The 70,465-nt window shown below is 40.9% G+C and overlaps 6 protein-coding genes across 6 annotated transcripts; 3 read left to right on the top strand and 3 right to left on the bottom strand.

Annotated features, from left to right (window-relative positions):
• Positions 1-6,311: 6,311 nt before the first annotated feature.
• Positions 6,312-12,814, bottom strand: ccdc69 (coiled-coil domain containing 69). The gene is made up of 9 exons (XM_067247830.1): positions 12,768-12,814; positions 9,649-9,712; positions 8,979-9,157; positions 8,180-8,267; positions 8,020-8,093; positions 7,530-7,631; positions 7,199-7,318; positions 7,008-7,105; positions 6,312-6,630 (listed from the first exon to the last, which is right to left on the bottom strand). Exons 1-9 carry the CDS (start codon positions 12,786-12,788, stop codon positions 6,462-6,464), a joined length of 915 nt encoding a protein of 304 aa, XP_067103931.1. The 5' UTR covers positions 12,789-12,814; the 3' UTR covers positions 6,312-6,461.
• A 2,544-nt stretch (positions 12,815-15,358) lies between these two features.
• Positions 15,359-18,582, bottom strand: gm2a (ganglioside GM2 activator). The gene is made up of 4 exons (XM_067247741.1): positions 18,336-18,582; positions 18,091-18,243; positions 16,874-17,056; positions 15,359-16,368 (listed from the first exon to the last, which is right to left on the bottom strand). The coding sequence occupies exons 1-4, from the start codon at positions 18,441-18,443 to the stop codon at positions 16,210-16,212; spliced, it is 603 nt and encodes a 200-aa protein (XP_067103842.1). The 5' UTR covers positions 18,444-18,582; the 3' UTR covers positions 15,359-16,209.
• A 5,399-nt stretch (positions 18,583-23,981) lies between these two features.
• Positions 23,982-48,770, top strand: fat2 (FAT atypical cadherin 2). The gene is made up of 24 exons (XM_067247210.1): positions 23,982-27,243; positions 27,574-27,885; positions 29,392-29,450; positions 29,809-30,120; positions 30,544-30,751; positions 32,513-32,652; positions 32,873-33,148; positions 33,308-33,518; positions 33,658-37,710; positions 37,907-38,106; positions 38,560-38,713; positions 38,817-39,050; positions 40,379-40,768; positions 41,812-42,023; positions 42,129-42,266; positions 42,672-42,815; positions 43,001-43,198; positions 43,704-44,493; positions 44,884-45,038; positions 45,273-45,711; positions 46,144-46,297; positions 46,536-46,790; positions 47,001-47,284; positions 47,710-48,770. Exons 1-24 carry the CDS (start codon positions 23,988-23,990, stop codon positions 48,189-48,191), a joined length of 13,056 nt encoding a protein of 4,351 aa, XP_067103311.1. The 5' UTR covers positions 23,982-23,987; the 3' UTR covers positions 48,192-48,770.
• A 401-nt stretch (positions 48,771-49,171) lies between these two features.
• Positions 49,172-55,354, bottom strand: slc36a1 (solute carrier family 36 member 1). The gene is made up of 12 exons (XM_067247211.1): positions 55,216-55,354; positions 54,469-54,538; positions 54,041-54,167; positions 53,831-53,921; positions 53,273-53,361; positions 52,754-52,843; positions 52,545-52,629; positions 52,115-52,333; positions 51,688-51,786; positions 51,260-51,426; positions 50,982-51,151; positions 49,172-50,590 (listed from the first exon to the last, which is right to left on the bottom strand). Exons 2-12 carry the CDS (start codon positions 54,497-54,499, stop codon positions 50,322-50,324), a joined length of 1,437 nt encoding a protein of 478 aa, XP_067103312.1. The 5' UTR covers positions 54,500-54,538; positions 55,216-55,354; the 3' UTR covers positions 49,172-50,321.
• A 793-nt stretch (positions 55,355-56,147) lies between these two features.
• atox1 (antioxidant 1 copper chaperone) lies at positions 56,148-58,333 on the top strand. The gene is made up of 4 exons (XM_067247212.1): positions 56,148-56,279; positions 56,706-56,781; positions 56,943-57,095; positions 57,210-58,333. The coding sequence occupies exons 1-3, from the start codon at positions 56,271-56,273 to the stop codon at positions 57,065-57,067; spliced, it is 210 nt and encodes a 69-aa protein (XP_067103313.1). The 5' UTR covers positions 56,148-56,270; the 3' UTR covers positions 57,068-57,095; positions 57,210-58,333.
• Positions 58,334-60,108: 1,775 nt separating this feature from the next.
• sparc (secreted protein, acidic, cysteine-rich (osteonectin)) lies at positions 60,109-68,489 on the top strand. Its single transcript, XM_067247685.1, has 11 exons — positions 60,109-60,217; positions 63,939-64,004; positions 64,094-64,231; positions 64,865-64,952; positions 65,522-65,643; positions 66,042-66,162; positions 66,911-67,044; positions 67,206-67,354; positions 67,531-67,679; positions 67,818-67,886; positions 68,340-68,489. The coding sequence occupies exons 2-10, from the start codon at positions 63,948-63,950 to the stop codon at positions 67,844-67,846; spliced, it is 987 nt and encodes a 328-aa protein (XP_067103786.1). The 5' UTR covers positions 60,109-60,217; positions 63,939-63,947; the 3' UTR covers positions 67,847-67,886; positions 68,340-68,489.
• The last annotated feature ends 1,976 nt before the right edge of the window (positions 68,490-70,465 follow it).

Here is a 70,465-nt window from a genome sequence, read left to right as displayed (position 1 = left end):
GGGGGCTGGGGAGGGTGGGGGGGCTGGGGAGGGGTGGGGCAGGTGGGGATAAAGAGGATGCATTTTCTCCCCAGCCCCTAGGGTCTTCCTGTGGTGGAGTATGTTTCTAGTGCTATCCCCTGAAGGTGATAGTCTTTAAATAGAGGCTTTAACCAGCTTCAGTGATTCCCCGGTGAGCCCAATTAGGTCTTAAACGTCTCTTGTCTAACCTCTGTTTGTTTTCCTGAGTCTCTTTCTGTTGACGAGTTTGTGTTTTGTCACCTTGTGTGTATAACAATGTATTGTGGGACATGTCCATGTTTGTTGAAATTGAGAAATGTCTTGTAGTCAGGGAATGGATCTATGTGTACCACCAAACTTCATCAGGAGTTAACTGAAATTAATCTGCCAGAGCGGGTTGGAGGTGGAAAGAGCCGACAATATAATATGCAATAGTCCATTCCTATCAACTTATTTATTGCATCTAGTAAGTCAATCCTTTTTACATTCAAAAAGGATCACATTCGAATTATGTGAAATTACATCATGTAATTCGTATATTTGAAGAGGATTACAGGAATTCCCCCTGTAAAAATAATGCTGCCACTACTATTCATATATCATAGTGGAATTAAAATGTAGTATTTGGCCACTCAAATTTAAAAGACAGACATGTCTGATTGGCAGTTCCAAATCTTCCTAATGCCACTGAGATGAAAGTGTCTGTAATTAAGTAATGTTAAATGTATGTGTGCCTGTCTGTCTTGGTCTTGAATGAAGGGAATGTTGTCAGGCCATGTCTGTTTGTCACTGTAACTGGAAGTGTAACTGACATGCTCTGATATGCTCTGGGAAGCTGTGTGCAGCCGACAGTTCGCCTTTAGGCTTTGTGTGACAGGCTATCATTTCAAAATGACACACCTTCAGAATGAAAATTCCAGTCAATATCTGCATGAGCTGTGTAGAGAGGTGTGAAAACAAATACAATGTGTAACAATAGAACAGCACGGTGGAAATGGAGTACATTGTCTGATGGAGTATATGTCTTGACATGGTTTTGGACATTACTCAAGAATCAATGAGAAAGGTCACACTCCAACACTGCACCGTTGTCTGGTCTTGTGTTCAAGCCCTGGTATACATCCTGTCAGGAACACTGGAGAAAAGGTAGCGCCAACTAAATGAACTACATACAGCAGATAGCATGAAACTATCATCATGTATCTATTATATCCATGATTACACCATGCACATCACAGATACATTTTCCACAAGGGGGACCTTCTAAAAAATTGCATACAATCGGCATGCCTTGTTCAAAAGATGAAAATAATATATACATCAAATGGTGTGTTCTTCCAATGAAATAGGCTTGCTGTGGAACAAAGGCCATAGCTGATTTAAAAGTACGTTGAGCACAGCACCAAAGTGCACTCAACAGGGGACTCCATTAAGTTGGTAAAGGAAACTCTCTAGAGGCCCAGACACATGGGCTTGTACCTCCTGGACTTTCTATCCATCTAATTACCATTTCACATAGACCCATAATATCACCCCTATGTGGATGGTTCTAAGCCCCCACTGAACAAGTGGTAAAACAGCCCCCCAGCTAGTTAGCTCTGTTGTGGTGCACGGTTCAACAACACAGAACATGGAGATGGTCAGTCAGTTGATCTCCACTTGATCAGGCTTGAAGATATAGAACCACCAATCAGCTTCACGATACAGAATAATAAAATACTGTATTGTGAACTATTACAATGGGTTACCTGATCGAGTCCATATATTTTTTCTCAGTAGATTCTAACTATAACAGCATACAAATTATTTAGATGCAGTATTTCTACTCTTAACCTTAACTCTTAGAAACTGAGTAAAACCTTTGTTAGCACTGATAATGCCTAATACTTTTACAGCATAAGTAGTAGTTACCCTTTCAGTTTTAAGGAAACCCCCTATTCCTAAGTGTTTTACTGAGAAAATCCTTTTAGAAAGTGGACAATCATACTGTCTTAAGACTCAGAGATGATAACATGTTGGCCTTCTGTACCAGACAACTACTGGTAGGTGTAGTTGTTCTAGACACATCATAGCTATGGGGCTAGGATACTTAGCATTTAAAGAATAATTGATGTGTTGTTGTCAAGGACAAATTGCTCCAGGAGTAGTAGCAGCAGTAGCAAAAATCTATTTCTTACATGTTTTCACCTGTAGGACAACTATGCCAAAAATGTCATAACTCATTATGTCCTGGGGCATTCTCAGACATGGCACATATACGATTGCTGATGTGGAGTCTGATTAATGAGAAGTACACACAAGTAGCTCACATTCACCATATCATCGACACTATCTATGAGTGTATTTTGTATTTGTTAATAATTGACACAGTGCTTCCATTGACAGGCAGAGAGAGTGAAGTGTTGGCAGATTGCTGGGAAGATTAATGACAGAGTTAATACACACAATTCATTGTTCCTTAAGTACAGTTTATGTGGTAAATTAACTTTGAAAGCAGCACGCTAGATAACTGTCTTAGAAATGGCAAAGTGTCTTCAGAAATAAAATACTTTGTTCTTGGAAGTGAAAATGTAAAAAAGAAACTCTATTACTAAGTACTGAGTTGGTTCATTTCATACAGTATCTATGACAAATTAAAGTGGCCCACATAGCTCCTTACTCATCTTTTGACTGTGCTGTTACATGCTCAGCCATGGTGTGGGAGCGATGTACTGCAGATTGACAAGCACCTATAAAGTCACCTAATTATTGTTTGTCTATTGATTTATCCAAATGTTTTAGGGATACACGGTGTCATCAAACCAACTGATTTTATAGGAAAATCTACTGTAACCGTAAAATTGTACATTGTTAAATAGAAAACCAATATCAAGAATTATTAGATGATAGGCTACACATGCACTACAATGTGTTGGATAAAGGATACAACAGTATATGATCAACTAAATGTACTGGCAATCCAAAGCCATCAGACAATTGCTCAAGCTTGCAGGAGAAACAGTGTAAACTGGGTGTGAGTCTGGCCATCTGTAAATGATCTGATGCCTAAAGGAGCACATGGCTCTGGCCCTTCTGCCAGTTGTACCACAGCTAGGGCCTGGTGCTCATGGCTGAAGAGGGTTTCCTCACCCCTCTCACTCTTATTCACTCGGCACAGGATATGTTACTTCTAAACTGCAGTTCCAGTACTTAGGCTAAATGACTGAGTGAGCTGGACATGGTGTGAAACATAATAACCACAAGCATTTGCATTTATTTATTTCAACCAATGTCCTGATTTGTTGAGTGCAACACACTATGCTTATTGAAAGAGAGAACAAGAGCAAGAGAGAGAGACAGAGAGAGAGAGAGAGAGAGAGAGAGAGAGAGAGAGAGAGAGAGAGAGAGATAGATAGAGAGAGAGAAATAGAGAGAGAGAGCAGGCATAGTAATAGGGATGGTGGTGGGGTAGCTACACCTTTTTTCCTTCAAAGCTGTTTTCCCCAGGGTGCAATTTTCACCTTTCTTGTTCTAAGCAAACATGACAAAAAACACCTTCACTACCACAAATAGCAGCCAGCAATAACCTGGAAACGTGCATGCTGTTTTAATTTCTAATTTCCCACTTGGTAATTTAAGTGCTTATCTTTACTGTAATAAAATAATGGAAACTGCAATGATAAATAAGATCACTGAGGAGAATATCCCAGACATAATCAGTCATGAAGACATGGGAACAGATGTAACAATTATTTTCACCATTGTTAATGAATAGAGACCTTTTTTTGCAGAGCAATTAGAGCATTATAGACAAAGGGACTGGTACAGGGAGTCATATTCACAGGGCTAATAATGCTCGGCGGGACCTGTACAATTCAGGTGTGTTCAAAACACACCTCACCCCATTTCCTGTCTCACCCCTCAAAGAAATCTCAACAGTAGATTAGTTGAGAGCTGGGGCTAATCTGTCAAGAGTCTTGGGAGCTTTGTGATTGTATGCTACATGGATTCTTTGAGTTTTATAAGAAGATTTTTTTAACGTTTTTTTGATAACCTTAAATAATAATCATGTTTGCGTGTTTTATTTTAACAGTTAAATAATCATTAGAATAATTTGTGATCAATTAGGGTTTGCATGAACTGTCACTTTAGAAACTAGCTTCCTTTGATGAAACATTTCTCAATATTTCTTTTTTACTGAACAGTACAATAGCAAAACCTTCATCTCTGCATGTTTACAACTTAAGAACCCTTAAACCTAAGAAAACGATTTTCAGAATTTTCGATTTTAACAATGATTGCAACATGTGGTTGTATTTGGCTGGTTACTAACCTAAGATCCTTCCTCTGCCACCCCCAACGTGTCTCACTTTGTGCCGCTTTGGCTATTCTATTACATACAAGGTTCTCGTATGCTTAAAAACAAATAAAGAGCTTATCGAGGGGACATGCAACTAACTTAACTTAAAACACTTTACTTAACTAGAGTATTGTTTTGCTTCGTGGTAGTCTGATTGATATCCTCACAGAAAGTATGGCCGATGTGTATGCGGATGTGGTGGGGGCTTGTCTCATGCACACACCTTTCACCGTTCGAAAGAGGTGCTTCCAGGTGGCTGTGAAGTGCCCTGGGAACACTGTGACATCATAGTAGGGGTCTGACCCTCCGTTAGCGAGGTGCCTCACCGGGTATTGTCTTGACTTGTCAAACATCCATTGACATAGTGATCCTTTTACATCCGCTCAACGCTTCTGAGACAAGACACACACATAGAGGAGGCTGTCTGCCCCACTTTAACTTCTATACAGACAAGACTCGAGTTAAGGTGCAGGGGTAGGTGGATCTCAGAAGTCACCAATAAATCTGTCAATCACTTCACCCTTGTATCCTGTTTTGTGTTTGAACTCCTATTATATTGGTAATGCAGTCGACATACATTTTGTTACATATATCCATGTTATCCTAAACTCTTTTTAAGTATCAAGTATCAAGTGAGTGAATGATAAATAGGAAAAACGTTAATAGATAGCTGTGGAACCACATCCAAGTCATGTCACTGAACAGCCTAAAAAGTATTGCGTCTCATGCATCAACAAACTTGTCATGTTCCATACAGATACTGTCTTTTTAAAAACGTACTTTTAATCAACCTGCCGCACTAAATAGGTTTAGATCATTAACTGTCCTCTCCTGCCCCTTAGTGGAAAAAAAGGTGAACTGAAGACAATTACTATCAATTAATTATATTCATATACTGTGAGCACAAAACATAATGTGACCAATCATTAGAGGGAAGTGTTGTGTAATAATTCATTTAATGCCAGAGGCGTAGTAAAACATCTATCATAACTGAACTTTTAATTAGTTGGAAATAATAAATCTTTAGCTTACCAAAGGGCAAAATAAAATCTGTCTGCCAGTACTGAAAAGGAAACTAAAAAACTAAGTGTATTTAACATGGTAAAGAAAACAAGATATCGTGCTGTAAGATTTAATTATACTTCTCAACATCTTCAATAAACTCTTATCAAAGCAGCTTGATATTTGACTTGCATCACATCAACTAAAGACATTGACTCAAGTCCAGTATTAATTTTCTGTCAAAGTAAAATGTGGTAGGGCTGATGACACACTACATAAACACCCTTAGTCATTAAAAAGAAAATAAATGAAAACGTAAAACTGAATAAGCATGAACACATTTCCATTTAAAATCAAGAATGCAAATCTCTGTCAAACACTATTAGTTCAACATGGATTAAAAAGTGCTAGTGCATATTAATACAAAAAAATTAAATACAAAAAAACAACACCAATAACTGCTTTTGGTTTGTTGTAATTGGGCAATTTTCCTTAATAGCAAGACAAAAAAGATATTTCACAGAACAAACAAATGTACCAAGACAAACAGTAGTATACAGTTTACATGTTGTAACAGCTACAGTTGCAATGCTACCTATCCAGTTCACAATGCAGTTATTCAATCATCTACAATGTATAGTTCAGGTGCACACTGAACATTAAATCAGAATCAGAAGAAAGTGGATGTGTCCACTGCGATGAGTTAAAAGAAAGGCACAGGTAATTCAACAAAAAAAACAACATGTGCTACTGTACATGTTGACACATGTCTATGTGTAATACACCTCCAGTACTCGGAGCACTAGAGTAACTGAACAGCGTTAGTTCGTCTTGTAGAACATAATCCTAAAACTTGCATTTGAAGATAATTAATCTCTAGCGTCTACCTTGACACTTCTCCAGAGTCTGAGAAACTTAACTTATTTAATTGGCCACTGACCCAATAGTACAGCCGGTAGAAGTTGCTGAAAGAATCCACTTGTGCTGGTATTGTTCAGTATATAAACAGTAACTGATTCAATTTGAGTTCCTAGAAGCGTTGGGTTTACCTAGAACAACTAGGCTTAAATTGGATGATCTTGAAACGTTCACTGGTTATGCCAAATCCGGTATGGTAGGGTCATCTGGGTGCTAGCTCAGCCACGACGGCTGAAAGGTGGATGGAGGGGCAGGAGTCCCTGTGCTTCAGCTTAAACATGAGTTCTTCTTTATCTTGGCTAAGCCTCTGGCTGAGATGAGACTGCCTCTCTATCTCCCCCTGCTGTTGCTGCTGCTTCTTTGACAGCTGCCTGGTTAGGGAAGAACAGACCAAAAAATTTTGATAGGTCTGACAACTGATGACAAACGGTATGGGAAACATCATGTCATCAACACATCTCAGTCATTTTATGTCCATATTCACCATTCGTCACAGGGCTATCAACTGTATTTAAAAGACTTGCATAAATGTACATGGAAAGTGAAATGTGTGAGGTTTACAACTACATACTGTGGGTATATCCGAGGTACTAACATTACAACACTATGACTGCAACACTGGTTTCATAGCGAATCAAATAAATCAAGCTTATCAAGACTTCAATGGTATTTACCCCAACTAGAATAACAGAGGTTTCCATGGAGGTGATATTTTTTAACAAATGATAGTGATGTAATAAAAACATACTGTATAAGGCTTTGATAGTTGTCAACGCGAATCCTGAGGTCCTCATTTTGTTGTAGAAGATGTATAACTTGATCTTCTAATGACAGGTTTTTCTCCACCTAGAACATGTCACATCAGTGTTGAGCTCCTATCAAATGAGGATTGAAGGATGCAATACAGAAGTATCTAAACCAGTTTAAACTAGTCTTTACCAAGTCCTCCATCTGTAGCAGCTTGTTTCCCTGCTCCTGAACACACCGAGTTTTCATCTCGATCACAAACAACAGACTCTCCTGCTCTGACTCCCAGAATGCACCAGGACTGCCATGGGCCTAGAGAATGTTGTATTAATTCATAAGATAAGAATCACATTTTAATGGTGTGGAATAATTTTTTATAACATAAAAAGCCTCAAAAACAAACTATGGCCAAAACCAATTCTACATGTTGAATCTGCCAGACAGCTGGCAGATTCAATGTCCAATGTCTCCACTGTCCCACCGCCATTGTCTTTTTACCATAACAGACAAAAACAATACACACCTGAATGTTTCTTTGAAGGTCCTTCTTGAACGTTGACTCCTTTACTCTCCTTTTAATTTCATCGAAAACCTTGAGCTCTGCAGTCAACACCTCAATCTTTGCCTTTAATGGGATACATAAGTTGCCATAACAATTCTCTAAGAAATCAAAGGAAAAGAGTTGGACTGGTAACACAAATCTAGTCTTTTTGGAAACAAGATCAAAAAGATGATCCTGTAATCATAATTAAGAACTATGTAACAATGTGTACAGTAGAGTAACAGGTGTTGAAAAAGGTGTAATAGCGGTGTACAGGAATAAAACGTTTTTGTGCATCGGTAAAGTTAGGGTTGTGGTGGTCATTTGAATTTGAGTGAGTTGATGTTGTGATGACACACATTAGCAATCCTTTTTAAAAATATTTTATGCAAGTGCCGACCAACTACCACAAACGGTGTAATAACGACATATTAATTATTATTTAGAACATAAAGTAATAATACACACACACCTTCAACGCATTCGCAGTTGCTTGGTAGGTTTCAGTTAACAAAGTCTTCTCTTCACAGTGTATCCTTCTAAGTTCTGGAAAGTAAAGGGTTTGGGTTAGGAGTAATTAGCTAAACCTGGGTCAGATTCTAAGTTTACAAGGTTGGGCCTGTGGTTCTTACCCTCCACCTCCTTCTGGTGTTCCTCAGAGGCTTTCTTGCCTTTCTCGTCATGATGGATGTTCAGTTCTGTAAATGTTTCAGTCTTCACCTGGAGAAAGACAGATTAAGGAAAATAGACAGGAGATAAAGATTAAGGGCCAAATGAATGATGACAGTAAGCAGGGGAGACAGGGTCAAGATAAACTGTAAGTAAAAGGTACAAAGACATTGGGTACAACAGTCTCAGTCAGTGGCACTTTTCTGTAGAGCAAGAGCAGAGGAGGTTTATGCTGCAGAATCTTGCTCAACTTAATCCTTTCCTCTTGCATTGATGCATCACCAAGTTCTCTTGCTCAGTCTGTACTAGTGTAGCCACCCTAAAGCTGGGGCTGAGTCGCTGAAGACTTCCACGTCCCATCCCAAAGGACAGAGTGACTTCCTGCATGTACAGAACTCAGTGTGGCCACTGAGGAGACTAGGGAAGGAAACTTTGCTTAACTCCAGCTTCATGAGTGGAATGGAGCCACATATAAATCTGCACCCTGCTGCTCTCTGCTGATAAAAAAAAAAATCCTTCGGAAGACAGAATGAGGGGCTGCTTTTACTGGATAGTTTTGGGGAGCACAGGTCAGGGGCCTGGGGGCAAGGTGCATACAAAGTCTAGCTATACATAGGTTTTCTCTGGCTACATTACCTGGGCAGCATGGGCTCCACTCAAAACTAGAATTACATAACTCTGATAACTATTGTTCTGTTGGCAGCACAGGGCCATTAACATAAAATTTGGCCTTATATTAAACTAGATTTAAATTATCTTCACCTTGTCAGAAATGTTCTGGACCAACGCACAGAACTCTCCGAGGGAATATCCCTTCAGTAGCTCTGCCCTCTCCTGGTGACCACTGGCAGCCTGCACCTCTGTCAGGATCTTCAGCTGCCACTCATTACCTTCCAACTGCTTCTCCATATCCGTGCCCGACTCCTCCAAGGGAACTTTACCTAAAACACACACACACACACTTAAAACCAACACCTATAATAATCTTCTGCTAACCCCAAGTAACCTTTACAAATCATAAATCATTAGACAGAAATAGATAGAACCCCAAGGAGAAATCATTTGGGACATGACTAAGCAACATGAAACAGTACACGGGAGCAGTGAAACAGATCATCATCACCCACTTCCTATATTCAGTAAGTGCAGCTGGGGACTAACGAAGGGCAACTGAGGTGTCTGCACTAACCTCTTGTTCAAATTGAGATAGGTGTGGAGCAAAGATCCCAAACTACAATGTGTGTCCCTGTCCAGTTACTTTTTGATTTCACAATTTTTTTTTATTGTGCAAAATGATGCATTACTGTAAAAGACATTCAGACATAGAAGCCGTCAGCGAGTGAGTCATGAAAACGGGCTGTGTTGTGTGTCGCATTATGATCTCATGATGTACAACCTGTCACACAGCAGTGCTGAACAGGAAACCACTCACCACCATTTTGATGACTTTCAGCCTCCTTCAGCCCCGTCTGTCCCCGTTTTACTTTTGTCTTCTTCTGAAATGGAACGGAGAACGGACAAAGAATAAATGGGGGAAAATGACAAGTGTCATTTCATACCAACAAACAACAAGCCCTGACAAGAGAGTGAGGTGTCAATGAATTTGAGAACCTCCCAGAAGAACCACTACATCTACAGCACTACACCAGTGAGGCCTTTATCAAATTAGCCAGACAAAAGTCACTTGAGTAAAAGGTAGGCTACATGACAGCCTGCTTAGGCGTTTGAGAAAAGGCACTAAGAGTTCATCGATCATGAGAAACAATTGTTTGTTCTGATGAAACCAAGATTAGGCATGCGTGCCAAGTATCACATCTGGAGGAAACCTGGAGGAATCAGCTGGCAGGCATCCCCTTTGTTTATGTGGCAATAACTGGGACACTAGTCAGGATCGAGGACAAGGTGAACAGAACAAAGTACAGTGAGGTCTTTGATGAAAACCTGTTCCAGAGCACTTATGACCCAAGTGACGGTTAGGGAATCGGGCTAGTAATCAGAAGGTTGCCGGTTCGATTCTTGGCCGTGAAAAATGATGTTGTGTCCTTGCGCAAGGCACTTCACCCTACTTGCCTCGGGGGGAATGTCCCTGTACCTACTGTAAGTCGCTTTGGATAAGAGTGTCTGCTAAATGTAAATAACAAATCTGTGAATGTTCTCGAGTGGCCAGAGCTAGGACTTCAACCTAATCGAGATCTCGAGACCAAAAAGTTTAGGGTCTCTGCAGATCTTCTCACCTTCTCTTTTTGTAGGAGACAATGTGACTATTATCTAATGTATCTAAGCACAATCATCAAGTTGCCCACTGGTAAGAAACATCCAAATGTCAGAATAAATAAAAGTCTTATATCGTTCTTGTAATACAATGATATATACTCCATTTAGTAGTGTGCTTCCTAGCATGATGTTCTGAGCACCATTTAGCCTGTGCCAACCACAGAAGTCTTTGTTTTGTTAGTAACTGGAGCAGTAAGGGCGCTTATGAAATCTGCCTGCTGATGGGCACTTGACCCATATCGCCAATACCAGGGTGATTATTCTCCACATGACTGGAACTGAAATCCTTCTCAATTATGTAACATTTTAAGGATAATTTGGTGAGGAGAGATACGTTTCCACAAAGTGATGGATAATATTAGGGCCACTTGGAAACTACCAGACGATACAAACAGAACCTTTATGGCATTACAGTCTACTTCTCAAAAGTGGTCACAAGTTCATATTAGTGTTTGTTTAAACTGCTACACGACAGTAACATGTCCAGTAATACCAACAGACTGTTAAAACTAAAGGCCTCCCGTCAAGTCTTTTGCAATACTTAGGCCTCGTTCAGCCACGATCTGTCTAAAACCTGTATTTTTCCTTTCGCCACCGCCATATTACAACTTGTAAAAAATTCCCTAGAACATGAGGAATATAGAGAGCCTATAAACATCATCGTCCTGTTCACGTACAGACTTGTATTGTCAAGTTTAACATACAGCATATATTTTCATATCTTTCATATCTAAAATGCTCCTAAACAGAGGGGTCCTCTAGAAACATGTTGAGGAGGGTTGGAACGTTTATTTGACACCCAACCATAAATCAACCATAGACATCTTTCCACAACATTTTTTACATTTGGACGTTGCAGTGTTCTTCCCATGAACCCTCAGTGGAAAGAAAATCCCAGAGACATGGTAGAATGTACACTCCAAAAGCTAATGGATGTCTCTTTACGTCTACTACAGTGCACCGTTAGGATTTATACGGTGTGACCTTTATGATAAATATTTGTACTTAGTTCAACGTCCACAAAACATTTTCCAGAAAAGATTGTTTTTTCTTGTTGAATAAGGTAAACAAAATCTGACTCATATCCACTTGGAATTATATGACTAATATTGTAGGGACCAGCCAGTCTACACTACTTGTTTGAAGAGTGGCTGGTTAGTTGGAGGGAGTGAGGTTTTATCTGTATTGGTTGCTAAGAGAACAATGATTTATAAGCACCTTGTAAATACTTTGACCAGTTATCTATCCTGTTGCAGAACAATAAACGTATACTCCTGTCTAAGATGAAAAAGTTTAAGTCACTAGGTCAACTGCTACATTCTATGAAAATTAAGCTGAATCAATATCAATCCTTGATTGACTATTCAAAAGGGGGCATAGAAGGTGTAGGTACCATTACTGTGTACTTTACTCTTGACTAGATTTGTACTGCACCAAGAAAGGAATTTGATTAATATAGTATTTTTAAGAATGAATGTGGATGAAACAGCTTTTCACTAGATAACTATGGAATGACCCAACTTGATATGGAATGTCCCAACAGTCTTTTACACAATCCAACCAACCTTCTAAAAGTAACAGCTTTGAGTGCACCAAGTGCTCTAAAATTGAGAGACCATTTACAAAAAGTCTATCACTGCTAACTTTAATATACGCTTAAAAACAACACTTTTTGATATGGCTCTTTTAAGGTTTATAACAAAATCCTGTGAGGTGGATAGGCCAATTTAATTTAGTTTCATAGGCCATGACATATACAAAATGTCAAATAAATTGTATTCAGCAGATGAGAAACACATGACAAAGATGCTTAGTTATCAAAGACAGCATTGTTTAAAATTGATTATTCTATTTTAAAATAACGGGTTGCCGCATAAGCCTCAAGAGTAGACAACAAAAAGTAAAGATACCTTTGCAACGATTGGAAACAGATGAGCGGAAATGTGTAAACCAATCAAAACTTGTAGTAAAAATCAGTAGGCCTAAACGTGTGAAGTAGTGCAAGTTGCACTGTAACTTTAGGGAGTTTACATAACTTGAGGGAAATTACTTGCATCATTTACAAAGTTAATTTCCTACATCATCTAGCTGTATCCCGCTATCGTGAGTGACTGCCGCCCGCGATGCGATAATGGCAGCTGAGGGGAAGAAAGGTTTGCTGGCTAATTAACTTTCTTTGAAACTGCAAGACTTAATATGGTAGCCTACATGAGATTTTTTATACAGCTTGAGATCTACGTAACATTAATTTTTGCTAGTGCTAACATTGCCACGCACCTTACTGTGGTAGCAACCCATGCCTTGTCCCTCCGCGTCTGCTCCTTCAACCCTTAAAAGGTAGTTGTTTTGTCAATTTACAAACCAACTCCTCAAATTCAGAACAACTCACTCTACCAAATGGGCGGATCTTTTATAATCCAATTTCAAAGCGTGGACAGCAAGCAGATTTTTTTACTGCGTGGACTGGCGCAAGACAAAGCATGTTCAATGTGCTCGTAGACAGTTCATTGTAGATCAATGAACAGCGCCTAGTTCGCAGAATTTAGACACTTTCATAGCTGCAAAATGTTTTTTTTTTTTTTTTTTTTTTTTACCGTAATATAGGCTATAGACTACAGAGTATGCGCAGGGGGCTCGAATCACCATTCCAAAAACACATCTTAGAACATAAACTTTGTAAATCTTCACTGGTGTGACAGACTTACATAAATCAGTAACAATGACTAAATATGTACTGTTAAATGTATCAAGTTCTCTTCTGTCTATTGTTGGTACATCTGTAATATTGTTAGCGCGCCCTCTGTTGACTGGTGTTGCCAGAAAATGACACTTAGCCTATCTCAAAGAAATTTAAATCTCAGAATCTTGTTCAAGCATGTTTCATTGTGAAAAAGTTTATGGATACTAGTATATAAGCACTAATGAACATCTGAACGCATCAGTAGTCAAGGATTGATTTGGCAAGGAATAAATAATGTAAGTAAGTAAGACTTTATTTATATAGCACATTTCATACAAGAATTGTAGCTCAGGGTGCTTTACAGAAAATCAATAGAAACAATAATATGTACTCCTTGGTTGATAATTTCTCAAATGCAAATCAACAGAACACAAATGCAAACTACCCCCAGCACTGATGTTAATGTTGATAACTATATTTTAAAGGATTTAGCTAATTATGAAATTCAATGTGAATCTTCTGCCCAAAATAGACATTTTCTTTTCAAGCCAACTGTAACACCAACTTCCTTCCTCTCCACAGATGTGCCAGTCTATCTTGGGACTGCAGTATTGTTTGTAATAAGCCTTGACAGAAAGCTTTGGAATCTGATTTTGTTTGAGTCAAAACCGCTAACCTATTTATAGGGTTAGCCTCTCGTAATCAGGCATATAAATAAGCAGCAGTTGTTACAGTAAACGTGTGAGAACAGAGTAACTTTCCAAGGGGTAGCAGCTGCACTGGCTCCAGTTACCAAATTTATCTCAACACAAACTGGGCAGACTCATGACTTCTGTCTGATACTGCAGGAAAGCTAAAGGCAACACAACAAACCAATTAGTACAATATTTAATAGTACAATATGGACTGTATATCACTACATCCTCCATTATCTTGGGAACACTTAACATAAAGAAATTATCAAACATATATACACTTCTATACTACAGTTCAAACTAACCTACTAACCATTTCTGAATTCAACCCTTACCGGTTGAACATCAGCAAAGCTGCAGTTGATATATTGAGCATTAATCTGTAGGTGTATAAAAATAAACACTGTGAAAACCAGAAAATAGGCATTATATATATTAAAACTATGTCTTAATAAAAAGGCCAAAATATATTTAATTAGTCCTTGGTTTCAATCGCTGCAAGGTTTGGGTGTAAACCTTTACAAATAAGTGCTGCTGTGCGCAAGGATACAACAGTGACACAATCTTTACAGGCACAATCCATATTTAAATTGCATCCTAAAGCACCTTGGTATAAAGAAAGGGGATGAGGAGCACATCTGCTTACTTCCGATATTTAGATTTTGGATGGTATGTGTTAGTGCCAGTTTAAAAAATGGCAAACTGGCCCTTTAACATGGCCACTGAACTCTTGAAAAGGTCTGGGTCTCCTTAGCGGTCTTTCAGATAGCATTCTTTCCATTGCCTGCAACTGAAAGGGAGAGCTTAGATAAGGACACACATGACTGCATGTCCCCTTAAGATACTCCAGACTACACTGATGTTATTGAGCTATTGGTATATGGTGGACAGTAGGTAACTGTTTTGCACCTTGTGATTGGGAGTGAAAATTAGTACAAAGTTATACGCATGAGTCACAAGGCTTCCTTGGCCCGGAGAAGGAAATACAGAAAACGATTTCCCTTGACATTGCTCAAAGTAGGCAGTTGAGCAAAATTTATGAGTCCACATGAACTCACCTAACAATCATGAGACCTCTGCACTTCCATTAAACCACGTTTTACACGTCTTCAACTATTCAGCACACATACACATTTCTGTGCAGTGGCAGATGTGGTATGGGTCAGTGTTGTGGGGTATTCAATCATGTTTATTAATAAGTTTGGGCTACCTGTGGGTGTTTTCCTTCCCATACTAGCAGCCTAAGCATGTACAGTAACTTCAAATTTTTTTCACTTTTCACTCAGTTATATCACTTACAATTAGCCTTAAGCTGAATGAACTAATGATAATTTGTTGGTAAATAGATATTGCTCTTTCTGCAACTCCAAAATGTTTAACAGTTCTTACCCACTATATATCATCACCACCCATTTTACATTTAACAAGGGTACTGTATATGTAATTCTATACCATCTTGTGGCCATACAGAGAATAACAGTCAAATCAAATAATTGGAAAAAACACTATTGTTTGTTTATTCCGAAAATGTGCATCTATTGGTTTATAAAGTAGAAAGTTGTTTCAGGCACAAGAACAATGATTCAATGCATTGCGTCAACGCAACATTAGACATGAAGCCTTCTTTTCCATACAAATTAATTACAACAGCATTCCCTTTACCAAAAAGTACAGTCTGATAAGTCAATTCAACAAGCTGATTCTGGCTACATTAGACTAAGAGTAGTATAATTAAGGAGCAAACTCTAACAAAAACATCTGATGAACAATCTTGAGAGCTTCAGATAAAAAAGCATGGCACAATAAACAACTCATGAAAAAAAGCTACTTTAAAGCTACTCATCCAGTGATTTTTTACCCAGGATATAAAGTAAGTCAATAAGCAACATATACTGTTATCTTTCAATAACTTGCACAAGTAAAAAAAAAAAAGACCAAATAGACATTAGAAATGTATATTTGACATCTATACTATGTCTATTACATTGGACATGTAAGATTTAGTACAGCTCCAATTTCAGGTTCTTTGTAATTGGCTTCATGAGATAAAAAGTTCCCTTAACAGTACCGCAATGTGAATACAGTATCACCCATTGTCAAATGCAACAGTAGCATTTTCCCCACTGACACCTATTCCCAAGCAGGACCGTGCACATTGGCAATACAATTCCTAAGGAGCAGCAACTTTCTGTAATACAATAGAAGTTATTTATATTCCATTGATAAAATTGGTTATCAAGTTAATGAGTATCTTAATTCTTCACAACAAGGTCCGACTCACCTTAGACTAGTGTGACCAGTGTACAAACCACAACTGACAACAAAGTGCATTAGTAGTCCTGATTTAGTTATTTGAGTGAAGAGACAAGGCAATTTTGAGGCAACCCAACTCTTTTCCCAAGGATTCCAGAACTCCCTGTACTCTGTAGTTTCCATTAGTTAGCCAATAGGGCAGATCCATGTCAGGCAAGTAGAAGTTAGACTCTGGCAAAGAATAGGCCCCCTGAGGAACGAGGAAATAAAAAACAAAAATGGTAATCTGCAAGTCAGTAAAGAAAACTATGCAAACTATGAGTACCATAAATCTGTAAAGAGAAAATTATGTGGGCAAGAGACAGGATCTGGTGAAACAAGGAAATACACATTTCATTGGTTACTGGACACTATATACTCAAGGAAGTGGGTTTTGGACACACCGATACATACTTCCTTATTTTCTTTGTTTGTTTCCTAGTTTTTTTGTTTGTAACTTACCTTGCTGCCCTAGCATTTGGACAGCACGCACAAATAATGTGCAGAAAGGCCTTGGCTCTACAATACCTTGGCTCTCAAATACTCTATAACACATATGCTTGCCCAGTCCACTGCTGGTAAATAATTATAAATAATTGAAGACTTTGTCTTCCTCTACATACAACTTTATAGTTTTAAATATACATGACTAATGTTTACACAATAATGATTTAAACCATTTTAATATTTGTATTCCTGTGGTCTGAGAGACTTACAGCTTTGAAAGGGCAGTGGCAGGGGAGGCCATAGGTGTATAGAGGCTCTGGGCAGTCCTGTCCTGGTGGAACCGCCATGTTGAGAAGGTCACAGACGTCAGGGTAATGGCAACTGCCTATTTGTTCCAAACATGGCACCTTGACCCAGAAACCAGCCACTTCCTTCTCCAGTGTTACATTCAGCTGCGAGAGGAAAAAAACAATGGTTAAACCATCTATACTAAATACAGTATATTGTCTATGGCCCATGGGTTTGGTCAATTTTGTTGTTAGCACAAATGGGACTTTGTACTTAGAACTAAAGTTGTTGACAAGATGATACTCACTATAATGATACCTACAGTAGGAGTAAAATTATGATTGACATGATTGAAAAAAGGTTTAATGTAACTATATAAAGAGGATAGTGTTACAGTGTTGGATCCATTTCAATGGTGACTATTCGGGGTACCCTGTGTGTAGCCAAAGTGTGGGACTAATTGATACAGGTGTGGAGTATAGCGAGGTCTCTTGTTTGTTTTTTTTACCGTGAGGTGGTGTTTTCAGTGAAGAGAGACTTTGTTACAGCCTAATCAGAAAATAAATAGTGTCATAGCCGAATAAGTTTGAGGCTTTTTGATATTTTTGGAAGGTGAGAACAGATGATCAAAATAGCCTATAGGCTACTGGAAGCACACTATCTACACCGCAGTGTGTCAAGAATGAACTAAATAGAACAGCAGATCAGTTCCTGAAAAAAATGGTTTCTGTTTAAAAACTAGCACAAGTTGTACAGATCAGGTCTTTAGATTATGCAATGCTATTTACATAATTTTTTTCATGTGGCAGAGGGAGAATAGTCTCAGATAGGTTGGTCATTGGTATACCAGAGTACCTCCACCAACTTTGGTTCACTAAACTAAATTATTATATTTGACTAAGAAACCATCTTTGTGGGATGAGCCTTATGGGCAACATTAGGGTTTACAGGACACGCAACACACAAACGAAATCTAGAGAGAAAGAGGGCTTCTAATGAGGACGAAAGGGGCCAATTTTTTTCTTTATCTTTTACTGATACTTAAGCATTTCAAGTGATGTTATTGCCAGTGTGAAGTTATTTCAACAATTGTCTGTATAGCCTGTGCAAAGGGAAATAATTTAGTCAAACACTAATGCATAACAAATCAGCAAAATAAACAAGGCCATACTACAGCTTTCTATGAAAATCGACTCACAACAAGGGGCGAGGAAAGTTCCACCTCGGTGGAGCCGGACGCGCTGGCCATCAAATCTCCAGGAATAACAATAGGATCGGGCGACAGAGTTAGCGACTTCAGAACAGCTGGATCGTCTGGCTTCCCGCAATTCTTCCAGTCGAAATCCAGAATCTATCGATTGAATAGACACCGGCAGTTAATGGTGGGGCAAAGGGCTGAATAGTATGCAAATATACCATTATTAAAACGATGTCACAGCTTACCTTTGCCTTTTTTAAAAGCATTTTCTTGGTTTGCACTTTGCAGCTCCCCTGTGATATGAGAGATTCTGTGATGCAAAGCGCTATCATAAAAGCAATAGAGCGCTTCATAGCGGATAAGTCACCAAACTGTTTTATAAAAACAATGGTAAATGCGATAAGTTTACATTTATCGCACAAGACGCCGTCACAAACGCAAATGACCTGGTTTAACCTACACTTGGTGTGTAGGCATGTTTCACATTTCCGCATTTACAGATCACGTGACAAGGGGTGCGTCCCACACCAAGTTTGAAAATTCTCCACTCGCTCGCTAGCCTACGACTCAATGGCAAAGAGTAGGCTAAAGAAGTCTTCTATACTCTTTGTCAATAGCTCCAAACACATACATGAAGGCCTTTTTGCACATTATTTGTGCGTGCTGTCCGAATGCTAGGGCAGCAAGGTAAGTTACAAACACAACAACAAGGACGCGAACAAAGAAAATAAGGAAGTATGTACCGGTGTGTCCAAAACCCACTTTCTCAAGTATAACCCAATCACATGTCCAGATCACCTTGTAGCAAAAAAAAGGAGAATGAAAAGAGGAAATTGCTATAAGGATATCAATCCAATTCTGTTTACACAACCCTAAATAGTCTATCCTGGACATAGCATTTGAATTTTGAATGCATTTCGAGCATGTTCTTTTCTATACATTAGTAGGTCTGCGCTTGCCTTTTTCCATGTGACTTAGTTGCGACTACTATTTGGATGCAGAAGTATAGTCATATTAATAATAGTCTTATATTGCACATGTGACATTTGTGGGTTTTACATGTGTGGTTTTCTCATGTGAAATGTGTGGTTTTCACATGTAGGCTATCTCGAAATTGTGGATGATGCGTCAGTGAGACTTTTTGTCACTAGGTCCGCCTGCTGGTCAAAATAATGTATAGCGGCCAAAATATGAAAGAGACCCAGCTGATGTGTGTAACAACACTGAAAGTGGAGACTATCAAGTGCCACTTTGTTTGTGAAATCCTCTCACTTAACAGTTGGTGTTGGATAGTTAGCTAGCCAATTCGTTTAGAAGATACCTTGTTGTAGGCTACCGTGTTATTATTATTCTTTGACTGAGTGAGTGAGAGACAGTCCCTGCATGGTGCAAGACCCACACCTCAAAAAACCTGCACACTGCAGGTTTATAGGTTCAAATAATTTTAGTGCAGTGATAATTAACCAACTGCCCCTTTAAAGAAAGGGCTGCTCTGTGTTGTCATTTATAACCTCAACCTCATCATGCTCCCCTTTGTGTTCCTGCTGCACCATGGCTCCATGCCCACCTTCTGTTACGGTTTATTTGTAGGCAATTCTACTTACAGTATCCCTTCTCTCTCTCTCTCTCTCTCTCTCTCTCTCTCTCTCTCTCTCTCTCTCTCTCTCTCTCTCTCTCTCTCTCTCTCTCTCTCTCTCTCTCCCCCACTCTCCCTGTTTCTCTGCTTTCTCTCTCCCTCTGTCTCTCTCTGTCTCTCTCCGCCACTCTCCCTCTCCCTGTCTCTCCCTCCGCCACTCTCCCTCTCCCTGTCTCTCTCTCTCTCTCTCTCCATTTTATGTTTCCTTTCTGCCAGTCTGTGTGTTCACTCTCCATTCAAAATGTAACATCACTGTGGCCTTGTGGTCAGCAAATGCACAATCAGGAACACAAAAATCGGCCTGTGGTGTGGCAGCAGGATGTCAGACGTGCCAGAGACAAAATTCCCTTTAGCTGTGTGTATGTGTGTGTGTGTTGGTAGAGTTATGAAGAGGATAATATGGTTTTGACCAACAACAAAAAAATGCAATCTACTAATTACTTGTCCACTTGAAGTTTTTAGTGAAAGCTTTATTTTTCAGGAAAGTTGAAAGTTGATTTGAACGTTAGAATTAGTCAGCTTTCAGAATTACAGAAAAAGAGCCAAAAAGCCGAAACCAATATTATGACATCTGATTGGATCTTTGTGGTATAAGTTAAAACACTATTCAAGATTTTTTTTCATTTCACAAGTTTACTTTTCATAAATATTTCAGAAAATAAACCCACTTACTTTCCCCAAACATCTGACTTTAGTAAAAACAATGGGCATCAAAATACTGTGCTCTCAACCTTGGAGCCTTGTGTTGGCCCCAGCCCAGAAGACATGGGAGAGGGACTGGTCGGCTCACAATCTGTTCACACGGGTGTGTGTGTGTGTGTGTGCACGAGCTTGTGTGGAGGAAGGGAGACTTGGTGTGCGAAGTGGGAGGGGACTCCTTAGGGAGCATGATGTCTCTCCTGCACACCTAGCTCAGTCCTCCCGAGAAAGGTGCCTAAAGAACTGATGACACAAAGTTTGTGTGTTTTTATGGATTGTACCCTGCAACATTATGGGAATTGTGGCATGTGTTTTGGGGGGTTTCTTAAATCCCTAAAGCATAAAGGATAAGAAGAAGCTTCATTTGAGACAGAGGACTCGGGGTAGGTTTTTCTGTCATTCCTGTGCTGATGAACTAGCTTAGCTTAGAAGCTACCTTATTTTAGAAGCCTCCTCTCACTGTTGCCTACTCTGCTTTGGCTAATGGCAACTACTATCTACTAACTGACCAGCCATATTTATGATCTTGTGCGCAATTTTGCATCTTCACAATATTTGCCTTTATTTATTTTCAGGGACAAGTGTCAATGATTTTATATACTTACACACTATAGCCCTTCGGGTCATTGTGACCCACCTTTTGCACCACGACGGTGGGTCACAATGACCCAAAGGCAGCACAAGGGATAGTATAAAAACGTGTATATTGTAAACTTTTTAATTACAAATGTTATCTCATTGAACATAAATATGTCATTTACGACATTTAATCTGCAGCATGTTTTAAATCGAAGTGGCCATTCCCTCCCTAGACACGTTTGTTTTCAGTTAGATTTTCACTTAACATGATACACAAAGTATCCAATCTTAAAACAGAGATGTCCCTATTCCTAAAAACTTGTAAACTGAACATGTGTGATGGATGTCCTATCAGATAACCTCAATGAGCCCCACTCCCAAGCTAGGTGGTCCACACAATGACTACCCCTTGACCATCAGCTCGTAAATGTCAACTGAAAGATGGCCCCAGAAAACATGTTATTTTCATTTTAAGTGAGATGCTATAGCGTGGCTGTTTGATAAGGGCTGTGCATTGCCCTCCAACAACAAGGGATCTAGAACTCCACATGTCACAATTAACCCTTGTGTTCTCTTCGGGTCATTCTGACCCATCAGTCATTGTGACCCACCTTCGTATTGCGACAAATTTACCTCATACAAAAACAAAGTGAAGCATTTTCTTTTAACTGTCGGGCTGTCTCAGACCCCCACATTGGAATGGTTAAAAGAAATTTTTTTTTATTTGTTTTTGTATTGGGTAAAATGGGGTAAACACAACGATGGTTCGTTATGAACCTTTGGGTCATGTGACCCGAAGGCAACACGAGGGTTAAGAGTCCTGTCTCTGACCATTCATCACTGATACCTTCCAGTCATTTGGATAATTACATTGGAAACATATTTATCTCTGTGGGTGTTCTAGTGGACTAGAAGTACTTCCCTAACATTGAGTGTCCCCTACCCTCCTCAACTGGGATGAAACAGTCTTTGTGGTTGTCAAACAACACCCTCCTCAAAATATGAGGATTTGAGGAAAATTACCATGACATTTTGTGAGTTTTAGGAAGATAAGACAAATAAGGTGGTGCTGGAGGGTAAACATGTGACCCCAGAGCACCGAAACTCTCACTACTCCCACATAGCTGTCACATCTATCACATGTGCAGTGCTTGTCATCGTTCTCCATCTCGCTGCACTAAGTCATGGGGTCATGCATCGTATTGTTGTAGCTTAGAAATAGAAAGGATTGCTAACATTTTAGTACAGTAAGTTGGTTATAAACTGCGTCTCTAATGGAAGAACTAGGTATTTTGGCAACATATGCAAACAAGCATATTAAGCTAAATATGTAATAAATCAGCACTTTTACTCTGCTCTAGAAATACTGAATTGTTGAGGCATTGTTTGCAGGCAGTCAAGCTGAGTTTTTATGGTAAAGAATAGAATGCATTTTCTGCAGAAACTTGCACAATGTCCAGGTAGTCATTTATTTCCTGTTTGAACTGTTGCAAAGCAGGCATGTTGAATCATGGGATGTACAAATTGTGCTCTGTTAAGTCATGTTGTGGATCCTGTTTGAATAGAGGCAGTTAATTGTGTGGTAAGATTTGTTTAGATCTCCAGAAGTGTTCGAGCTCCAGATGACACTTGCACTGAATGTATCAATTCGAAGAAGCTTATTATAGCGAAATTGATAGCTGACTAATCTAGCTGGCCTTGGAAAGAGTCATTGTATGTTTATTTAACACACACAATGTACTTTAATGATATTCTGTGATTTTTTTTTTACATCTCATTAAGGTCATTTAAAATGGAAAGAAAATGAACGGAATGTAGAGCAGCTATAGCCAAGATGCCTTGTCCAAATCTTAGCTGCTTTATAAGGGCGATGTGGAAACAAGATCTGTATAGCATTGCTGAGCATGTGCCTACAGGCCATAGCAGCAACACAGGGGTTAGATTGGGGAACAAGAACACACAGGAATATCCTACTGCTCTAGGTCTTCGTAAATCACATACTGCCTGGGACGATATCCCGAACTGCCATATGTTTATAAAGGATGAACACTTCCTTTTATTTTGACTGTTGAAAACAGGTGATTTCTTGGACTGTAAAGTATAAACAGTCATACACTGAGACTATCCCTGAAATAAAATGTAAAATTGAAAGTACAGTAATGGGAACATGATGAATTAGGAGTCTGGGACGTAAACCCTTTGAGTCGGACGCAGGCTATGATCATGTGGATTTTAGGATTTAAAAGTAAGTTTAGGAAAGAGAACTATGGCACATCACTGAAAGGAGAGATCATTTGATAGTTAACTCCCCTTATAAACCCTAACACCTGACTATAGTCTATGTACTGCTATTCTAATCCTTAAAGCCTGTGTGGTTTAATGTGAATACAGTTTTTGTTAAGGTACACCCTCATGCTGTATGTCATAAACAATAGAGTAGACAACAACCAAAACATAGATGAACAAGGAATAATATTTATACCAGGATAATACATAGACACCTCAATCTGTTTTTATAATACACATCATTGAGTTTTATGATTGAATCATGTTGGCAAAATAGTCCTTTTGATAATCTGTTGTTACATATGGAGCAATAATAGTTAGGTTCATAAGCTGCTCCAAGCAGATTTTGCTCTTAAACAATGAAATGCTCCTTCTGGCAAAGACAAGTTGGAACAGGAGACAAATACCTTTAGTGCAAGTTGGGTCTCTGGTGTTGTGTCATTGTATGTCTAACATCCCAGTTGTAAAGCATACCTGTAGAACTGCAAAGAAACACAGGGAGTGGCTCTTTGCCATCTGCTTTAAGAACTGCTGTGTCAACATTTTATAGAAATGTATCTTTAATTTCTAAAATACTTACATGTTTCTATCTACTTAGGCATGTTTTAAATAATATACATTCTGCATCTCTCCACTCTCCACCTCCCCTGTCCTTATTTCTCTTTAGGGTCGGAGCATCGTTGCAGAGGCCTTGAAGATGGCTTGGCCAGACACAATTGTGCTCACGGTGGCAGCAGTACTGTTGAGCTTGGGAAAGGGGAGCTTGGGAAAGGAGAAGGATAGTTCACGGATGAGATTCACGCATCATCTCTACAACGCCTCCATTTATGAAAATTCAGCCCCACAGACGTACATCGAGAGTCACGTGAAGATGGGTATCGTCATGACAGATCCCTTTTGGGACATCAAGTTCAGCCTCGTTGCCGGTGACGATGATAATCTTTTCAAAACCGAAGAGGTCAGAGTCGGAGATTTCTGCTTCTTAAGAATAAAAACACGGAGCAGCAACTCTGCGTCGCTGAACAGGGAGGTGAAAGACAGCTACACACTCACTATAGAGGCCACAGAGAGCGTGTATGATTTCCAGTCCAGAACAAAGGTATCCATTCAAGTGCTGGATACCAATGATTTGAAGCCTCTCTTTTATCCAGCCTCTTACAATGTGACCATTAGGGAAGACTCTCCACTCAAGTCAGTTGTGGTCAGGGTCAGTGCGACAGACGCTGATGTTGGCAGCAACGCTGAGTTCTACTACTCCTTCACCAGTAGAGCACATCCATATTCCATAGATCCATTCACTGGAACCGTCAGCCTCATCAAGAGATTAAACTACAGCCGGGCTGATAGATATGATCTCACAGTTCTGGCTGAAAACCGGATCAAGAAAATCTCTGGTTTTCCGAAATTTGGGAATGTTGCTAGGGTGATAGTAAATGTGCAAAAGGTATCATCAACCACGCCTGTTGTAAAATTACTTAGCTTTCCCAACCCTTCAAAGGAGAGTGACATATTAACCATTGATGTCTGTGTAGAGACAGTTGGGAAGCCAGTGAATTCCTTAAGCATTGTTGGTGGAGATCCACAGAAATGGTTTGACATTGTTCCGTCGAATCTGCAAGGCAATGCCTTCCAACTGCTCTCAACCAAGAGAATTAACTGGTTTCAGTTTCCCTATGGATTAAATATTTCCCTTCAGGCTAAAGACAGGACTAACCCCTTGTATGTTGCTCCTGTTACAGATATCCATATCCCTTTAACACAACATCTCTCTTCACTAACATTTCTGGAAGATAGTTATCATGTATTTCTGAGTGAGTTCTCCCCACCCAAAAGCCATGTGATCAGAGTTGCTGTCCAATCAGACTCCATAAATAATGTAACATTTCAGATTAGAAATGGCCCTGATAGTTCACACTTTAAGATAAACCCCAAAACAGGAATAATCATTACAACAGAGAAGTTTGACTATGAGAAAAAGGCCCGGTATGAATTTGAAGTGACGGCCAATAATGGTGAGGCTGAGACACATGTAATTGTTGATATAATTGATGAAAACGACAACAGTCCCAAGTTTACCCAACCTTCCTATCAAGCTTCACTACCAGAACATGTGCCCATTGGTAGCAGTGTCCTAACAGTCTCAGCTATGGATGATGATAGAGACAAGAATGGTTTTGTGACATATGCCATCGTTAAGACGGGCCCCCTTCCTTTCACAATAGATCCTTTCACTGGGGTGATATCTACATCTGAGATGTTAGACTATGAGCTGATGAAGAGGTGGTACCACTTAAGAGTGTGGGCCTCCGATAGTGGCATTCCTTTCTGCCATGTTAGTGAGTGTGCTGTCACCATTACCTTGAGCAACGTGAATGATAATGCACCTCTGTTTGAGCGGGTGGGATGCAACGCCTCAGTACCCATGGACATGCCTGCTGGCAGCACCATCGCAGAGTTATCTGCTGTTGACTTAGATGAACTTCAACAGCTTCGTTTTGTTATTGAGTCTGGCAATGAACTACAACTCTTTGATATCAACTCTGTGTCTGGAGCCGTCACACTAGCCAAAGAGATTCCCCTGGACTTACTGAAAACAGAGAGGCCCTCATTCACACTAAAGGTCACTGCAACAGATGGCAAACATGAGTCTGACCCTTCTATTGTAACCGTCACTGTCACCAAAAAGGGGACAGAGGCCACCATAAACTGCCAGGAAACTGGGATTTTCAAACAGTTGACAGATAAACTCATTGAATCTCTCAAGCCAGTACTGACCGTTGAAGAGGTGGACTCCTTCTCCGATGTTCACATAATAAACCGTCACTCTCCAAAATTTGATGCAGCTATCCCAGGGTCTATTGACATCAGAGAAGACTTTCCATTGAATTCAACCATCCTTCACTTCAACGCTAGCGACAATGACACTGGCTTTAACAGTAAGCTCGTCTATGTCATTTCAAGTGGGAACGAAGATGGATGTTTCAGTATTGATACGTTCTCTGGAAATCTCAAAGTGGTATGTCCTTTAGACAGAGAAAGCAAAGAATTCTACATTTTGAACATAACCGTCTATGATTTAGGAACACCGCAGACCTCAGCATGGAAATTCATTGCAGTAAATGTATTGGATGTCAATGACAACGCACCCCTGTTTGACCAGCCTAGATATGTCCTACACATCTCTGAGAACACTGAAGTGGGTACGCGCGTTTTTCAAGCAGTTGCTAAGGATCTAGACGTTGAGGAGAACGGGAACATCCTATACTCCCTGCTGACGTCATCGGATTTGTTCAGTATCGATGAACTGACTGGGGATGTAACTGTGAATGGTCATTTAGACAGAGAAGTCTCTCCCAGATACAACATGAAAATCCAAGCCAGAGACCAGTCCAAAGCTGACCCTCAACTCTTTTCGATGACTGAACTGGTGGTGGCATTGGCTGACATCAATGACAACCCGCCCAAGTTTGTGCCTAAGCTCTACAAGATAAAGGTCCCTGAAGATATACCTGTCGGGACAGTGTTGGTGTGGGTGGAAAGTTATGACCTAGACCTGGGTAATGGAAGCCAGATCAGTTACAACCTGAAGGATAGTGAGAATGGAGCTTTTTTCCTAGATGCATCCACTGGATTTCTGACCCTCGAGAAAGAGCTGGACTTTGAAAGAAGACAGTTCTTCAATCTCACGGTCCGGGCCGTTGACTACGGACTCCCTCAGTCCCTGTCCTCCTCCTGCTATGTAGAGATTGAAGTTCTGGATGTGAACGAGAACCTCTACCCGCCATCCTTCTCCATGTTTGTGTACGAGGCCAGTGTGATGGAGGATGCAGAGGTGGGAACGTCTGTGCTGACTCTGACAGCATCAGATCGAGACCTGGGAAGGGATGGGGTGGTCAGATATCACATTCACGATGGCTCTGGACTTGGGCTCTTTGCCATCGATGAGGAGACAGGTAAATCATTGTCAAAATATTGAATAATATTGAAAGTGCTGATTAACTCTTTTAAAACGTGATTTGGAGGCATACATCTAACCATTGTATTTTTTTAATAATTCCTTTAAACAACCATTGCATTTAACTTAAATGTGTCAGCATTATATCACCTCCAAAGTTGAGCCAAAATATCTTAGATCCTCTACATAGGTGCTTCTCTCCTGTAGAGAGACAGTGGTTGTAATTGTTGTAACCGATGTCATAATAAACACAGCATAACATCAACACTGTTAAAATAATATATAGAGAATGTAAAACAGTCCTTCACTTCCTCCTGTCTGTCCACAGGGGTGGTTCGTACATCTGCGATGCTGGACCGTGAGTCTGTCCCCCATTATTGGCTGTCTGTGTATGCCCGGGACATGGGCACAGAACAGTTGGTGTCGTGGACCCATGTGTTCCTGGAGCTCCTTGACGTCAATGACAATGCCCCGGAATTTTCCCAGCCCATTTACTTCGCCTCCGTCCTGGAGAATGTGTCCAAGGACAAGTCTGTGGTGAAGGTGTCGGCCACAGACATGGATTCCTCTTCTGAAGGGAAACTCACTTTTCAGATGCTCGACCTACAGCGCACTTATTTTAACATTGACCCCAAGTCAGGTAATTTTCTCCGTCAGAGGAACCATAAACAGTTACTATCCAGATGGATTTTTTTTTTACGGGCACTATAAATTCATTTGTCACTTGAAGTATTTAACTCCCCAAACATGTTAGAGCACAGAAGAAGCACAAGGGTGTGTCACCAGGAGGGCAGGCATGAAGCTAAACTTATTTAACTGAACGTATGTTTATGAATATGCAATTACAATCATCATACCTGCCAACCATTGCCTTTTTGAGCAGGTGGGTTGTTTGTGAACTGAACTTAATTCTGCTAGAAACTGTAACACTAGAACGAAAACATTAGATCGTTATTACTGTTGCTGCATGGCTGCAGGCTATTACATGCAAATCTCACTCAAGCCCCTGTATTACTCCAACCCACACACACGCTGATCCACAAGAAACCTTTTGTGTGGTAGGGATCAAAAATAAAGATTCAGCCATGTTAATAGTTGATTTGACAAAGACAAGCTTCTACAATTAATCAAAGAGCTATCAAAGCTTTCATTTGATACCTGAATTTGTCTTTCTAATTTCAACAAATGTGTAAAACAACAATCTGAAGTTGAGCAGTCAGTTGCTCGGGGATCCTGCCTCTAGATCTGTGTTCATCATGTCTAAGCTTGAAGGATGAATCACAGAGGTGTCTGACTAACATCTCACACAAATGAGAACTCACAGTTTTTGTTCTAAGGAAAGGCATTCATTCACAGCAGGGTCAAATGTTCTGAGGCAAGATCGATGTACAAGACGTTCCGAAAGGTCCACACTGTGCCTGACAACAGAACCCCTTAGATACAATATTCACCAGCTGGGAACAAAGACAGAGAAGGACACTGAGGGAATGGGACCACTCTCAACATTTTCCCGAGACTCAGCCAGTTTACTAATGACAAAAGCACACTTTCTACTGTGTCCTATCTAAACAACATCTCCAGTAATAGGCCCAGCAGGGTATGTTTAGTGTGTTTTAAGTACTAAATTGCCCCGAGTGAGAACTTCCACTCCCAGCCACCTCCGACCCCCCACCCCAGGCACACACCCTACCCCCCACTATTCTGACCCCTCAAGCATCAAAACAAAAACTTCACTTATACCCCCACCCCCCAAACACATGCTCTCCCTCTCCTGTCCAGGCCTCCTTTACCTTCCTCCTTAGATCCTCGTATCAAACTTTTGAATCCTTGCTTTTCTATTAACTATGAACCATTCTAAAGACGTGTGACATTGAAGGTTTCAAAAATAACGTCACTTAACTATGATGTTTAAGCTGATATCAACCATGTTGATTTCAAAATGTAGTATTTTGTGTGAACAGTGTCGTTCTGCCGTAGGTAGACAATAAAGCTGTTGCTTAACGCTGTGTGTGCAGAGGCAGTTTAAGCAGCAAGCCCAGTTTTGATGCCAAGGAGGAACTGCAGGCACAGGCTTGCAGAGTGTGCATGTGGGAAAGACTCACACACTCACACACCACCTTAACCCATCATCTCTGTGTTTATTCAGGTGTGATCAGCACTGTAAAAGGATTGGACCGAGAGGACAAATCTGAACACAGTATTGAGGTAACAACTTACTTCAATCTAACAACTTTACCCACCCTGGGAATCGAACCAACAACCTTCTGATTAATAGCCCGACTCCCTAACCGCTCAGCCATCTGACCAGTTGGTCGGCTTCTTTACAGTTGGATGTATTTTTACAGTTATTTTACACAATCATACATTTACTCACAAATTCAGCCCCAAATGTTCATTCCCCTAATTTTCTTCTCAGTGTTTGAACTTTATAAGCATCTTGAAACATTTACTTGCTTCACAATATAAAAAAAGAAGAAAAAAAAGCACTGATTTAAATAGCAAAATGACTGTCTCAATCCTACAATCCTGCAAATGAACCCATCACACATCTCCCAATCCTCAGGTCATAGTGTCAGACAACGGATCTCCAGCCCTGTCCTCCACTGCCACTGTGGTCATCCAGGTGCTGGACGAGAACGACAATCGGCCCAAGTTCACCGACAAACTCTTCCATGTCAAGCACGTTGAGCAGAGAGGCCAGGATCACAAGCAGGAAGTGAGCAGGATGATCGCTCGAGATGATGACGAGGGCGTCAACGCTGAGGTCACATACTCTCTTGAAAACGATCGGGATCAGAGGTTTGAGATCCACCCCAGCACAGGTGTAGTGACATCACAGGGGGACTTCCTGTCAGGCAACTACAGTATCCTCACGGTGAGAGACTAAGGACCTGATTCTGCTGCTATATGCTAAATATATAATATATGCTAAATATGATGATACATTTGTCATCCCGAGCATATCATTTGACATCATTTGTATTCTAAGAATTGTTTTTATTTGTTATTGTGCACTGTATGTGGCTTTATGGAATATGGATAGATGATGGGTAGATATACAAATTAATTAAAGGGCAAGGTGACAGTAATGAAACTTTTCCAATCCAAAGCAACACATAAAATCTCGTAAGACCCTTCCCACACGTTGTGTCTCATCCTATCATTGTCATAACAACCTTTCAATCATGTCTAACAGAAGTTCCTTGTGGTATATTATACAGGTCCAAATGGTGTTGGAAAGCATTCTGTTTAAGATCATTATGGTGTAGTCATCCTTGTCTTCACTCTCCTCTGCCAGATAAAAGCAACAGACCACGGCAGTCCACCACGATCTTCAACAGCACGCCTTGACATCGAATGGGTCACGAGGCCGACACCCAGCTCTGAAATATTGTCTTTCAGCGAACCACACTTTACCTTTGCTGTCATGGAAACGGACTCTGTCAATCACATGGTGGGGTTCATCACAACAGAGACACAGAGATTGAGGTGGTTCCACATTATAGGTAAGGACCCCTGTGTTTGGTGTTGAGGACTATTTCAGATGGATTCCTGTAGGGAGGTATGCTTACCTGGCAGGGGGAAACAGAAACAGTGACACATTTCTTCTGAAGATGGGCCAGTTCCCAACAGGAAGAGCCCATTGTGTCTCATGGGGAAAATGGCAAGGCTTTATTTTTCAAATCCACACCGATCTTGACAAACCATGTGGACCTGCACTGGCCCATTACTATGTCAAAACAAGAAATGCTTTCCCCAAACTTTCCTCAGCGGAACTAAGGGCCCAAGCCTGCACCTTAAAAAACATCACCTTTATTTATTCATAATGTGTCTGTGCAGAACAGTTTATACAACACACTGCATTTGGGCATGTAAATTTCTTCTGCTGTTCGTCAAATCATGATTAGTCTAGTTAGATCTGTAGGCCATGGAAACTCTGACGTTCCTGACAAAAAGTTCTTACTTCCAGGGATACTTAGGAATTTATTGTCTGTAGCGGTTACAATTACAGCCAAGTGTGTGTGTTTATTTATCTTTGGATTTTGGGGGGAATTAATCTCTTACTTTGAAGTAGTAAGTTACAATGTGTATATAATTATCTTTCTGTGGGCTACATTTGTCATAGATATCCACTTGGTGTGAACATATATAAACTCCTAATTAGTCTAATTATCAGGATCATCAACTTGCTAGAAATAGTTACAGTACTATAGAAGAGGGAATTGTTACTTTAAAATGGAGCCGGTCAGCCTTCTAAAGGTAGATTTCTTAATAAACACCATCTGTGTGAGCAAGCATGGGTTTCCCCCCCTGCTGTTTCAGGCACCTGTTCAGTGTGTTGCTGCCAAATGTTTCTCTTTAAACTATTGTGTAGTGTTCTGGTACACTCCTGGTGTGTACCAGGGGGTGGGTGGGTGTACCAGGGGGTGGGTGGGTGTACCAGGGGGTGGGTGGGTGTACCAGGGGGTGGGTGGGTGTACCAGGGGGTGGGTGGGTGTACCAGGGGGTGGGGGAGGTGTACCAGGGGGTGGGGGAGGTGTACCAGGGGGTGGGGGAGGTGTACCAGGGGGTGGGGGAGGTGTACCAGGGGGTGGGGGAGGTGTACCAGGGGGTGGGTGGGTGTACCAGGGGGTGGGTGGGTGTACCAGGGGGTGGGGGAGGTGTACCAGGGGGTGGGTGGGTGTACCAGGGGGTGGGGGAGGTGTACCAGGGGGTGGGTGGGTGTACCAGGGGGTGGGGGAGGTGTACCAGGGGGTGGGGGAGGTGTACCAGGGGGTGGGTGGGTGTACCAGGGGGTGGAGGTTTGTATGGAGGGGCTCAACCTTATATTCTCGACACGCATGTGACAATTGGTTGGCCACAGTGTTTCTTGGTACACAGTGTGATTTCTGTTCATTAGAATACTGGGTGTAAACTGTAATGCCAGGATATTGTTTAGAAGAACAAGTACCATAATCCTATCCAACACAGCCAGATTGGCTGTGTTGGATAGGATTATGGTTTCGCTTTATAACTGTATCAAACAGATCATCTCAAAGGTCGAAAGTGGCTTATTCTGTTGTGCCTTTATTTGCCTCTTTGAATTTCTGTCAATATGTCCTTATACAATATATGTTTAATATTCTGTTCATTGTACGGTCTATAAAAATATATCCTAATAACCATGTGCTTTCACAATTCAGTAGATGTGCAAAGCATCAAGCAGTTGCCTTAACTGATTCTGACCATTTCCTTTCTCTTGCTATTCCTTCCTATCTCTCTCCCAGGAGGAAATGAGGAGCAGGACTTTGACATTCAGGTGAACGTGGGGACCATAGTAATTGCCAGGCGTTTGGATGCAGGAAAACTCTCTAACTATAATCTGACGATCAGCGTCACTGACGGCCACCAAACTGTCACCACACAGGTGAGGCGTCATACATCTCCTATTATACAATCTTTTTTATTTGTATGTTTTGTTTTCTTTCCAATGCCACGTACATGAATAATGTATTTGACCAAATCAATGTAAATATAATTTGTTATTAAAAGTCCTTAATCGTTGTTAATACAATTTTCGAATACAAACGCAAGAAGAAATTTATCAAATTATTGGTCATTATCTAAATCCACCCGTTCTTCACTAGGCTTACATCCGTGTCGTAGACACGAACGAGCACCGGCCCATGTTCTTGAAAAGCCTGTATGAGGTGAGAGTCCCAGAAGACACGTCTCCATGGAAGGACATCCTGCAAATCAGCGCACAGGACAAAGACTCCAACAGCAAGCTGGTCTACTCCATCCACAACAGTCTTCATCCCGACAGTATGAAGACTTTCCACCTGGACCCCAAAAGTGGAGTGCTGGTCATGACTGAGGAGCTAGACTATGAAAAACTGGCTGTGCACACACTCATTGTAATGGTAAGGTAGAAGGCCATTCAATCATCGTTTTGTACGATAATAGATCTGTAAGAGGTCTGAAGCAGTGCGTGGTCAGACAAAAGAGAAGACAATAGAATCAAGCTACTGCGACAAAACACTTAAAACTGAAGATCTGTGTATTTTCATTATTCTCCTCAGGTTCGAGACCAGGAGCTGCCAATGAAAAGGAGTGTTGTGAAGGCTGTCATTCATGTGGAGGACTGTAATGACCACTCTCCATCCTTCCTAAGCCCACAGTACAAGGGCAGCATTTCAAACTTAGCAACACCTGGGACAGAGGTGCTGCAGGTTAAGGCGTTAGACGAAGACATGGGCAGCAATGCTGAAATCAGCTACTCTATTCACTCAGGTAGGATAGCAAGGGTTAAAACGTTTTCAGTTGGTCTCTATGTAGTTATAAATGACTTTTTACATGTTTTTATTAATCTGCAGTATTCCTACAGTATTGCATCTTTGTGAGATCTTAATTTGTGTATTTTGAATTTCAGGAAATGTTGACAGCACCTTTGCAATAAATTCTGAACTTGGCAGCATCAGCTTGGCCAAACCTTTCCCCATTTTACACCCAGAACAGTACCACCTGTTGGTGAGTGCCACAGACCAGGGTTTTCCACAACACAGTGACCTTGCCTCTGTCTATGTCACTGTCAAGCTGTCCGCCTACACCCCACCTACGTTCCTCTCCAGCCAGTACTTCGCCGAGGTCAGCGAATCCAGCTGCACAGGAACGCCGGTGGTTACCGTCTCCGCCTCAAGCCCTGCTGCGCTGCATTACGGAATCAAAAATGGAGATCCTAATGGGACATTTCATATTAATGCCTACACCGGACTCGTTTCTCTCCAAAAAGAGCTCGATTTCGAGGATGATATCTTGTACGAGCTCCATGTGCAAGCCATGACAGCGGTTGGTGCCTCGTCTGAGACAGTTGTTTACATTTATGTGATAGACGAGAACGATAACGCGCCGGTTTTCCTTCAGAAAACGTATTTGGGTCAGATTAGCGAGTCAGCCAATATCAACAGTATGGTGATGGGAGAGAACAACACGCCTTTGGTCATGCAGGCGTCTGATGCAGACGCAGATTCCAACGCTCTGCTGGTCTACCAGATCCTTGAACCAGAGGCCTTGAAGGTGTTCAAGATAGATTCCAGCATGGGCACACTCTCTCTGATCGCACCAGTGGATTTTGAGGCCAAGGCTCTATATAACTTTTCTGTTCAGATACGGGACTCAGGACAACCTTCACTGTATGCAGCAGAACCGGCCAAAGTCACCGTCCTTGTCCTTAATCTCAATGACTGTGCACCCAAATTTACCGTCCCCGTATACGAGTCGTCCATCCTGTTTCCTCCTGTCAAAGAGATGGAGGTTGTACAAGTCACAGCCACAGATGCAGACTCTGTAGTCTCTTACAGCATTGCAGATGGGAATATCCAGAATGCATTTTTAATCCATCCTGACACTGGAATCATCTATGTATCTAATGTGTCAGAGTTTAAACCATTTTACCAACTGTTAGTCAGAGCCTCCGATGGGCTGTACAAAGAGACGGCCATCGTTAACATAAATGTGACCACTATACCGAGTAGCGATCTCGAATTTGAACAGAAGTTATATACAACCAATGTGACGGAGAACACAACAACTGCCAAAACCTTAGCAGTTCTGAGAGCCACAGGCAGCCATCTGAATGAGCCTTTAGTATACTCTCTTCTAAACCCCATGGGTAGATTTACTATAAGCCCTACATCAGGACTGTTTGAAAGCACAGGTGTGCCCTTCGACAGAGAGGAGCAGGCTGTGTATGATGTGATGGTGGAGGTCAGAGACATGAGACACCCCCCTCGGAGGGCATTGACTCAGGTCAAAGTTTACATCGATGACATCAACGACAATGCCCCCCAGTTTTTGAACCTGCCATACTCCATTATGATGTCGGAGGAGTCTGACCCAGGGGATGTGTGGTTTCAAGTGACGGCGACCGATAAGGATCTTGGAGAAAACGGATCTATTATGTACCTGCTGGAGGAGGACTTCAATCTGTTCAGGATAGACCCTTATGTCGGCGATGTGTCTCTATCACGACCACTTGACTTTGAGGCATTGAATAAATATGTGCTGACTGTTCTGGCTTCAGACGAGGGCTCTCCTAGTTGGACTACAACAGCAGAGCTCAGTATCCAGGTGAGAAATCGCTCCAATCCAGTGTTTCAAACGCTTCTCTACCCTCTCAAAGTCCCTGAAAACATTCCTCCCTTCACAACCATCCTACATGTACAAGCAAGAAACCCTGAGGGATATCGGCTTATCTACAATCTAGAAGAGGAGAATGCAACCAAACACTTCCATATCGATTTTAAAACCGGAGTTTTGACAGTAACAGATCTCTTGGACTACGAGAGCCAGACAATGCACACATTGACTGTCAGGGCCACTGACTCAGTGACAGGAGCTTATTCAGAGGCCTCCATTGAAATAGAGGTGGAAGACGTCAATGATAATTCCCCTACTTTCTCTAAGCCGATGTACAAAGTGGACATACTAGAGGGGCTACCCGTTGGCACATCTGTACTGCAGCTAACTGCCACAGACAGAGATTCTGGAAGAAACAAAGATTTAACCTACCAAATTCTGAAAACTGAGGGGAATGAAACTGACTTTTTTGAGATAAACACCGTGAGTGGACTCATTGTTACAAAACAAATGTTGGATCATGAAAATACCAAATATTTCCACATTAAAGTTACAGCCACTGACAATGGGACCACCCCTCGGAGCAGTGAAGCCAATGTCATCGTGAACGTAACTGATGTGAATGACAACCCACCTAACTTCAGCAAAGATTATTATCAGACTACTCTAGACGAGCTGGCTAAATGTGGCCAAATAGTCATCAAAATTCAAGCTTCAGATGCTGACAGCAGAGACAGCAACAACCTGCAGTATAAAATCCTCTCAGGGAATGAAGGCCGATACTTCAACATCAATGACACTTCCGGGATCATCTCTTTCTCTAATGTCTGCAAGAGGAATCTAGATCCCTTTTATAATCTCACCGTGGCAGTATCTGATGGTGTGTTCCAGAAAATCGCTCCTGTGACCATAGATATGATGAACACAAACAGACACAGCCCCTATTTCAAACAGAACATCTACGAAGCGGAGCTCGCAGAGAACGCGGCATCAGGAACTCGTGTGATTCGATTAGCTGCCATCGACCCTGACGACGGGCCCTACGGCAGCGTGGATTACACCATCATCAACAAACTGGCCGATGAGAAATTCTCTATTGACAGCGATGGACAGATAGTCACATCTCAGCCCCTGGATAGAGAGAATCCTTCCCAGAGAGTGATAGCCATTAAAGTCATGGCGAAAGACGGAGGGGGCAAAGTAGCCTTTTGTACCGTGAAGATTATTCTCACAGACGAAAACGACAATGCCCCGCAGTTCAAATCGTCTGAATACCAAGTGTCTATCCAGTCGTCAGTTAACAAGGGCACTCCTGTGATTCAGATCATGGCTTACGATGCCGACGACGGTAAAAACGCTGACGTCACCTACACCGTGGATGAGGCTGAGGAGGTGACTGAAGATATCATTGAAATTCATCCTTTCACTGGTGTGATCACTGTAAAAGAAAGTCCGGTGGGATTAGAAAACAAGATCTTCAAATTTAAAGTGAAGGCACGAGATGGAGGATTACCATTTTTAAACTCTACAGTCCCTGTCCAGGTTAAAGTCCTTCCGCCAGAAGTCTCTCTACCCACATTTTCGGAACCTCTCTACACCTTCTCTGCCTACGAGGACGTACCGATGGGGACTGAGATAGGCTCGGTCAAGGCTGACTCTGACATGCCTCTCATATACAGCCTGGTCAATGGCAACACTGTGGAAAGCAACAAAGACAAGGTCTTCACTCTGGACAAAGAGAGCGGCACTTTGCTGGTCCAGAAGAGCATAGACCATGAGAAGACCAAGTGGTACCAGATAGATGTTATTGCCCAGGGAAATCACAACGGAACAGATGTAGCGTCGCTTGTGTCTGTGAGCATCCAGGTGCAGGACGTGAACGACAACCAGCCAGTGTTCGAGGCTGACCCGTATCAAGCCTATCTGGCTGAAAACATGCCACCTGGAACCACCGTCATCCAGATTACCGCCAACGACCCAGACACTGACGACAACGGTCAGGTGACTTACACTCTAGAGGCCCAGCCTGACGATGTCACAGATGTGTTCACCATAGATGACAAGAGCGGCTGGATAGTGACCCTCCAGGAGATGGACTGTGAAGTGGCGAGGCTCTACAGGTTCCATGTGGTTGCTACGGACCACGGTGGGGAGGCCAAGCTTTCGTCCTCAGCTTTAGTGGAGGTGATTGTGACGGATGAAAATGACAACCCTCCACGCTTCCTCGAGGACGTGTATCACACCTCTGTCATGGAGAACCTCAGTCCCGGAGAGGTCATCGTGACCATGACGACCACTGACATGGATGTGTCACCCGAGAACAGGTTGATCCAATGTTATATAACAGGTAAATGTATTCAGAATATAATCTAAGAACATAAGAGTCATGAGGGTGCATTGACACTGTAATTGGCATTATTTCATTAAAAATATGAAAAATTATAGCACATTTAATCAAAATCTACATACATACGACATATACAGATAAATGGAACAAAAACTAAACCGTGCTCTTGAGAAATAATATATTTCTTGTTTTTTAGACGGAGACCCGTTGGGCCAGTTTTCCATTGAGGATGTTGGAGAAGATAAATGGGGGCTGATTCTAAAGGAACCTCTGGACCGTGAAGCCAAAAACAAATACTCCCTAAAGATAACGGCTACAGATGGAAGATTTCAAGGCCAGACCACAGTTGAAGTCCATGTTTTAGATATCAATGACAATAGCCCCTTGTGTGAACAGGTACAGTAAAATAAGTTGTTGTTATAAGAATGTTCAGCTATCTATTGTTTTATTGTTGGACTTCTTTGTGTAGCATTGCTTAAGACTTGAGGAACTTAATTAATATCATAAAGAAGTCCCTTTCTTTGGGCCTTGGCAGAATGTTTGAGGACACAAAAGACTGTATCTACATTTAGTCTTTTTTTGGTTACAGTCCTTGCACAGACTCCCAAAACCATTGGCATTTTTTAGGTCACTTCTGAAGGATGCTTTTTCCCCCTGAGCCCATAGGAATGTAATCCTTCACCAGGCTTTTTCTTTGTAGCGACAACGTTTACAAATAAGGCTACTGAATGTGTTTATCTTGGTTTGACCTCAGATGGCTACTGAAGTGCAATGAGAATGTCTTTGTCCCATGTAAAACGAATGTAATGTATGTGTTTTTAAATGAAAATGTTTGCGTCTTCATTTCAGCTGTTGTATACAGAGGTCGTCATGGAGAATTCTCCATCCAGTATGTTCATACTAAAGATTTCTGCCTCGGATCCAGACATTGGCACCAATGGTCAAGTATCTTACACCCTCCATGGGCCCAATGCCGACAAGTTCCATCTTAATCACAAGACAGGTAACATGCAAAATATAGTCTTAATAGCAGGGCTTCCTTGAAGACAGTGTTATTACTCTGCTTTATCTTTTCTCCTTGACATGACATCCTCTGTGTGTTCTAGGAGAGCTGTTCACCTTGGCAGTGCTTGACCGGGAGAAGGAGGGGGAGTATGATTTGGTAGCCAAAGCTACAGATGGCGGAGGACGATCCTGCCAGGCCGACATTCTGTTGATGATCCAGGATATGAACGACAATGCCCCCCTCTTCTCGTCCAGTCACTACCAAGTCACCGTGTTTGACAACACCACAGTCAGGACTCCTGTGGCCGTCATCTTCGCTAATGACCCTGACACTGGTATATCATTTCACATCATTCCACACCGCATCCCGTATCCCACAGATACGGCTTACCATACTACACCTCAGGACAGACCAGGGAAACATAAGAATTAATATTCTTTGCCATACATTTACTGAATTATTACAGAACCATAGCATTGATACAGTGATGTAAATTAGTACTATGTAACAGTGTAATAGTAATTACATAACAATACTCTTCTTGCAAACTCTTTTTGAAGTCTGAACACTGTTGTGTGTCTGTCTGTGTCTGTGACATCAGTGAAACCAAACTTAATGAAAGGTTAACTGAGGCTAGTCCAAACAGGATCAGCCTCTATGAAAGCACTATAGTTTCTAGGACTGACACAGAACAGCTATGTGGTAATACTGTGGGTGTGTTGGTCTTTGCTGTCACCAGGGATTGAGCTCCTTTGGCAGGCAGCGTTAGTCAGAGAACAGGACCGAGCACAACTAAACCCCTCCTGTGGATGTGCAGAAACATGTCTCGCATGCACCTTCTATCCATCTTCTTTTGATGTTCTTATTATACTCTTCTTTCTCTGTATTCCACTCCTCTTGCCTTCTGGCAAGTTTCACCACAATTATCTTAATTACTGTTTGCGGAGAACCTAAAAAATTCACTTGCACTGTTATCGGGTTTGCTGCTTGGTGTATTTCCCCCTGCAATCAATAAGATGCAAATAATTATTCTAGTAACTTCTGTATAGATGTCCATGCAGCCTGCTGACTTGAACGATTTCTTTCTTTCTTTTTGCATATATAATGCCATGGAAACGTTAACAAACACTCAGATAGAAATACAATACATTGTTCTTAGAACATTTGCCTTTCTAGCATGCATTATGTAGTGTTTTTAATGCCCTACATGGATCGGCACCCTCCTATATTTCAGACCTCCTTAGCCAGCACCCTTCCTCAAGTAACCTTAGGTCGTCCAACAAACTGCTTTTGTGTGTTCCACGGTCACGTTTGAAGTTTAAAGTAGATTGTGACTTTTCTGTTGCTGCTCCAAAGTTGTGGAACAGCCTACCTTCATATATTAGGTCCTCTACAAGTATCAATGTTTTTCCAGCTTAAGAACTTTATTTTTTCTTTAGCATTTGAGTCTGCAATTGGGTTGGAATTTTTGTTTATGTTTGTTTATATCCTATAAATATGTCTAGTTGGTTATATGTTTTGACTCTACAGAACTTTGGTCGACATAAATTGTTTTTAAATGTGCTTTATAAATAAATTTGACTAGACTTGACTCGTGAATTGAGGAGTCATTGGCTGGGCGGCCCAGTTCTAGATTTAAACTGTTTTCACCCTTGGCTGCAGGTATCAACTCTGAAGTGAAGTACTCACTCATGGATGGTGACAGGGGATACTTTTCCATAGACGAGTTTTCCGGGGTTTTACGACTTGAGAAGCCCTTTACCTCCGACACTCCCCCGACCCTTGAACTCAAAGTCAAAGCAACTGACCGTGGGCTCCCTCGACACTTGTACTCTGTTGCAACCGTGACTGTCTATGTGGTGGACCTTAGTGACTACCAGCCGGTGTTCATCAGCTCTGAATACACCGCCCAGGTCCCAGAGTCCATTCTGGTGGGAGCAGAGGTGCTGACTGTTTCAGCGCTCACCAGAGATGGGACCGGTCCGGAAGGCATCGTCTACTCCATCGCCGCTGGCAACGAGGACAGCAGGTTCACGCTGCATCCAGACACCGGTGAGTAGTTCTCATCTGGACCTATCGCGTGGTCCAAACTATAGATGACGGAGGGTGATGCTGCCAGTCCTTCGAAGATCCAGGATATGAACAACAATGATCTCCACTTCTCGTTAGGTCACTACCAACTCGTCGTGTTTGACAGCACCTTCTATTAAATTAGTACCAGATGTAAAGTGTCATTCTAAAGTTCAGTCACTAGCCACAATTTCTTATCTTGGTACAAATAAGTACATTTTGTTTCTCTTTCTCAATTCAATCTTCTGGGGGGAAACCAAGGATTAGCTATATGCCTGGAAGCAATGGGGTCATCTCAATTGTAAGCACACCACTTTCTTGAAAGTGTAGAAAGATTTACATGACACTTGTGCTTTGTAGATCCCAAAAGATATGGGGGTCAGAGAAAGTGTGACCCCCTTTTAAGCAGAGTTCAGCCCCTTTCAATCACATATTTGTTTTGATTTGTGAGACGACTAGCTTCCTGACCATGACTGATTGGTACCGCAAGCATGTGACTAACCCTATTAGCAGCTCAGGAGAACCAATATATTCCATACCTAAGCAAATTAAATAATGGTTGAATACACGTAACTGTGTATTCAACCAAGTCTTTACATTTAGCTGTATGTTAGCAAGATACTGTATCCGTACATCGCTAACCTTTTCCATATCCATATTATTTCTCATTACCTCATTCTGGATCTGAAATACTAGCCATTCTAACACCTGCCTGAGTCTGGAGGCAGTTTAAATTGTTGTGTGATTACAATGTGCCATCTATTTCAACGGTGTATGGAGAGCTGACTGGCATGTAGCCTAGAAACTTGTTTCTGGAATCGCCTGTCACCACTACAGAAATCTCCCATATCGCGGGTAAACAACAGAAACAGGGGCTGTTTGCATGAATTCACAGATAGAAAATGGACTGATTCATTTCCAGCTTTGTGACATTAAAAGTCTTTCATGTTCAAATGATTTACACTGCTGTCGGACTCAGACGGAAATGTATCACTAAGATCTTTTTAAATACTCTGTGTTTACAGGCATTCTGACGGTGAGTCAGCCACTTGACTTTGAGCGGTGTCATGAGTACTACCTGTCTGTGGAAGGTACCAGAGCCAAGTCGTCTCTGACTGACATGACTATGGTAGTCATAAACATCACAGACGTTAACGACAACGCCCCCGTCTTCGACAAGGGAGACTACAACGTCGAGATTGCTGAGGATCTTAGTCCTGGGAGCCTGGTCATGAAGGTAGTTACCCACCTCTTACACACTTATCAACCATCACCACTGAGGCAGAGATGGTGCTGTTCAGTGGGTCTAATGACAAGTTGTCCTCTCCTCCTGGCCTCCTAGGTGACTGCTGGGGACCTGGATGGGCCGTTGAACAACCTGGTCCACTACTCTGTTGCTAGTGGCGACCCACAGCAGCAGTTTAACATTGATTCACGCAGTGGGGAGATCACTGTCAGGACTGCGCTGGACAGGGAAGAGGTGAGGGGAATTTCTTCACACTACAATACCTATTAAATTCCCTACTGTATACTGTATAGGGAAGTAAAGAGCATAGTTCATGGGTCAGATGGCTGAGCAGTTAGGCGAACGGGCGAGCGAAATGACATTGTGTCCTTGGGCAAGGCACTTCACCCTACTTGCATCGGGGGGAATGTCCCTGTACTTACTGTAAGTCGTCTGCTAAATGTAAATGTTATGTAAATGTAATGTAAATGTAGTTCCTATATCCTCCTCGCTTGGAGAGGCACTGGGCCTTAGAGGCTAAGCAACTAAATAGTATATCCATAGTTAGATAAGGAGATTGCTGGCATGTTTGGACCTTACAGTATAATGCAATGTGTTTGTGTTTTCCTCTTCTTATAATATTGTATTACATCTCCTCAGAACACCCACTACTCTTTGACTGTCCAAGCAGCTGATGAGGGCAGCCCTCCACTGTCCACAGCGGTGCAGGTTACCGTGACGATATCAGACGTCAATGACAACCCTCCTGTCTTTACACAGATCAACCACAGTCTAATCATTCAGGTAGGTTATTAGAGATAGATAAACAATAGGAATTCACAGGTAAAGCCATTTTTTGTGAAGTAAGTATGATGTACGTAAATGTAGCCAATTTTACTGGCATATGTGAACAGGGAAATCAAGTAAGTCTTTGCAGTGAATAAACATGGTTGTATTAGATGATGAATGGCAGGATGTTTGTTCTCCAGGAGGGTGAAGCGCTGGGCAGCACCATCCTCCAGCTGCTGGTGACAGACAGGGACACAGCCAGGAACGGGCCGCCCTTCTCCTTCCACGTCGTGTCAGGCAACGAAGACCGCCATTTCCATGTGGACCAAGGTGGTCTGCTGTCTCTCTCCGGCCCCGTCAAGAGGAAAGTGAAGCCACAGCACCTGCTTAAAATCCAGGTGAGCCCCTTTACCACAGTGCGATGGAAACCGCGTGAGAGGTTTAAGGTCGAGAGTAAAAGTCATTTGTCTCCCATAGTTTAGTCTAGACAAGCACACGCATGCATTTTAAGTAAAACAATTACCGTAGCTGTGACGATTGCTCAGAGGCAAATGTCAAACTCCCCATAAAATACATTTACATTTACATTTAGTCATTTAGCAGACGCTCTTATCCAGAGCGACTTACAGTAAGTACAGGGACATTCCCCCGAGGCAAGTAGGGTGAAGTGCCTTGCCCAAGGACACAACGTCAGTTGGCATGACCGGGAATCAAACTGGCAACCTTCGGATTACTAGCCCGACTCCCTCACCGCTCAGCCACCTGACTCCCTAGGGGGATTCACCTCAGCTAAAGTTCCTTAAACATCAAAGAAACAATTACATTAAATTAATACCAGACAAAATCACTTTTTTGTGCTGGTACAGCACTATTTTACATCTAATGCTTTATTTTACACTTCAGGTAACAGACAGTGGTCACCCTCCCCTTTCCTCGATCTGCGTGGTGAAGATCAACGTGACAGAGGAGACCAAGTACCCCCCCTCTGTGGTTCCTCTGGAAGTATTCATTACCACTACAGGAAACATCTTCTCCAACCGTGTCGTTGGCAAACTCCACGCTTCGGACCAAGACCTCCATGACATTCTCTACTACAAGCTGGTGTCAGAGATTCCGTCCCACACATTCTCTGTGGATGCAGCGGATGGTAGGATCTGGGCAGACAGCGATCTGGAACCAGGCCTTTACTCTCTCAACGTCAGCGTGTCGGATGGGAAGTTCAGTGTGTGGACAGCTGTTAAAATCCATGTGTGGGCAGCCAATCAGAAAGCCCTGGACTCGGGGGTGACCCTGCAGCTGAGCGGGCTGTCTCCTGAGGAGTTCGTAGCGGACCACTGGAAAGGCCTGCAGAGGACCCTGAGTACAGCTCTGGGTTTAGACCGACAGGACCTGTACTTGGCCAGCCTCCAGCAGCCCAACTCACTTGTCCTTGAAGCGCTTCTCCTCTGGAGGCCACAAGGAGGCGCTGTGAAGCCACTTTCCACCTCCAGGCTGGCTGGGGTCATCTCAGACATAGAAGATACTTTGGGCCTGAGTGTTGTGAGAGTGAGTTATAATGGTTGCCTGGGGTCTGGATGTCCTCCGAAGGGCTGTAGAAATTCAGTAGTGCTGAGTGGATTGAACCACTATGCTACATCCAGGGCTGGCTTCATCACCCCCCAGCATACCTGGGAGAGTGTCTGCCCTTGCAATGGTAGGTGTGATCCACTTTGTGTGTGGTTCTAGGACCTAGACCCCGACTGTTTGACATTTAAGAGTGTCGTGATCTTAAATGAACTTTAGATCATTTTCTAATCATTCACAAAGCTTCAGTTAACTTAACATGACTTTATGAGACATTTGTACTGACTCACCTCAGACAAGGACATCACTAGGCACGTTTTCTTAACCAAACCTCCTTGTTTATATTGGAGCCACAGTACCCAGAGAGTAGTTTCATGTCTTAACAAAAGTCTCACAAACACAAATACATATTTTTGTACAGTTTTCCCTCTCTTTTAAAGAGAAGCAGATTGTCTCATCAAATAAGAAAGCCTGGGAAAACCTCAGATTTTAAAACTAATGGTGTTTACATTCCATTTAGAATCTGCTGTTGGATTTGATGGGAAGGGCTATCTAAAGTACCTCCATCAGATGGATGAGGAGAACCAGGGCTTCCATCTTTCCTTGCGCTTTAAGACTCATCAGCCACAAGGTGTCATCTGGACCACCAACAGCACCGACTGGGGAACTCTGAAGGTAACTGTTTTTTGTTCTTTTGTGATTATTTAAATCCCTTGTTATGTAGTATAGATAGTGCATACATTGACTACTCATCTACACACAATGTAAAAATATAAAAAGTAACACACATATTGTGTTTGTAAAGTTTAATACAACAATAAGACACTCTAAATCCTAATCCATCATTGTCTACTTTTAGTACACTGTCAGTGTACCGTTGTCTTATATTTTTCTCTGTATCTCTCACAGCTAACTGCTGGGGAGTTGGCATTCAGGTACAGCTGTGGAAACGTCCTCCCCAGTACCTTACATGTAAGATCTGACCCAGTATCAGATGGTCTCTGGCACCACATTCTCCTGGAGGTCAACACCACTGCCCTCAGACTGACCCTAGATCAGCACCACACGGCCTCTGTGGCGCTCTCAGAGTCCTGTCGCATGATACAGCCTCACGGGGCATTGCTGTTTGCTGGGTCCACCTCTTTTAAAGGGGCTCATCTGCATGGCTTTACCGGATGCCTGGATAGGCTGGAGTTTAATGGAGAGCCAGTCAGAACGGGCGATTTTGAGGAGTGGACTGGACCACCAAGCAGGAGGGTTTTTGGGGTGTACAACTGCTGTGGCATGATGCAGGGATGTGCCAACAGCCCTTGTCTGAATGCAGGCACATGTGATGACTCAAATGGTGGTGAGCTTTAACTTATAAAATATCTTCTTTGCGCTAATATATTTCTGTGTATCAGTCAGATATAATAGTCAGAGCAGGCCCAAGACATAAATGAACTAAGCGGCTGCTTAGGGCCCCTGTGGCCACCAGAGGGCCCCCAAGAGCACATGAAATTACAACTTCATTTAAAAAGTATATATATTATGTTAATGTTAATTATACAAACTCAGAGGGGCCACCTAAAGGCTTGGACCGGCCCTGATAATAGTAATACGCTGTAAGATAATGTATTTTCAAATGTTTATGAAATGTCATTGAGACATCAGACTGTTATATTTTCTCTTCAACTCTAAGATACCGACAATCTTTGTCACAGTAGCATAATTGGATTTATTCATCTGTGTGTGTTTACATGTGTGTGTTTACATGTGTGTGTGTTTGTTGGCTCCACAGAGCTGAGCTGTAGATGTCCGGCACAATTCTTTGGCCCCCGCTGTGAGCTGACCAACAACCCTTGTCTGACCCAACCTTGTGTTAATGGGGGTGTGTGCATTCCTCAAAATCAGGGTTTCATCTGCAAGTGTTCACTCCAAACGGCTGGAAGCAGGTATGCCTCTCTCTCTCTCTCTCTCTCTCTCTCTCTCTCTCTCTCTCTCTCTCTCTCTCTCTCTCTCTCTCTCTCTCTCTCTCTCTGTGTCTCTCTCTCTCTCAGTCACTCACTCATGCATATAAACAGTCAAAAGGAAAAAAGACAAATACATGCATCTACAATGGGGGGAAAATGCAGTGAAGTAGCAGGGCAACAGACCCATCACACCTTCTCTTTCCATCCTCTCACCCTTCAGGTGTCAGGACTCGGTAGATGCCTGTTCTTCCAATCCATGCCCTGGAGGCTACGACTGTAAGATCTCGGGTGGCTCTATCTACTGTGACCCTCTGCATCAGGTTTCCCCTATCCTGGGCAGCGTGGAGATCATGATCATCGAGATCTCTGCTAGCCTGCTGGGGGTGCTCCTGCTGGTTGGGGCCTTTGTCTGCATACGCAAACGTTACGTACAGAAAAAGAAGAAGAAGCCTGTGTGCGTCCAGGACTCTAACGGGTAGGGGGATGATCATCCTATTGTTTATTTTAAGGATATATGGTAATTATGTCTGGTGTACCTCAAACATATGATGTAACAATACGACCGTCAAACCTAGAAGTTCATCCAACACTCCAAAAGCTTGTAATGGTAAACATGTAATGTCATTATTTTAACACTCCCGTTGGTAGAAATGTAACCGCAATGTACTCCTTTGTTACTTCATAGGTATTTTCCATCAAATGTGGCAAAGAGCATCATGGTCGACAACCAGGAAGGCCATTTAGAGATGTGCACCCTGATGGGTTCCAGGACCGACCTGGGCAACAGTCCCTTCCGCTCCCTCAGGCCCCGCAGTCAGGTGATGGACCTGGGCTCTCAGGATGGGGTCTACAGTCCCAAGACACAGGGGCCTGTGGTGTGCAGCGTGGCTCCTCACTTCCCCGCTCGCCCACCTTCCAACTCCGACAACGAGTCTGTTATGAAACACAACTGGAACGCTGACTATGAAGGTATGCTTTCCTGTCGAGCTCAAAATCAAACAAATGTCCCGTCTCAAGCTGTTTTTCACTGTGTGTGTGAATATACACTAAATCAGTGTACCGTATTGGATTGATGAGCGGTACAACTCGAGCACAAGCAAATGAGCGTGAATTAACTGGAAATGTTGTTTAATTTTCTTTTCAAATTGTAATTTTTTTGTTTTCTACATCTTCACTTGATCAAAACTTCTCTTGAGTTTGAAGCCAGTATATTGTACCAGTGTAGTTAGTTGGAAAAATAATCAGGATATTTTAAAATGGAAAGTTAATAAGACTACAGTGCAATAAACTGAAATGTATGTCCCTGTACAGTATCTGCACCATATGTAACAGCCAACCAGTTTGCAAGTGACACTAAATAATCAAAAACTTTTTTTTTTTTTTTTTTCTTGCAGTATATCCAGCTGATCCAGACTACTATGGCCGGCCGACAGCACAGGATTTCCCTCAGTTTGACATCGTGGAGGATTCCTACCCTCCAGTGAACACCATAGACTCACGTAGGAACTCTCGTTTTGGGGGATTTCCGTTTCCTCTTGACCGTTGTGATCGTCGCGCTCCCTTGCCTCCCTGTTACAGCAATCAGAACCTGGATGATTTCCTTGGGCCCGATGGCCTGCCCCTCCCTAGCTCCCAGTGCCCTAACGAGTACACAGCCATCAGTTACTACCCTACGCAGCATGCACGCAGCATGGATAATGTTTCCAGTGGTTACCGGAGACTCAGTATGCGACTGAGCATTGCCCAGCCTTCCTATGATGACGGCACTAACCCCACACCTGCACAGACAAGACCAGCAACACTGAACCCTCACAGCTTCAATAGTTCGGACATGGTTGAGAGTGACTATGGGAGCTGTGAAGAGGTCATGTTCTAGAGATTAGACTGAATAAAGGACATTTGCACAGCCAACAGTTAAGAGCCTGTCATATATCTTTAATGAGGGAATAATTAACAGGCTTAAAAGGATGTGTTATATTATACATCAATCTTTTACATGTGTCCATGATGACCTTCATAAAAATGTCCATCTAAAACTAGTTCTCAAAGCGTTTTAGAGATTGGCAGTTACATTCAAGATTTAGTTTTATTAAAGATGTCCTAAGAATGGATCAGTGGAGTTATCCTGTCTATAGTATTGTATAATTCAGTTGTTTTAATGTTACAGGATAATATATATGAAAATGAAGGGAGCTAGATCATGTTGTTAAGAAGAATGCCATAAGTCAATGAATGTATAGAAAATGTATTCTCGATGAAGCCAATTAGGTTTATCTTTGTACAGTATATTAGATTTATAAGTGATGTTGTCAATGCTGTAATTAATAGTGTGTGAATATCTTTCATTTGAAAGAAGTTGTTTCGTAAAGGTACTCAATGGTATGTAATGTGTGTGCTGCTGCTTGTATGATTGTGCGCAATTTTTTTTAATCTTTAAATGTTTTGTGCTGGCTCACAGTTTCTTCCTTGTGAGAGTTCCTGTGTTGTAAGTGTGTATGACATCATTTTAGTCATTTTAGCAGACGCTCTTATCCAGAGCGACTTACAGTAAGTACAGGGACATTCCCCCCGAGGCAAGTAGGGTGAAGTGCCTTGCCCAAGGACACAACGTCAGTTTCCATGACCGGGAATCGAACTGGCAACCTTCGGATTACCAGCCCGACTCCACTACATCATATAGTTCACGTGAATTTCAGATGTATTTTTGTAATGTCAGTAAATACCCATATTGTGGTTGTCTTTGTGAGAATGTTATACAGTTGTTTAATATCTTATATTAGTAACCAACTGTGTAAAAAGTTTATTTTTAGCCACTTGAGGAATGGGCCGCAATACCCCTCCATCAATTGAGGAATTTACCAGAACAATTTCATCTAGCTCACACTATTCAGTAGAAAATTCTGAAATACATTTCCATAGTAGATGTTTGTCCATGAGTATTTTATTTGGCTGGATTGGCAATTACGTAAACATACAACACGTTTACAATACATACAATGTTACAGTATAGAAAACATACAATGTTGCACAAGTTTATACGTTTTAATAACAAGATTGTTTTTCATTCATATTTAAATTGTAACTTAAGGTGAATCAGATTTGAAGATTCACTGCATCACGGTCATCACTGACCCATTTCATCTATAGACTAATTGTTAGTGAACAATAATGGTGGCTAGTGCCAACAGCTATTTGCCCCCACATGGTCCACAATTGAAACATGAAACAAACACAACCTAAAACCCTTTTGTGTGAAAAAAGGGACATCTACTGTAAGACACACAATCTTTGTTGTAAAATGTAATTCTGTGTCTGTGACAGAAAGTGTGTGACTGGTAACTATACCCATGTTCCCCTTTCTGTCCTCAGACTTTCTTTATAGTTAAACCTCAACAACCTACCACCATTTTGTGAAATACAGCAGCCATCAGCAACATAATGGATCTGGTTGTTTTGACTACTGTAAATGTATGCATTTCTGAACTTAAAAAGAGAAAATAAATATTTACTGTTCAAGTGTAATTACAGTCCCTTGATGTACAGTGTTTGGTATACATTCTATAGATGTAGCAAAGACCAATGCAATTTAAATTCAAATTTACAGAGTACAGGATATATTCCATATCCTATTGGCTACTCATAATAATAAAAAATAAAGCAATCAGGCACGTGACACAGAATAAGGCCATCACACGGCATGTTTTCTTCCCCTTTTGCAACGGTTGCAAAAAAAGTCTCTGAAAACGCTGTGCCATCGGTACCTTCTTCCTAAAGTGCGGTGCGCTCGAAACTCTGACCAGCACACGTGTCTATGGCAACGATAATGTGCAATGCAACGCTTAAAAGAAGTTTCCTGCAATGCTGCAATACACAGTAAATCAATTATAAAGTACCACTAGGACGATCACCTACAAACAAACATTGCTTACAACAGCATGTAATCAATCACTGTTTGGAACAGCTAAAGAGTAATCCCTAGAGAATCCAATACATCTTAGTAAAGGTATCAATGGATCATTGGATCTGAAAGATAGTTGTGTTTCCCACGACGTTGAATGATCTGTTCGACAGATACGTAGGTCCCTGCGACAAAGCCCACCAGACCTAACATGCTGATGACGAGGTTCTTCAGTTTCGACCATTGTGACAGGCCTTCGTTGTGGAATGTTAGGACCTGAAGGATGGGAGGGAAGATGAGAGCCAGGAAACTGCTGCTCACTGAGCCCACCAATGAGATGACGAGGTCCAGCTCAGGGATCAGAATGGCCAAGAGACCTAAAATGGGAGTGGGTAGGACAGAGATATGAAAGACATCCTTTTCTAAGCTGTGGTCAATACTAGGACATGCCTCAACCTTAAAATCTATTGAGTGAAAAAGCTTGGTGGATGGGTGTAGAATCTCATGGTCAATAATGCAATTGTTGTTTTTGTCTAACAACTCCTTATTCAAAGATGGAAAGTGGACCGAGACCCTACCAGCTGTGGGTGACCATAATGTTTTTATAAAGGGTTTATGCAGAGAAGGTGGTTCAGTTGGTAAATGTTTTGGTCCACAATAACTTTCTCTCTAAAATAGCACTAACAAGCTTACCAATACGAGCAACAGACTGTATCCAATCCAATCAGAGAACACACTGAATACAAGAGGTACAAAAGTAGAGCTTACAGGTAAATATAACGAGAGCGGTGCGTATGAATAAGTCGACGGGCAGATTCCATCTCTCTGTGACTCGAGCCACTGCCAGAGGAATAAGGATTTCTGCAGGAACATAGAACTGCAGCGCGAAGGTGATGAAGATGCCAAAACAATAGAGTAGCTTCACAATCTGGTACATCCTGCAAGATCATCAAAATAAAACATAACCCCATTAGGAAAAGCGAAGGGTAACATATCTTTTCACAATTGTCAATACAGGACACATGGTGTGTATAAGTAATCCTCACCAACAGTTGGGTAGGTTAAGAGTGATGCTGCCCCCTATCCCCTCTCCAAAACAGATGAAGCCGACAGTGCCTAAAGAGATGTAGAAGGTGGTGACCATTGCCATTCCTATGTAGAGAACCTTGTTGAAACTCTGGGGATTCTGCATCTTGTTCTCTAAAGGAAGCACCTGGGGATTTCAACAACACAATGTCAGGACAATTTCATAGGTTTCCTAAATTGTACTCAATTACAAACAGGTGAAAGAAAAGTAATTTATTCAAAAATGTTGATTGAAAGGAATTAAATATGGACAAAATGTTAACTTGGACAGGTGTCTGAAAATAACATATTTAAATTGCACAATAATTGAACTGGTTGCCCTACTTTAATGTAATGAAGGACAGGGAGGCGATATTGTTCATGTGTTTCTGTGCAAGTGTGAAATTACCACTCCAATCCCTTCAAAAGCGAATATGGCCGTTCCAAAGAAAAGCGGATAGTCGTTGGCTTTCCCCACTAAGGGCAGATTGATTGGGTATTTGATATTCTAGAAAAGTAAAACAAACACATTTAAATAAATACATACCTAAATGAAAAGCAGACAACAGAACAACACCATAGTGAAATTCATAGGAAGGAAACTTGGTTTTGTGCAAAGAAGTTTTTTTTAGGCCACAAATCAAAAGTAGCATTTTTCTTCTCAGCGCAATGAATGTTTTGTAGTATATAGGGTTACTTTGTATTTTACCGCACCATCTGGAACCACCGATTGTGACAAATATACCAAAGCATTATCAAGTCTAATGTCAGTCAGAAACAAAAGGTTGTTGTGGCTGTGTGCATTTCTGCGTGGGCGCACGTGTCTGCATCCCTACCGTGAAGGAGTAGAAGTAGATGAACACCAAGCTGGCACACATGGTCACGTTGGCTATGAAGGAAAATGGGGCCAAGTACGTGAGATTACGGACGAAAACCAGCAAGATGAAAGCAGGCAGGAAGCAGAGCATGTAGAGACGAGAATCGAAGCTAGGAACAATCACTGCTGTCTGGTTGGTATTGCAGTTCATGGTTGTCCCATTAGCAGCCTCTACAACCTGGGAGAAATAATAGTTCAGACACACTTGCCATTGAGTGGTGTTCTTTGGGACTATAGATAAGTGCACAGAGATGTGGAACATCAGAGGAATCTTGTAACAATCATAACAATTGGGGATTGTGTTATATTTTGTAAGGAGATCTCAACTGACTCTCTTTTACAGAGAAGTTGATGTGGGAGAGGGTGAATGTGTGTTCTCCGTCGGTCACCTGCTTCACATTGTCACTGAGGAAGACAAAGTAAACACAGCAGAATCCAAGCTGAGTTATGATAAGGAACAGGTTCACTAGCCGCCTAGAAGAGAGGACAGTCAAAAATGTCACATGTCACAAATAGCCATTGCATTACCAAGTGAGGTCTGCAATATATATGATATGACTAAAGATCAGGTCACGTTGTTGTTCTATGGGCTGTTTACCTGCCCCATAAAGAGTGTCTTCTTAACCAGGAGACATTTTCCATCCCATACTCCACAGCGTCTCCATAGTTCAAGAACGGTTTGTTCATCCTGCAATGACAACAAATATCCTATAATAACCATAATATCATCATGCTGGTTGTCTTGTAAATGTGGTAGTATTGTACCTCTGTAAATTGTTTTATTGTATTACTATCCCAGTGCCAATGTTTCTGGTGTCTCAATTGTAGATCATTAACTGTATATTGTTGCAGAAGCATGTCAGCGTTTTAATTACATATTATGTTCAAACTTAGATAAGAGACAATCGGGAACAATTATAAAAGCAAAAGGGAAAGAACTTTTACCATCTGACCCAAATCCAAAATAGTTTCAATGCATTTGAAGTCCAGGCTTGAACACAGAGGTTCTGCAGTGATCCTCATATTACAGGCACGCATGCAACATCTACTACAATCTTATCGATAACAATGTGTGGAACACAACACATTGCATTTCAACACAGCTCAAGATACTCACTTGGAACTGAGATGATGGGAACATCTGACTAGCAGGTTCATACAGTGGACTGCAATAATGCCCATAACAAAAAGGCTCAACGGGCCCAACTGTGAAGGAAAAATGGCTGTAGTGGTCATTTCAGAGCATGTCTAGCTTCACGTCTACAATAACAGCATCAGGGGCTTTCTTGATTACGCAACCCACATATGTCAAAACAAAAAAATGCAGAGGTCTAAATATTTCTTTTTGTAAATGTGTAAATAATTTTTTGGTGAATTTGTTCTTATAATAGGTATAGCTTTGTATTAATTGTGTACACACACACAAACAACTTCAAGCACAAATTGATGACAAGGTTAGTAAAAATGAAAACTCCACCGTGCGCACAACACTACTTCCGACCCTGCCTCTCAACTATCAAATAACCTGCTGCATCGACACTGTGAAACAGTGCGTAGTCCATGCAAAACACACGAGGAGACAAGAAAATGATCCAAGCTGCCATGTTTGCATTTTCTGTCGTTGAGATGCGTAATCAAGAAAAACAGCCATCTTCTAAAACGACAGTATGCTTACCACAAGCCCTGCGTTCTTCACAGCCAACGGCAAACCAAGCAACCCTGTTCCAATGTTTCCTTTCAGTAAGTGGATCAGAGTTTGGAAGAACCTGCAATGCAAATATTCTATTACAAGAAACTCCCTGCACAACCTCATACACCATTTCACATGGAATAACATCCGAATGTATAACCATATCACAATCACTGCAACAAGGATCATCCTTACGAAGTCCCTGACTCTCCTCCTATCCGTTGGTACTGGTTTTGAGCACTTGCTGGACTATGAGCAGCAGGAGCGGGACACAGAGCAGCATCCTCTGATGGGCTGTTTGCTATGTTGGGTAAAACTGGGCCTGAAATTAAAAATAAATTTACCATGCGTTGGAAAGAATTCAGACACATTAATCTAGAATGGATATTTTTTCCCCTCATCAACCTACAGATTATGGGGTATTGACCCCCTGTCATTTGAGATGTCAGGCTGTAACAAATGTTCTTTAAGCAGGAAGAAAATCATATACCAAATTGTGTACACCATGAGTGATTAGTTAAATATCTAGTTCTAGTCATCCTATGTAATGCTGAATTGTGGTCCTCTTCATTCCTAACTACATGATATTGACATATTATGTCAAGGTAACACAATTAGTATACCCTCTTCTTGGTAATTAGGATTAGACGTCATTGTTGGGTCTCGGGTTGGATTTCGCCTCTCTTCCAACCTCTGAAAAGTACAAAGACAAGTAGGACTTAATGGAGGAAGCATTTCCCACATCTACACAAAATATGTATGGCTTATTTAGCACTGATGTTAGAGCAAATTACATTTGCACCTGTGCCGCACTTGTTGTGAAGGATAGTAAACTACTAAATATATCAAGAGTGAACGCGTCATTGAATACAACATAATGTATGTGTTAATTTATAACTTTTCTTGACTAAGAGGTAGCTGGAACACTTCCCAAATGATTTCCCCACACCAGCATTGCAGGGACAGGCACTTTGTGGGGAAGGGTTTTAAACAGAGTTTATGAACAAAGATAGGCTAGCACACGGAAATGTTAGCCTACTGAATGCATGACATTTTGTCTGTGTCTATGAATGTATCACTGAAAGGCATTGTGTCGTTGTAAAAGAACGTACCTATTAGCCTACGGAAAACAGCAAGGGACTGAGCTAGCTAGGTTTACTGTACACAGTATAGGCTAACTTACAGATAGCTTGGGAGGGAGATACTAGTAGCAAGTGCGCTAACAATGCAAGCACCAACCCCTGACAAGACAAAAAATAAAGACTCACTGCATGACTACTCTGGCAACAACACATCTCTTGCTAATTAATTCAACGAGCAAGCTAACTTAGCTTGTTTTTGAGACCTCAGGCTCAAGCAAGGCGACTTACCTTAAAAAAAGATGCAGGATATTGCTTTTGTTATCATGCGTTTTAGAATATACTTACTATATTTTCACGATATGACTAGTGCTATATTTCGAAAATCGTAATTTTCTCGAAGCAAGGATGGTCACTTTGAGTTTGTCATTTTGCTGTGATAGACCAGTGCATTTATGATGGCACAGAGCGCTTGATCATGTGATCTGAGGATGGTGCCTGTCAGGTCAGCTGATTCAACATCTCGGAACTCGCAGGTGGCGCGCCTTAGTCGGTCTGAAGGTAGCAAAGTGCTGCATTTGACAAACATGTCAACAACAAAGTTATTTTATCGGCTTGTGAAATTTTTTGCTTCACTACGGCTCAATCAGTGTGTAAAGGTCAATTCCTATTTCACACAATGAAAAAAATACACATATTACACATTGCCATGTCCAGGGTTCACGTCTTCTAGGGTCAAGCAGATAAGCACCCTGGTAACTTTCCAGCAAAGAAATCTATAATATATAAGGGGGCAGTAGGTCCAATTTGGTCTACACCTTTGACGACGCAAGATGACAAAATCTGTGAAAACAGAGCAATCATTAAATCATCATTAAAATGAACTGACTTTTTTTATTGGAGCAGAAAAAATACTTTTTGAATTAGAATGGTGAAATACTGATCCCAAAAATGTTAACCCCAAAAATTGGAGCCACCTTTTTTTCATTAATACACAAAATACATTTCTCATTCGAATGGTGAAATTCAGATCCCAAAAATTTGAAACAAAAAAAGTCTGAAGTCTCAGTGCGAATGCATGAGACTTGGGAGCCCTGATATAAATGATCTTCTTTGGTCGGTTGATTGGTTGGTTTCTCTTAATTTGGTGTTAGTCGTCGGCCGCACACTCCCCTACAGTAGGTGGCAGTCTGCAATAACCTTCATAGAAGAAGAAAAATAAACTGGACTCGAATTCCGCAGCTTTTCCTACGTAGCTCTAACATCCTAGCTGACCGTTTGCAAGACGGAGCCAAAGCTGGTTTATTGATTCTTATTGCTCTGTAAATCTGTCACACCACGAAAAGATGACTACCGTAAGCTCTTGGTTTACCTGTGAACTCCCTTTTAGTTTTACTAGTTCTAGCCACTTTGAAACCTGGAGCAAAACGAGCTGGGAAAGCTATTACAATAAGCCGGTCTAGTAGAACTAGTAGTTCGGTACATTAGCTAGGCTAGTAGCTACTGTACTGTCTAGCTAGCACTGTAAAATGGGTAGGATATTAGTAGTTGGTTCGTTATTGTACGCTAGTTAAATGTTCATCTTGTCTTGAGCAAGCTTGTCAATACTACTACAATAGCATGGACCTACTTCAAAAAAAATTCTGATGTGGCAAATACTATCATCTGCAGCCAGTGACATTAGCTAACTCAGCTACAGTACTAGAAAGATAACTAGCAATGTGTACTCGTACTATGCGGAAGCAAGTTACTGTTGTTCTTGTGTTTAATTATTTACACAGAGACACGAGTTTAAAGTGGAGATGACATGTGAAGGCTGCTCGGGAGCTGTCACCAGAGTCCTCAATAAACTTGGTGGTGAGTTTGTAGAGCTGTGTTATTTCTCTTTAAATGATTTAAGAAACATTCTTTAAAATATCTAATATATATATGTATATATCTAGACTCAAGTCACCTTGCTGTGGTGAGCTGTGTTTGCAACTTTGTGAAGTGACTTTTATATCACTTGTTGGGCCAAGATGTCAAATTTGACATTGACCTACCCAAGCGCCTGGTCTGGATCGAGTCGGACAAGGATGTCGATGTTCTTCTTGAAACGCTGAAGAAAACTGGAAAAGGTGTCACGTACAATGGCCCCAAATAAGGATGCCTGACTAGCTCTTTATAAACAGGTGATATGTTTGAGATTACAATCTGTACGTACATGATCTGTTGTATTCAATTTAGCAGACAAAAGTCAGTGCATAACATTCAATGTTATGTATGGTCTGTTCGGTGTGTGGCAGGTGCTTGTTGCTGATGATGCAAAGTGAAGAATCATCAACAGTCATGAAAAGCCCTTTGAATTTGTGGAAGAAACAGGAAAATTGGGGAGAAGTTGCCCTTTATATGCTGAACTTGATCTCCCATTTGCCTCATCCTCTAGTTAGATATAGCATGTGGTGTTGGTGTGTCCCAATATTCTTAAGATGCCAATTCTGAGCGGTCAACAGTATTTTCTTTTTTGCCAAGTTCATTTAGATCAATACCACCAGAAGAAATCACAAGTGCTAAGTTGCTCAGTTGAATGGGCACTGTCACTAACCGATTTGTCACCCGTAAAGTAATGGCGGATCCTTTGTAAACACTTCCTCTTCTGGTGTGTAGTGATAAATGTTCAAAATGTTTGTATTCATTTGATATCATATGTGCAATGAGCTTACACTAAACATGTTATTTACTAACCGTACAAGTAAAATAGAAAATGAGAATAGTCACATTACTCTTACTGTCCACATGGATAAATGAGCCAATATAACGCTCATATTTTACTAATGGATTTATTTTTTTACAAGTCATTACACTTATCTACAGTTGCGTTGATACCACATACACCATTTTATTCAAAATGTTGTCCTCAATTCTTGGCTAGCTCATACAAATACACTAGAATTGAATGGTCCACAAATGTTGCGAGCACAAAAGCTAACATTCCAACGGCATGTCTTTGTGGTATTAATACAGAGTTACAGAAATGATCAAAATGGGATTCAAGCAAATGGCGCTCAAAAAAGAACCTTATATTCTCATGAATGCCATTGTGCGGTCATAAATCTATATTAAACAAGTACATGATAATAACATGGAATGAAAATGAATCCTAGACCAGATCTCATGGGCAACTTCACCACAGACCCATAGCTGTCACATTTTATGGGATCACTGGATTTAGTTTCTGGTATTGAGTGTTTCAACATGAAACACTCAATACCATTGCGATAGCAGAATCATTGGGAGGTATTGCTTTGCCTTAACTTAAATACCTTCTATTATTTACACTTTGTTGGGTAGTATAAAAAATAATAATAATGCATATCTAGATGATGTCTACAGATCTGTCACATGTATGTAAATTAAAAGATTTCCACTACACCTTTGTCCTTTTCGGTTTCTTTTTTAATATAATTTAATAAGTTGTTTTGCGGAATGTACTTTTGTAGACATTGCTCATCATTGTATTAAATACACAATTACAATTCCACCACTTGGTGGTGGTATATCATCTTATTTTGATTTGACACAACACTTTGCAGATCTTTGACATAATGGACAAGGATACCCATTAAAATTTGTCATCAAGTATGGAAACAAGACAATTGCAGAGTATATTACAAGTAGTTTTCTTTTGCGAACATAATTTACAGTTCTTGGATTGTTTTTGTTTATTTGTAAACAATTGTATGAAGTGCACAGCTTCTCATTTTCACACTTGCTAGTCTGTTCCTTCTGTGTTCTATAAACCATTGTCATATAGTGCTTTCAATGTTGGGAAATCCTTGTGTGGCCATGTATTCAACATTGAATTGAATGGTTAATGTTTTCCACTTGGGCTGTATGATTATTGGTTTGGTGTAGTTGGGCCACAAGGTTTTGTGATATATTGGTATAGACAATGTCAAACACGGTCTATTTACTTTTGTGATTCTTGCAAACATTGTCCAGAAAGTGTATTGCAAATATACACAGTGGATATCCTATATAGACAGTGAAATCAGAGTCTGTATTGTTACTTCTTGAAGGGGACAGTTAAATCTTTACTCCCAATTCTTTCTTGGAAATGAATTTGCAATGTTTTTTCAAGCACTGAGACCGTGCCACGTCTACAGGCTGCGACAGTAAGTTTAATTACACCTCTTCCATGGCCTTGCATTGAATTTAGTCTGGTTGATCCTGCAGCCAGAATGGAAAATGCCACGTTGCATGGCAGCTATTTTCCTCTAGTTGTCTCATCCAGATGTTTTTTTTACACACTGGGATTGCTGCTCTGTAGGGAACAGACAGTAATAATCTACCACTGATCATTCCATGTTGTGCATCTATGCCCACCTCTAAGTATTTACAGAATCTAATCATGAACAAGCTTAAAGCAGGTGTTTAGGGCTTCAAGTTTCACTAATCACAGAACCTGAACTAAATATTCAGTGTTTTCACTATCAATATGTTCATTCTCCTGAGACAGAGCCCATGGGATATCTTTGGAGTAAGTAGAAGGTTGTTTGTGAAATATATTGACACCATTGTAAAAACAGATATGTAATGAAACTGACCTGATTATTGTCTATTCCTAATCACCATGATCATCAGTCAAGTTAAATGTAAATGAAGAAATACATTGATGCAACACATTTCTGCTTAAACCTCTGAGGGACAAACTCTCAATTTAGCATTTATATTGTGTTGTCTGGGCCATCTAACATAAAGGCCTATGATGAATCATCACAAAATATTATAAAAAAATGCGACAGAACAGAAAATGATGAAACACTAAACTAGTGTAGGCGCCTTAACTGTCATTGGAAAAGTGATTCATACATTAATACTTTAGTTAAATCAACCTCAGACCTTTATATAGCCATACAGTTATTATGAACTACAAACTACACACATTGTGCTTGTAATCAACATCTAAACGAAAATATATGCCGTCATATAGAAACATCACACATTGTTAATGCTCCCAAAGCCAACATAAACTCTGAAGTACTGTATATAAATAATTGCATGAATCATTTTCAGTTGACATGGGTCTTTTATAACGTACAACTTTCAATCCACATAAGTGGGAGTATAGAGTTAATTCTTGTGGACTGTCCCACCCTGGGTGGAGAAAAGGGGAGGCTATAGGGTCTGCATAGGCGGGCCCTCTGCAAATCTTGCCTCTGCAAGTCTTCTGAGTGAACTTTTAGCTTTAGATCTTCCTAGCCCTTGTGACAGCTGACTGCTTTTTTTGGCTTTTCTGCTCTGTCTACAGAAGGTAAGAACATTCCTTAGGTCACCATTTGTAAAATACTTTCATTTATCATTTATTATTCAGGAATTCGGTTTAGACTTGAGTGTGTTGTTGTTGTTGTTACAGATTAGTGTTGCTCAACCTAGAAGCATAATCTATGCCATTGTTTTAATATACTCAAATTTGTAGTTTTGTCGTAGCACATACTTTCATAAAAAGGTTTCATGTTTGTGTGGAAAAACTAATAAAAATAGATCTTACTTTTGGGAAGTAAATCATAGTTTAAGAGGAAGGTTAGGTGTGATACTGTATTTTGATAATCCTCTTTAAATAGACACAATAAAAAGAATCTTTATTGTGAGTTTATTCTCTCTTTATTGTGAGAAGTCACATGTAACTTCTGCAACCAAACTGTAAGATCCGGTCTGTTATAATGCGTCTCTGGACCAACACTGTTCTCCAACACAGTGTTGAGGTATTGTGTGCCACATAAGCAATAGGAGGAGTGAGAACTGGAAAAGGCAGGGGTGGGTGGGGGGATGGGAGTCTACAAAGCCTGAGAGAGAGACAAACTGTTCTCAAACAGATAGAGCCCTCCCCCCCAATTACTCTCATCAAAAGGAATGCAAGTTACCATGGCAATCCCCCACCAGCTGTTTGACGATTTTGTGAGAATCTACAGATGCCAGACTCTTGATGGGTCATCCACTTTCAATATTCCTAAACTTGCAGACTTCTTTACAGACAAATGCTTGTTAACCAAATTAAAGGTCAACCAAATCAAACCAAACCAATTTTTCTTTTCTTTTCCGAGTGAATTTTTACCCCCATAAATCCTTTGCAATGAGTCCTGAATACTGTTTACGAGGTTCTGAGTGCTAACAAGTAGCTGTCGTTGGAGGGCTAATCCAAGCCAAGAAAGGACAAGGGGGTTGAAACCTTGGCAACCTGGTTCATGACTGAAAGCTGCATTGTCCCTCTCATTGGTTTCCCAGTAGTCTTGAGTTTGAACCTAACATCGCATTTTGATACATCTTAAAAATATTGAGTACCTTAGAGATGCAAATGGTATAGATCACACTCACGAGAGAAAAGATAAGTAGAGGGAGAAGTGTGAGGTAGTCAAAGCAGCACATGACAGAGAGAGAGAGATGAAGTTCAGATTTACAGTTCACTCAGGAAGCCATGCACACCAGAGAAGCTGTGAGGCTGGGAACCAGGATCCCTGTAAACAGTGTACAAAGAGAGGATATCCCAGAGCCTTTGTTTAGTAGAAAAGGCAACCAAACATCACACATCTTAAATCACACATTACTATTTACATTTTAGTCATTTAGCAGACGCTCTTATCCAGAGCGACTTACAGTAGGTACAGGGACATTCCCCCCGAGGCAAGTAGGGTGAAGTGCCTTGCCCAAGGACACAACGTGATTTGGCACGGCCAGGAATCGAACTGGCAACCTTCAGATTACTAGCCCGATTACCTAACCGCTCAGCCACCTGACTTCATTGCAACATGTGTATATGAATGCGTCTTGAAATGTAAAACTTCAATTATTAGACAAAGCAAAAATATATCATATGTAGAAAATAATTCCTTATAACTGACAACGGGAGTTGGCTTCAAGTTAGTGTGAATAATCACTTCAGTTAAATATTTTACCACAACAGACAAATACAAAAAAAAAAAAAAAAGTAATGAAAGAAAGAAAAAACTGACAGAGGTTCTATTCAATAGGGGGATGGGAAAAACTGTTAGGTCATGTTACTTAATACTCCGGTTTCATGGACCCTATAGCCAGGAACGTTTTCTTCAAACAATCTACTGCAGTTGAGACTTATTTTGTTAGTTTTTTCGGGGGGTCATCAAAATAGTGAAGATTTTAATGTTTGAGTCTAATGTGTGAATAGTCACATTTTTAAATTAGCAATGCATTCCTATTTTAAGTGTGAGTATAAATACATGAAAATAAAATGTTCAAGGCAAAACTGTTTTGTGATCCTGTTATCTACATAGCTTGTGGAATATACTCCTGCTGTGTTTCAATAACACCATTACAATAAGAAAGATGGATGGGTACTATATTCATCGCCTAGGGGGGAAGTGGGGAATGACAGCGTTAATAATATAGTGGTTGATTAGTTTTAGGCAAAGCTGTCGAATGGACAGGTGTAGTGACAGGTTGCAAACTCAAAATGGGTCATATTTTCCAACCCCTGGCGAATTCCGATAGCAGTCTTGTGTCCAAACAGGATGTGAGACTGTGTCCCTGTGCCCCAAGCCTCCTTTTCCACATGTGTAACCACCTGTTATGTGACCCCTGGAGAAGCAGAAAGAATTCTCTAATCCTGGACCGTTTAAGGCCTCTGAAAAACACTCAGGATATGTGCTGCTGTTTTCCAACTTCAAGTTAGTTTACGCCCCAAGGCAGCTTGCTTACCTAACAACCCTGCTAAATTAAATATCTGACAAAAAGGATCCTTCATACCGTTGAGTTTCCCCTTTACCCCAGACCTATTTGATTATGAGTACAGCTTTCCAAAAAAAACTATTTGTTTTGCTGTAACTCCAGCACCCTACCATATTGGTTCGCTTTCTACCAACTTTAAGAAATTTGCTAACTAAATAAGAATCTGTAAAATCGTTACTTAATGATTACAGTACACTTTCAAGTCTGTTGTTATTCTTAGGAATAACACCCGTGAGCTTTCTTATTTGCTAAGTCCAGACCAAAAAAGAACCCTTTACCCTCCATGCAAAAATAACTTTCCTTTAGCAGCATGTTTAAAGACGTCATCCTCTACAGTCTCTTTAAGAATCACAGTATTTTTCCACATGTGTAGACATCTACTATAGTTAAACCCAGAGCATTCTTAACTGACTGACCCCTGGGATCCAAAGCCTGCTTTTATCTCTCTCTCACTCATTTCAAAAAGTTCGCTTATAGATCAAGAAGGATTTTGACAAGAAAAGAAAAAAAGATGATAATCTAAGTATCGTGCATACCTGTCAACTCATACAGTGTACTTTTATCAAGATGCAAAGTCTAGCTTCTTCAGGGTGCATGTCTGAACTTGTTATCTGAATCATTTGTTTAAGGAGCAGTCACGAAACACCACTTAAAATCAGTCAGGTGAAGCTTTCTTTCTCTAAAAAGAGAAAGACACCTTTCTCCTTGGCAGTTGCTTTAGAAATAGCTATATTTTAGGAAAATATTTTTGAGAAATGAGGGACATCACATCAAACCCCTTGACTTAGCCATTTGAGGAGAAGCTCTCTCTTTTAGATATATTTGTGACTCAAACCATCACTCTGTCTAGGATTAGTGATAATAATATATGACTTTTGGTTGTCCATTGGCAGCATAGTGGTTAGCCAACAGAGAGGCTAAAAAGACCCCTAGGCTTGCAAATACAATTGTGTGTGTATTGATTGTACTGCTTTGTATTTACTTACTTTATTTATATCCAAAGGCTCATATAAATGCGAAACTAATTGGAACTAGGAAAATAAGTTTAAAATATACTTTTTAGGACCATCATTACCTACATGATACAGTAGGCTCTGTACAGTGTACAATCCAATCCTATTCTCTGTCACTTAGGTCTACCACATTGCCCTGTACTAACAACAACATGTCAAAGATAATCCATGACAATGCAATTCATGTGAAAGACAAAAGAAAAGTCCTAACATAATCAATTGTACGCTAACAGTACATGTGTATGTCTTGTCTCTTAAAAGGCTTTGAGGATGAGGGTGTGGATTGTATTCCTCCTGTGCCTGGCTGGCCATGCCTTGGCTGCTCCTGTGAGTAACTGTTTACGTGTCTGTGTCTGTGTGTTTGCAAATGTGCACCTGTAATCTAAGCATAAACATTGGCATGTCTGGTTTCCCAGACTGAGGAGGAGCCTATTGTGGAGGAGGTTGTTGTGGAGGACGCTGTTGTCGAGGTGCCTTTTGAAGAGTACCCTATTGTAGAGGAGGAGCCTATTGTAGAGGAGGAGCCTATTGAAGAAGAGACTATACAGGAGGAGGTCAGTAAGTTACCAAAACTCACACACCTGTGTATCTTTTTGACTGACTACTGTTGGTCTAAGTTGTTAATGTTTCATTGCTGTACAATGTGTTTTAGTCGTCACAAAATGTTTCCCATTTTCCCCATACATCCTCTTATAGTGTACAGCAGTGACAGCAAAAACTTTGTAGTTTCTGAGTCAAATATGTGATTTGTTCAGTGACAACCTATTTGACTTATTATGCTAAGGTTTTGCAGTTGAATTATTGACATTTTAAATGCAATAAAATACAATCCTGTATATTTAAATTTAAATACAGTCTTAATTCAATTTTTATTTTTTCGTGAGAATCCTTATAATTTCCTGTGTTGTTAAGGTCCAAAGGGACAAAAATCCCACAAGCCTTAAATATAGCCAACAGGAAGCCATTAGGTTTTCATTGGTTTACCACATGTGGACATAGCTGGTAGAAATAAACTTTCAAAAACAGACGTATCTTTAGAACTCTTGGGATACAATTCCTTTCAAGTTTCCTTGGCTTTCTCATACAACTGATGTTAGAGATGAGAAATACGAGATAGATGTAATCTTACTTGACATAGTTCGTCTTCTGAACACACGTTATCCAACTGAGTGTTTTCATTCATGCAGGAAGTAGAGGTGGGGGCCAACCCAGTGCAGGTGGAGACCGGAGAGTTTGATGAAGCCATTGAAGTTGTGGAGGATGTTATTGCAGAGAGTAAGTTTCAATCAGTGTTCCATTAGATCGTGTTTGTTCGATGTTTGAATGTCTTTCATTGTCCCAATTTTTTTTTTCTTCAAAATGTTAGATGTTTCAGAAGCACACATTTTTCCATTTCATAAGTACTTGACAGGCTTCAACCATATATATATATTTTAATTAATTAAAGCAATAATGCCAAACAATTTATTGTTTCATATTTAAAAGCCATCATTTACTGTTGTGACTGTTGGTTCAGTGTCTACATTTCAGTGTTTTTTACTCCAGTGGTTTTGTGTGACGTTGACTAAACTTCCTAGACTGTCAAAGTGGTAATGTTTAGCTTATGGTAACGTCTAGCTGTCACATAACAGAGAGCTGTAATTATGTGTTCCACCCAGCTGCAGTAGACAGATGAACACAGTTTTTATGTGGCAGGGGAATGGCCACGTTTTCTCTGCCAAAGCCAGGAATAAGTCACGTGCATGCTGAACTAAAAGACCAACTTAAGAGAATGGAACTCTCTGCATGATGAAAAATAGGAACTTCAACTGACTTTTTGTGCTCTTTCATTTCTTCCGTTTTAGACCCCTGTCTGAACCACCACTGCAAGAAGGGTAAGGTGTGTGAGGTTGATGAAAGCAACAGCCCAATGTGTGTGTGCCAGGACCCCTCCACCTGCCCAGATTCTGTTGGAGAGTTTGAGCATGTAAGCTGACAATCTTACACACATCTATTGACAAGTTATATGGACAGGGCTGCCCCTGTGGTTCACTGGGCACATGAGCACAAACTGCATGCCACTTATTAACGCCTTACGGCAGGGGATCAGGTTCGATTCCGGCCCTGACCATCTCCTGCATGTCCTTCCATCTCTCTCCTGCCTTTCCTGTCTCTCTACAGTCTTGTCATAATAATGCCGAAAATATATCTTTAAAAAGAATATGTACATATCTTGAGATCTACAGTACAGTACATGAGACAAATGTGCTTCTAATGAGTGCAATTCAGTCCTTAGATGGTAATGTTTGACTAAACACAATATATTACATAAACCATAGTTTTCTGTCAATTGGAGATTTTAATGAATACATGACTCTTTCTCAGGTTTGTGGCACTGACAACAAGACCTATGACTCCTCATGCCACTTCTTTGCCACCAAGTGCAGTCTGGAGGGAACCAAGAAGGGCCACAAGCTGCACCTGGACTACATTGGGCCTTGCAAATGTGAGCAATGAGCATGTACCTGAGAAAAATGTTAAACTTACCCCTCAGTGTAAATATTCCCTCCACACAGCATCCAATTGTGGTGGTTTCTGGTGTTTTTGTAGCTGGCTAAATAGGTGTTTGTGTGACGTCGTGCTTGTGTGTGTTTGTGTGTGTGGAAACATTGACAAGAAAAGCAATGACACATGCACAAATTAATACAGTGGACAGTTTTTTGTATACTGTTCCTTTCACTAATTTGACAAGCTGAGATGCAAGAATGTTTTGTTTTCTTTATAGTTCAGGGTTGGTTGATGGTTCGTAAATTATTTAGTTATTAATAAACCATCCAAAGAAGACTTTTCAAATATATATTTTTTGCATAGATTAGACCATTTCCAACCATGACCTGGCTTAAAACTGACAAAAGGACAGTTTATGACCGGGGTCTGGCTGACAGTGATTGATGGGTGGCCAAAACAGCATTCTAGGGCCCTGCAGCACCAAAAGGAAAACAGGTCCAAGCGTGTACTCCATTACTCTCTGTCAAGCCTAAAGACACAGTTAGATGAGATTTGATGGGTTCAAACTGAGATAAAGGTCACTCACTTGACTTGAAGGATTACTCACTTGACATGTTTTGAATGTCATGATCCAAGTTAAAAAGCCACATGTCATGCAAATTTCTACAGTTGCACAATGTGATATATGATATAGACATAGTGTTGGAATCTCTCCTAATGTCACCACCCCCCCCTTCCCAACCCAGTCATTGCCCCCTGTGTGGACAGCGAGCTGACTGAATTCCCCATGCGTATGAGGGACTGGCTCAAGAATGTCCTGGTGACCCTCTTCGAGAGAGATGAGGACAACAACCTGCTCACTGAGAAGCAGAAGCTCAGAGTACGTCTCATCTTGTTGAAGTCAAATACATAAATACAATCGTAAATAAGATTGGCTTTGCTGTGTCCAGCGATGCAAGTATCTGATCAAAACAAACAAGGTGTGGTTCAATGTAAAAGCCCTTGATAAAGATTTCTGCTGCTCTGTGAATCCTTGTCTAGGTGAAGAAAATCTATGAAAACGAGAAGAGGCTGCAGGCTGGAGACCACACCATGGACCTTCTGGCCCATGACTTTGAGAAGAACTACAACATGTACATCTTCCCAGTGCACTGGCAGTTCGGACAGCTCGACCAGCATCCTATTGATGGGTACGTGCCAATCTTGATCTATCACCTCGATATCCATTTGTGCCAGAGGTGTCATTTCAGGAAGGATATCACACATTAGACTACATTGTAGCTAACTTTTCAAAGACAGTTTATCTGTCTACCCAATCCACCACTCACCACAAAATACTTGTTTATTTGTGTGTGTAATGTTATAGGTATCTGTCTCACACTGAGTTGTCCCCTCTGCGGGCTCCCCTCATTCCCATGGAGCACTGCACTACGCGCTTCTTCGAACAGTGTGATGCTGACAATGACAAGTATATTGCCCTGGAGGAGTGGGCCAACTGCTTTGGCATCAAAGAGCGTGAGTACTGAGTAGTTTACTAAAACTGACCAATAGTAAAAGCATTTTTTAATTAGATTTTGGTAGACTGTCCCTTTAACTGTTTGATGTTTTATTCTTAATAATTTGCCTATCATCGCTTCTCTTTTTTCTTTGCAGAGGATGTGGACAAGGACCTTGTCATCTAAGCAGATCCATGACAGTTCTTGGTCACTATAGTGGGACATGGTGATGAGCATTATATTAAATTCAAAGTAACGGTGCTAACAGCAATTTCTAACGATCTACCTATACCACTAAAATTGAAAAAATTAAAGATGTGCACAGTCTGTACTAACAATCATGAAAAGTGATCATTCAATTGTGTTGTCTTTGTAAAAAACAAATGAACCTCTTTACCCAAATAGACAAATAAATAATACAGCGGTGAGACTGGAGATGTAAATGTGTTCAAGTCATTTAGATCATGATTATGGTTGTTATATGTATGATATCTTTTTTATTATTATTATTGGGGCTTTGATTTAACAATTGGAAATCTTTGGGAGCCAAATTGTAAAATGAAAAATAAAGTTTCTAAATAAATGAAAACATTTACTTGCTTTTAACATTTTAGTCGTTGCACTCTTTGGTGATTGACTCATTTTCGTCTGTTTTTTGTTTTTTTGTTTTTATTCTCAGATTCATTTGACTACTGCTCCAGTAAACAAACAGAAGTTTATATGTCACAAAAATGGGTGTAAGTGTATTAATAGTGAAACAATAAAAAGGAAATCTCGTTTGAACTCTGATGAGGAAAGAGTCTCGCAGGTTGAGAATTTTTCTCACTAACTTGTTGTGTGGCATTCGTTCTTCCATTTGGGTGCAACCAAACTCTTTAATATTTCATGAATACAATTACGAAAATGTCAAAAACATGCATGTAGGGTATTCATACATACATACTAACTGCCATGCTTTTAATAGGTTTCCTAAATTAATAGTCACTGAAGTCAACATCTGCAACCATAAACTGTGAAATTACTTGAAAGAACACAAAAGATTAAATGCAAAAGGCTACTGTAGGTGAATCACCATTTTTTTAAACTGTATATAAAAGGGTAGGCTGTAGCCTATAGATTGCACCCATGTACATTAAGTCATTGACTAAAGGCAAGCAAAACTTACAAAATAATATTCCAAGTGGATCTACCGTATATTTAGTCATCACAGTCAAATACTTTCTTTATATGATAAGAAACCTTGACCACTGACATTGTACAATGAGAGGGAAAGGTCCCATTGGTTTGTGCAGAAACACATTTGAGCTGTGTAGAAAGCACCTAGTTACCATCTCAGCCTTGTCAGCCAGACAGTAGGGAATTTAGACAAGTGCGGAAGCAAGTCCTTTCCACAAAAAAAGCATATAGCACCACCCCTCTCATACCATGAGAGAAATCACGTCCTTTTTGTTGTACACCACCAGCACAATGAGTGACTGTTAATCATTTTGATATTGCGATCTCGGCTCACGGAGTTGTCGGTGATTTCGTGACTTCTTAAGAAGGTCATTTCAATTTCAAGTCATACATTTTTCCTTATAGGTATCTTTTAAGGCTTACCCTAATGATGCATGGAAGTGGAATATGGTTTAGGTCAATCGTAGTATAAGTTACTCTTTGACGTTAGTTGTCAAATCTAAACATGACATTCACAACAGATCAGCTAGAGCTTTGGAAATGTATCTTATTTGTAGAAATGATTATCCCATCTTTGCTTACGTGGCCAGACTTTTATTTACTCAAACACCGTCACTCTGAGGATTCCTATATGTCTCTAATGTTTGAGTCAGCTGGCATATCTGCATACTTTGAAATTCTTCATGAGTAGCAGCATTATGCAGTGAACCAACATGTACATTTGGTGCGAAATTCGATTATACGAGATGAGCAAAGGACTAGATGAGTTGTGTCGCCCTCAAGTGGTTTAACATGTTAAACGCATGGACCAGTGTTCCGGAGAATTTAGTTCCCCTGTTCCCCCTTCCTTGCGCGTGCACGAAATCATAACTCTTGTTGCTTGGTTGAGCTGAATGTGATTTATATAATTGCGTGTGTTAGCTTATAGTGTACTCTACCTACTTTCCATGAGCATAAGGTACATATAATGATGTTTGTTAGTTAATTTGCACTTAAATACAGGCTTTAAAGTATGGTATAATAATTTACAGTGCTACGGTATGCCAATTTTAACTGAAAATGCCAAGTTCTACGTGAGCATTGTCTTGTTCGGACGGTTGTGTATATTTTAGTTTTTTGTTATTAATTTTATTATTGTAGTGTCGTTTTTAACACACAACCTTTCGTTTTGTTTCAGGCACAAATAAATTCTACTGCAAGATAAGTAGGAAAGTCGGTGTTGTAATTTTAGGATACTCAACTGTCATTCATTATTTTACAGGGATCATAATGTGTAGGCCTACTACGTTTCATCTATACACACCAGTCTCTTACACTGAGAACACAGGGGGAAGTGCCCCCCCCCCCCCCCCCCCCCCCCTGTATATTACAGTCTGGCCATTTATTATGATTTTGACGATAATATACAGGGGGGACCACTTTCCTCACACACAACGATACAATTAGTATATAAACTAATATATAAACAACCCTCCGATCAAGACTTATTAGCACTAGCTAGCTGTTACAGACTCTGAAAACAGGGACTGACTAGCGATTGAGCAAAACAACTTACTATACTATATTTTATTCTGATTCTGATTTAAAGCGTGTAAGTGCAAATTAACTAACCAACATCATATATAAATC

This window comes from Osmerus mordax, chromosome 12 (genome assembly GCF_038355195.1).
Source record: "Osmerus mordax isolate fOsmMor3 chromosome 12, fOsmMor3.pri, whole genome shotgun sequence".
Taxonomy (NCBI): Eukaryota; Metazoa; Chordata; class Actinopteri; order Osmeriformes; family Osmeridae; genus Osmerus; species Osmerus mordax.
Note: the sequence above shows the minus strand (reverse complement) of the source record. Positions and strands in the feature narration are given on the sequence as shown.

What these genes read in the sequence shown, in the direction of transcription:
- ccdc69 (XM_067247830.1), bottom strand. Translation starts at nt 12,788, where the DNA reads ATGGGTTGCTACCACAGTAAG. An exon ending in TCCAGAACATTTCTGACAAG is followed by an intron (nt 8,268 to 8,978) that starts GTGAAGATAATT and finishes GTCTTTCTCCAG; the next exon opens with GTGAAGACTGAAACATTTAC. An exon ending in ACCTTCAAAGAAACATTCAG is followed by an intron (nt 7,319 to 7,529) that starts GTGTGTATTGTT and finishes AACATTCTCTAG; the next exon opens with GCCCATGGCAGTCCTGGTGC.
- gm2a (XM_067247741.1), bottom strand. Translation starts at nt 18,443, where the DNA reads ATGAAGCGCTCTATTGCTTTTATGATAGCGCTTTGCATCACAGAATCT. An exon ending in AACTTTCCTCGCCCCTTGTT is followed by an intron (nt 17,057 to 18,090) that starts GTGAGTCGATTT and finishes TTCCTCTCGCAG; the next exon opens with CTGAATGTAACACTGGAGAA. An exon ending in GCCACTGCCCTTTCAAAGCT is followed by an intron (nt 16,369 to 16,873) that starts GTAAGTCTCTCA and finishes CTCGTTCCTCAG; the next exon opens with GGGGCCTATTCTTTGCCAGA.
- fat2 (XM_067247210.1), top strand. Translation starts at nt 23,988, where the DNA reads ATGGCTTGGCCAGACACAATTGTGCTCACGGTGGCAGCAGTACTGTTG. An exon ending in ACCAAACTGTCACCACACAG is followed by an intron (nt 32,653 to 32,872) that starts GTGAGGCGTCAT and finishes GTTCTTCACTAG; the next exon opens with GCTTACATCCGTGTCGTAGA. An exon ending in CACGCTGCATCCAGACACCG is followed by an intron (nt 40,769 to 41,811) that starts GTGAGTAGTTCT and finishes CTGTGTTTACAG; the next exon opens with GCATTCTGACGGTGAGTCAG.
- slc36a1 (XM_067247211.1), bottom strand. Translation starts at nt 54,499, where the DNA reads ATGACGTCTAATCCTAATTACCAAGAAGAGG. An exon ending in GGAGGAGAGTCAGGGACTTC is followed by an intron (nt 53,922 to 54,040) that starts GTAAGGATGATC and finishes TTTGCATTGCAG; the next exon opens with GTTCTTCCAAACTCTGATCC. An exon ending in TCCCATCATCTCAGTTCCAA is followed by an intron (nt 52,844 to 53,272) that starts GTGAGTATCTTG and finishes TTGTCATTGCAG; the next exon opens with GATGAACAAACCGTTCTTGA.
- atox1 (XM_067247212.1), top strand. An exon ending in AGTCCTCAATAAACTTGGTG is followed by an intron (nt 56,782 to 56,942) that starts GTGAGTTTGTAG and finishes TGTTGGGCCAAG; the next exon opens with ATGTCAAATTTGACATTGAC.
- sparc (XM_067247685.1), top strand. Translation starts at nt 63,948, where the DNA reads ATGAGGGTGTGGATTGTATTCCTCCTGTGCCTGGCTGGCCATGCCTTG. An exon ending in CTGAGAAGCAGAAGCTCAGA is followed by an intron (nt 67,045 to 67,205) that starts GTACGTCTCATC and finishes ATCCTTGTCTAG; the next exon opens with GTGAAGAAAATCTATGAAAA. An exon ending in GACCAGCATCCTATTGATGG is followed by an intron (nt 67,355 to 67,530) that starts GTACGTGCCAAT and finishes GTAATGTTATAG; the next exon opens with GTATCTGTCTCACACTGAGT.